Consider the following 72,089-nt stretch of genomic DNA (forward strand, 5'->3'; position numbering starts at 1 on the left):
ATAAGTCAGTGATCATTACAAATAGGTAGGGGAAGAAAGTGGTTTGGGAGAGCTCTGATTCTTCAACCAACACAATTTTTTTTTGTTGCTAATCACTACGGCCGTTACCCTCTCTCCTTAGGTGCATCTTCTGTAAACTCGATTTCTGAAAATATTGAATAATGTTCATGAATTAAAAATTATATAAATTTGTAAATTATTATGTGTTAATGCAAACTTAACTAGATTAATGTTTAAATAAATATATATGTATATATCAATATATTAATATTAAAGCTCCCATAAAGGGTATTTTTTTAGCTCTAGCTCTTAAAATTCCACGTCATCAACTCCTATTAAAACGAGAACTCCTCTCCTATTGAAATGATAAATTCTAGCACTTCTAATTAAAACGGTAATCATTCTCTTATTAAAAACGGGGAATTATACTTCTAAATTAAAATGGGATCCCTCTCTCAATTAAAAAACGGGTCTTTAAAACTTAATTAAAACAATTTTTTGATAAATTAAAATGAGTTTTTAAGACTTGATTAAAATAATTTGTTAAGAAATTAAAACGGGTTAGCAATTAAAACAAAAATCGCGATTTAATTTGTTATAAACTTTTTATATGTATAGTTATGATTGTTGAGCAAGTTTTTAAAAGAGCATGTGTGTATGCACAGGTCTAATTTCTAGTTAATATTAAAGCTCCCACAATGGGTATTTTTCTAGCTCTCTTAAAATTCTACATCATTAACTCCTATTAAAACTGGAATTCCTCTCCTGTTGAGAAGAGAAATTATAGCACTTCTAATTAAAATGGAAATTATTCTCTTATTATAATGGAAATTTCTCCTCTATTGAAAAAGAAAAATCTAACATTTATAATTAAAACTAGAATCATTCTCCTATTAAAAATGGGAATCACACTTCTAAATTAAAATGGGATCCCTCCTTTAATTAAAAAAGAGTTTTTTAAATCTTAATTAAAACAATTTGTTGATAAATTAAAATAGGTTTTTAAGGCTTTATTAAAATAATTTGTTAGGAAATTAAAACGGGTTAGCGACGAAAACAGGAATCACGATTTGTTAGAAAATTTTTATATATATAGTTATAATTGTTGCCAGTGTTCTAAAAAACGTTAGGCGGTAGTCAGGCGGTGGGAGAGTGCCTAGGCCTTCTAGGCAGTGCCTAGATAGGCTAGGCACTAGGCGGTTTTTTTTCCTAATATATATAGTAATACACACCTATACTATAAGAAATGAAGAAAATCATTTACCATAAGTCAAAAAATAAATACAAACAAATATGTTTATTACAAAAATACATAATAGTTGAAGAATATCGACTTCATATAAAAACATACTCTTTGTTATCATATAATTTACATTAGACTTTAGTCTTTTAAACTCATTCAAATCTTAAGCCTACACGGGCCTTTAATTTTCGACATTTAATCATTCAAAAAAAAAAAAAAAAAAAAAAAAAAAAATGCCTGGACCGCCTAGAGTCCGCCTAGACCGCCTAATCGGTCCGCCTAGACCTGTCTAGTTAGTCTACCTATTTTTTAAATGATTTGGGCCTAAGCGAGTCGGTTGAGCACCGCCTAGCACCTAGAGCCGCCGCCTAGACCAATTTTTAGAACAGTGATTGTTGCGCAAGTTTGTAAAAGAGGTAGTGGGCAAATGCACAGGTCTAGTTTATAAAGTACTTTTTAGACGATACATAACGGGCCTAATCTTTAAATCTACAACCAGCCCACTTAAGTTGTGAAGAAAAATGGCACACGTGCGATATATCATCGTATGGAAGTGGCAGATTGGGTTGGTCTTTTGTTTCTGTTGAGGATATGGGGTTGGTCTGACCGTCATCTCTCTGTCTCCTCTCAAAAACCCCATCCCCAAAACTTTGAACTGGAACACCCAAATAACAAAGAAAATATATCATATAACAGAAAAGTGGAATTAAAAAAAATCCCAGAGACCAAAAATATAAAATAATAAAAAGTAGACCATGTCTCATTCCATAACTCAGATTACAGCTCTAAACCCTAATCATCAAATCCCCAACACGAAAACACACAACAAAAACAAACCACTCTCATTCCCTATACCACGACGTCACCGCCCTTTCAAGCTTGTCCTCAAAGCTTCAACGTCAGCATCATCAAATGTAGTTGATGGTGGGGATTCTTTAGCTGTATTAGAAAGATGTTTTCAAGCTTCCCCTTCTTCTTCGGCTTCGGGGTCAACTGTTATGTTTGCTCCTACTATGAAAGGTGGACAGTACGGTGCATTTGGGGCTGTTACACTTGAGAAGTCTAAACTTGATATGACTAAGCCTCAAACTAAGTCTAGCCCTGAGGTATATCATTTCTTCCGAATTTACATTTTTTATTCATCATATAATGATTCTGTTATACATTAGACAATAGCATGGAATATCTGGAGTCAGGAAATATCACAAGGCTCAAGGAAATGCCTTACATATCCACTCACCTTAAGGGATCAAATTTTCAGGAAAGAGTGGACAATTGAAATATATTCCCACTCCTGTTTTTTCTTGGACAATAATTGGAACTCAGAATTCAGTTTGGATTCGCGTACAGATATAATTTGGGAACCTCTAGGCTCAGGTTTTAGGAGATGGGTGTTGCAATAATTCTTTCTGTACTATCATGTGAATTTTGTTACTTATTATCTCCATGAAAGTGACGCTATCTATGCAATTGGCGTGAAAGTGAAAATTTAAGATCTGTACGTCATTTTACTGTTGAAGTGAGGGAAAAGTTTGTTTTGTCTCCAGAAAGCTTAAAGTGAGCATTGGTTGCTTGTCCAGAGTCCCAAGTCCAGAGGCTGTTTATCTATAGACACTGGATGCCTCTCCATTGCCTTGATACTCTGAACTATTTCCACCTTTTGAACGAAATAGATAATGTAATTTTAGTATTGGAAAGTATGCTAGGGGTTAAACAGCTTGAACCCCTAGCATAGTGTATTACTGTGAACAAGTCGATGTCATTTGTTAAATAGTTGAGCTCCAGATATCTTGTTAGCTAATGAAGTTAGACTATGTTGTCTTTGAGTTAGGTTATTGTACTAGTCCACAAATTTTAAGAGTATTTGCTCTAACCGTTGGTGTTTTTGTATTTCTTCAGACTGCAATTGGGGGAGGTGGGGGAGACATTGGGAAGAAAGTTAATTTTGGTGGTGGTGATGGTGGTGATGATGGTGGTGATGACGACGACTACTTTGGTGATTTTGATGACTTTGATGAAGGAGATGAGGGTGGATTGTTTAGAAGGCGGCTTGTTCTTCAAGAGGTTGGCTATTTTATTGTTCAGAAAGCTATCTATCTAGTCGAGCACATTACATCAGTAAATTTAGGATTCTTATGATAATTTCTGTTTTGTTTCCAGCTTTTTGATCGGAAATTTGTTGATGCTGTCTTGAATGAGTGGCACAAAACAATGATGGATTTGCCTTCTGGGCTACGCCAAGCTTATGAGATGGTGAGGGCTACCAATAAAAACTTTTACTTTTAATGAGTCTATGCAAATAACTGACTGTTTTCGGCTTTCAGGGTTTGGTTAGCTCTGCACAAATGGTACGATACCTGGCAATCAATGCCAGGCCAACCACTGCTAGGTTCATTTCTCGAGCTTTTCCTCAAGGAATGTCTAGGGCTTTCATTGGAAGGTGATTGATTGAAAATCTAAATCATGCCCCGTTCATTCAATAGCCATTTAGTAACATCCACATCTTAATAAGTTTGGCATCTTTTTTCGTGATATTAATTGTATGGTACTATGGTCTTTATAAGAAATCATCCGAGGAAGGAAATTTTTATTTATTACATGAGTTCTGCAGTCAAAAGCAATGTTGTAAAAACGCTATGCGGTAGTCGGACGGTGGGTGAGCGTCTAGCACCCAGGCCTTCTAGCCAGCCCTTAGACAGGCTAGGTGCTAGACATTTTTTTCCCTAATATATATATTATGTATAATCACACACACCCACTACTTATCAAGCTTTACATACTTATAATAATTCAAATATTAAACACAAACAAAAGTACTTAAAAATGGTGTAAGAGTTGAAGAAAATAACAACTCAACTGCTTGAGTTGAACAGGGAGAAGAGAGGACTAGCAAAGTTGCTAAAACTTTTAGGTGATGATACTGGAGGTTTGGGGCTCGAACCCCACCAACATCAAAAAGTTACTGATCTCATATAAAACAGGCTTGTCAAAAATTAAAAAAAAAAAAAAGATTGACGAATGTGATCTGTTTTGAGCGGGATAAAGTGAAACATACTCTCTTTTGATCTTTAACAACTTGTAAAGGGCTTTTTTCTTTTAAGTTTAATTGTGTGTTAGTCTTTTAAACCCCTATTCAAATCTTAAGCCTTCTTGGGCCTTTTATTGTGGATAGTTTACCAAAAAGCCCGACCGCCTAGCTTGCCTAATCGGCCCACCATTTTGTGAACCGATTTTTGTCCTAGGCGAGAAGGCTGGGCACCATCTAGCGCCTAGGTGGCCGAACATTGGTCGAAAGTAATATCTTGTTCAGAAATCCATACTTGAAAAGACTTTATTTGTTGGTGTGCCCCACTTCAATTCAAAGATAAGGAAGCACATGCGGGAGAGAACAGTCTGCTGCTGCCAATCAATAGTAGTAAGGAAAAAAAGATATATCGACTTCTAAAGGTTTAGACAAACAAATCATCATAGGAAGTTTGTACCAGTACTTTTAAGACAATGTAAGACTGACTAGGAAATGCTACTAAAGGTATCCTGATCAAGCCATGCGCCTTTCCAAAACCTATTTGATGTGTCCTGCTTCTCCTTCCCCATTCAACTAAGAATTATTAAATAAATAAATAACTATCGTGAAACTATGCAATGCATCAAGTCTCTTAGTTATAAGGACGGTTAGGCAGACTGTATATCACTTGGTGGAGGTATATTATTTTTCATTACATTTATTGGAATGCCAAAACACAATTTAATTTAGTGTAACATAAGTTGTACTAGAAAGTAGATCCGTGCATACGCACCGGCTCTTTTAAAAACTTGCTCAACAATCATAACTATATATATATAAATTTTCTAACAAATCGTGATTTCTGTTTTGTCGCTAACCCATTTTAATTTCCTAATAATCAAGTCTTAAAACACCGTTTTAATTTCTCAACAAATTGTTTTAATTAAGTTTTAAAAACCCATTTTTTAATTGGGGAAAGGATCTCGTTTTAATTTAGAAGTGTGATTCCAGTTTTTAATAGGAGATGGATTCCCGTTTTAATTAGAAGGGCTAGATTTTTCTTTTTCAATAGGAGAGGAATTCCCATTATATTAGGAGAAGGATTCCCATTTTAATTAGAAGTGCTAGAATTTCTTTTTTCAATAAGAGAGGAATTTCCATTTTAATAGGAGTTGATGACGTGGAAATTTTAAAAGAGCTAGAAAAATACCCTTTGTGGGAGCTTTAATATTAATATATTGATTTGGCTTTGTTTTTCCATATTATAGACAATGATAGGTTCCATATCATAATTTCACTTTTAATACTAGTCTTGCTATATTTTTCTGTTATACAGAATGATTGCAGATCCAGCCTTCTTATATAAGCTTCTTTTGGAGCAAGCTGCCACCGTTGGTTCGTCCGTTTGGTGGGAATTCAGGAATAGAAAGGAAAGGTATACTATTCACTTAAACAGGTTCAAGGAGACAAAAATCTTATTGTGACTGTAGTACTTATTGTTGCTACGTGATTTCCATTCGATTTTCTAGGATAAAACAGGAGTGGGATCTGGCACTTATTAATGTGCTGACAGTATCAGCTTGTAATGCTATTGTTGTTTGGTCACTCGCTCCTTGTCGTTCATATGGGAATACTTTCCGATTTGACTTGCAAAATACAATACAGAAGCTTCCAAACAATATTTTTGAGAGGAGCTACCCACAACGTAGTTTTGACATACAGAAAAGAATCCATTCTTTCTTCTATAAGGCGGCAGAGTTGTGTATGGTTGGAGTGACCGCTGGAGCAGCCCAAGGTGCATTGTCAAAGTTTCTTGCCAGTAAGAAAGGGGATAGGTAACTGCTTATTCCACCTTTATTTTCTTATTGTATTTCTAGCAGTTCAGAAAATATATATTCTTATATCTGCATATTTTTATGACAGGGTATCTGTGACAATGCTAACTGTGAGTTCTAATGCATTTGGTTATGGGGCTTTTTTGGGTCTTTATGCAAACCTGCGCTACCAACTTTTATGCGGAATTGATAAGTCGATGATGAATTATTTTGATGTTATTGGAGTAGCGCTATTCTTTAGCACAGCTTTGAGGTACAGTCTTCTCCCATGAAATGATTCATCCATATGCATCCTAGTAGCCTTTTTATGAGTAGTTTCTATTGGAACTTATTTGATCCAAGTAAAAATGGTTTTCATGGTTTCATCATGTAGTATACATATTGTATGACTGGCTGTTTACCCTAGGAATCAGGACCATTTCTTTTAGGGTGTCTTGCTACTCCGCAGCTTTTACTGCTTACCTTTCGAATATCGTATATTTGTTTTGAGAATACTTTATAATAAGATTTAAAAGATTTTTAATATTTCTAGGAAGATGCCCCATCTATTACCAATTTCTTTCAGGGCGTGTGCGCATTTAAGTTTAGAGTGACTTGCAGCTCACTTTTGAGCCAAAAATGATGGCTCCACTTTCATCTTAGGGTGTTATTACTTATTAGGCTCTAATAAGGGAGACAATATGCAATAAGACGAGAATGTCAGCTCACATTTACCATTTCCCTACCATTGTAGACTGTATGGAGTGACTACGGTCTTCTTATTATTTGATGACTGAAAAGATTCCAGTATCTCACTACTCCGTACAGTGTCTACTCATCAATGATGTCTTTTGGTTTTATCTTTGTTTCATAAGTTCTTGCATCTTGGGTAATTGTGACATGTCACATGCAGGGTATTAAATACACAAGTTGGGGAGACATCAAGGCTTGCTTGGCTTGGGGTGGAAGCAGACCCATTAGTTCAATCTGAAAACCTATTAAAGGCGTACAACAGATCATCGGAGGAAGTTGCTAGTCCTTCTTCAAAGTGGTTCATATCAAAAAATGCCGTTGTTTCTGGTCTTGGTCTCCTTGGCATCAAACAGGGTAACAATGATCACGAGGCTGCCCCCCCAAAAACGAGGAGGAAGCGGATTGTAAGGAAAAAGGTGACTACAACTTCGGCATAGCTTGGAGGCAGTCTCTTCACCTAAAGTGAAAAACAATTTTGTAGCGAAGATCCAGTTGAAGGAGGACTCTGTGATCCTTGGAAGCGACCGATGGTGTTATATGGATTGTTGCTCTGAATGCAGACTGCATTGATTTGGCAACGGTTGAAGAGGGAGAGAGGGCGAGGTTGCTCTAATTGTTTTCTGTCATTGCATGTTCACATATATTGACAACTCAAGTCTGATGATTATATAATTTTGAGTGAAGCTGTATTTTCAGTACTCGGGTCTCTTTCGGTGTTACAAAGATTTGGGTATTCGATTCATTTGGATTCATGTTTTTGTCTTCTTAGTAGTATTATTATTTTAAATTTTAGCATGGTATTACTTCGAAGTATTTGTAACTACCGTTAATATAATGTTTTCTTAGTATTAATTCTCATAAGAAGTAATTAAACCAGAGAATTGCACAACGGTGATTTGATATTTTCCCTCTACTAGGTAGCGTAAGGGCAGATACATGATCAAGTGAATCCTGATGTGTTCAGGCATGTATCTCTTCCTGAAAATGTTTTTGTATCAAGTTCACAACTGCCAACACGCGCTTCGGCTGAATGCCTGAATCACTGGCCACTAGGTGTGGTTGGATTTTGGGCTAACAGGGAGATCCACCGAAGTGGGTAGAGCCTCAACCAGGTGTGATAGGGCGAGGTTGCTATTTTCCCTCTACTAGGTAGCGTAAGGGCGCTTCGGCTGAATGCCTGAATCACTGGCCACTAGGTGTGGTTGGATTTTGGGCTAACAGGGAGATCCACCGAAGTGGGTAGAGCCTCAACCAGGTGTGATAGCATGTAAGCCCGAAGGCTGTTCCCGTCCCTATCAGGGGAGATGCCAACCGTCTCTCCTTTCTAGGAACACATACAAATGATGCTTGTAGTGTCATGATATACCTCGATGTGTATGATTCCTTGTTCAATGTGGGACTAATCTACTATCACCTTCACCTCTCTCTATATTAAAGCAGAGTACACCTGAAGTAGACAATCTCTCTCCTAAGAGAGAGTTCTCCCACGTGGACACTTTTAATAATTATATAAGTGTATTTAGTTTCCTAATTGAACTTGAATTTTTAAGTAAACAAATATAATTTACCGCTTAATAATTACATCTATCTTTGTGTATTTAGTTTCATAATTGAGCTTGAACTAACAAATATAATTTACCCAAAAAAAAAAGGTAAACAAATATAAGCCACATTTAGAAATCAATTCCAATCCGATCAGGAAACAAATAGCCCGTGAAATTTGACCATTTGTTGCTTTCAAAACATGAATTCCTATGCAAGGTTTCCATTAGTTACTAAATCTTCACTTCAATGAATTTATCTTTAACTAATTCCTACAATTGCATATCGCGATATTCATTAATATCTACAATATTTATGGTCTTGGTTGGGATACTTGCTGCAAGTATTTACAGCCGTGAGTGCATGAGATACGTTATTGATTAAATTTCCATACCTTACTGTAGTATCTAATGGTGGAGCAAGATAAGAAATATGATGAATGGTTTTCTTGGTAGATGGATTATTAAGACCACTCTTTCTTTCCGCAGGTATGTGTAGTATGCTTTCTTTTGGGTGTATAATACTAAATCTATATTGTCGATCGAGGCTATGGCGTTCAAGGCTTCAACCTATGGTACGGTGTTCAATCTTTTAGTCTTTTACCTTATGTAGAAAAACTCTGATATTCAAAGCTTCAAGCTATTTTGTACGGTGTTATTTATATATTAATTATGGAATATGCATGTATTGAATTGATTATGAATAGGTTATATATATAGGATCCATTGAACTGATTTTTGGTAAATAAAGTGTATATGATAATGGAGTAGTGCTCTGATTTTTGTTCAATTTGTTCATTGTTAGATGTGTGCATGATGTTACTCTAACTATGTCTTCAAGAATGTAGTTATTGAATGTAGTTGATGGAAAATTATAACAAGAAAGAGTGAACAACTTTGGAATTATTGTAGCTCCAACAAAATGGGTAGACATTGAATTGGCTTGGCTTAATTAATAGAAGTGCTTAACTTAGCTTAAGCGATTATATACAACTTTGGCAGATTATCGATATATATCGGTTTCATATAATCAATTTAATTATATTTTTTCTTAAAAAAGAGTTCGTGTTCAAAAGTTGTGTCTCCTCTCCCGCTCAAAAGCTAAGAACCTTAAGGACACGTACACATTCCTAAAAATAATGGCATAGCCTCAAAACTCAACGATTACAATAACAAATCTCAAAGATAGTACTCATTGTCAACATGTGATGTGTAGCAGTGTAGGTGCAGTATTGGCGTCATTTATGAAGCTTTTTCTAATAGATAAGTACTCAAAGACCGGGTTATAGATCGAGAATGCTACAATGGTTACAGTTTTACAAACATCTACTACAATATATTCACAAGCAAGCTAAGAATTGAGGCATCTAGACATGATCATGCCAGTCACATCAAGTTATATGTACTACTAATCACTACGGTATTTATCCCAAATTGAAATTGATTGGTCCAACTTAAACTACATTACCTGAAATATGTTTTTTGTTAGTTATTTATCTTTCTATCATATGCTCTCTGAGCTAAGCAATTGTTTGATATACAAGGTAAAAGAAGTGACTCATTAAATTCAGCAAATTGAGGAAATTACCACCCAAGCAAAATTTCAAAAACAATTTCGACAAAAACTATCTAAAAGATCCCGGCCATATGGCCGGGTCAAAAACCTTGTCTATATACTAAAGCAGAGACCTCTTAGAGAGATTTTTCTCTTTCCTAGGTGGCACTCTAATATGATAAATAACTTTTTCTTTCTCCTACGTGGCTTTCTACCATGCCATATGGACTCTTTAGAGAGTTTGATTCAATTTCCACTTTCCAAAAGTGTCTACTTACGATTAATATAGCTCTACCACATGATTTCCTATTTTAGTACAACTTTCCCAACTTAAGTGCAATTCAAATTAGCCCCTACAAATTCCGCATGTATAAAAAATATATCAATTATTTCCTAAAAAATAGGAAACATGGTCTTATTACCCACCCCCGTCCCCACTCCCCAAATCCCCAAATTATGTACGTATAGATTTTTCTTCAATGTTGGAATTAAATATCAACATCAGCCATTTCACAAAACGTACTATTTTAGTACAACTCTCTCAACTTAAGTGCAATTCAAATTAGTATGTACAATTATTTTCTAAAACATAATTATTTTTAACTAACTATTATTTCCTCAAAAATAGGAAAGAAATTACCCTACAAATTCCGCAAAAATAATTATGTTTAACTAGCAAAGAGAATGTCGTCATAAAATTGTAGGCATTGACACCACCAAAATAAATGTGCATAATGAGACTTGAAATGAAACACACTCATTAAATTCAAAGTTATAAAAGAATGACAATTGCACTGAATTAAGCAAGACTTGGCACCAAGACATCTCCATCCGCTCCTGTGAATAGATTTTGATCTTTCATGTTGGAATTAAAGAAAAGAAGATCATTATTGTTGTGGCCAAGTAACTTCATTTCCAGTTAAATAACCTTTTGATCGGAACCAAAAATTAAGCAAACAAAGTTGTGTTGCCTAGCGTATAGAGTCTCGTTTTGTGTTTTCCTATTATATAATTTCTTTCTAATTGACTCAGAGAAATTGTGTGTTTGTCAAAAAATCATGAAAAAAGTCTAGAAATTATGTTATGTATGTGTGTAGGTTCCATCTTAACGTAGAATCCATTTGACATAACATCACAAAAACCTTGACTGGAAATGGGGCTTTTGCTTGGACGTCAAAGGGGCTTGGGGAATGGGACATATGGGATAGACTGATGATAGGCGCATTAGAGCATAGGACACACTTGGTCCAAATAAATACCTATTTTGAAATATTGACAATGGGCGAATAATACGCTAGGGATGAGATCGACCAACTGTAACTTGGAAAAATACCATAATTTATTTAAAATAATCTATAAGAAGGAAATAAAGAATAAGATAAATTGAGTAGGGCAAATACACAAGGAGACTCTTAATTGTTGAGATGGCCAAAAAAATTCGAATTAAGCTATCAAGTTTAATATTAAGGGGACTGGGGGAGATAAAAAAACTTTAATATTTTGTACTTATAACTTATAACTTATAAGTTCTTACTACTATAAATGCTTGCTACAGTTTGTACCTAAATAGATTAATTGTGATGTATTAGTTGGGGTGTTCACGTGTGGTGTCAGGAGTTGCTACCAAATGCATAGTTAAAACATTCTGTATATTGAAAGGGTTTAACTAAAGCATCACATTTTGTGCTTGAATTAGATCGTAAAAATTTTAAATGTAAAATCTATTAAAATGAAGCATTTCCTATTATGAAACTCTCGATTTATAGGGGAAGTTTAAATCTTATTAGCCTCAGGGATAAGGCGGGAAAATAAAATAATATATAACCACAGCCACATTATAACTCGAGAGTTTCATAATAGGGGAGGGATAGAGCCACATTATAACCACAGCCAATCCCAGCCCTCTACTCACTTAAGATCTGACGGATCCAGTTTTAACTCAGAAATAAGGGATGGCACTGTTGCTACAGTAATTTCGGAAACTTTTTTCACCGCAACCAAAACAGAAATTGAACAAAATTTAGATCGGAAACACCTTCTTCTCCACTGAAACACTCCTCTCTCCTCTCTCAAAATACACCACCACCACTCCAAAATACTAAAGTTAAACACATTCTCCCCAAAATTAGATCGCCCCCATTTCTAAACACCTTCTTCACTAAAAAATGTTGACTTTGCTCTCTCCAAAATTAGACGCCTCGCATAGGTAACTGTCGAGCTCCCACTTCTTTCTCCCTCTCTTAATTTCTCTCTTAAATCGATATGAATCAGCACAAAAAATTCGTTGATTTCAATTTTGTTGGTTTGATTAAATCGATGGGATTTGTTGTAACTTTTTGCAAATGGGGATGAGTTTGGTTGGTTTTTTGTACTTTTGTAATTGTTGCCCCCGGTTAAGTAATGGGCTATGTATGTTTGCAAATGGAGATTAAATCGAAGGAACTGTATATGGAGGTTTGGAGAACCCAAAATTAACATTGAATAGAAATGTTAAGCTGAGAGCTGGAATCAACACGATTTCTCTTTTAAGCATTGTTGTTGGCCTTTCGGTTTGTTCTTTATCCCATTGAATTATTATTTTTTTATTCTATGGAGCATTGTGGTAAGAGATGTATCAAAATCTGACTATACTACATTTTTTGTTGTTTATGATTGAGTTTAGAATGTTGGTCCTCATTTTGAGACATGGAACACTTTGGGGTTCTTGGTCCAGTTATGCTAAATGGTCTCAACGAGGGTAGAAGAGGTTTGACATGCAAATGTGTGTTGTAGGTGTGTGGAGATGGATGGTTGGGCTTCTTGGTGTGTGTAGTGTAGGTAGTGTCTTCTGCTGGTGTGTGTGATGTTGTTGTGTGCACCGTGTGGGGGCTGCTAGTGTGTGGGCTACTGCTGTGTAACTGGGAGAGTTCAGGTGTGCTTATGTGTATGTTGCTGCTGTGTGAAGTGTAGGTTGCACTATGCTGTTGGTGTGTGATGCTGATGTGTGTGAAGTGTGGTGTGTAGTGTTACTAGTGCAGATGTGTGTTGCAGGTGATGGTGCTGGTGGTTGGGCTATTGGTGTGTGGTTGTTGGCTGTAGTGTGCTACTGGTGTGTGATGCTATAAGAAAAAAAAGAAAGATGACTTCAGGGAGACTACTATGCGAGACTGTAGAAGAGTTACTATGCGAGTGATGTGAATTTCTTTGCATTGTATTGTTGCTATGCTTTTAAGTATTTCCATTGTTGAAATTGTTTTGGTTTTATGAATGTAAAACAGTTGTGTATTTATCCTTAGCAAGGAGCTGAAACTAGATTGCCTTTGTACTATTTTCAGATATTTGTTGAACAGACCAAACTTTAGCCGATTAGCTTTGTGAACTAATAGTAATAGCAGTCTTGATTTCATATTGTTCTTCGGTTCTGTGTGACGATTGTTTCTTTACTTCAACATTTCGTCGTCTTCAATCTTGATTTCTTTATATAAAATATATAAGTACATGTAATGAGGTTGGAAGTGTCAAGTGAGTTGATCCTCTTTGATTTTGGAACTTATGCTTGCAATTATTATTTGTATATTGATGCTCCGTCCCAATCACTCTACTCTATTAAGGTGTGGAAGTATGTAAGCCGCATGATGTTGGTTTATCAAACATACATAGTTAGTTGATATTAGCTTTTACGACCACTTAGAGTTTAGAACTCTCTAAATTGAAGCAAAAGAAATCAAGGTTCCTTACTCACGATCTTCGTTGAGTAGAGTTAGAATAAGGATTCGAACTACCTAAAGTATAGAACAACTACAAATTGGATGTTACAATAAGGGAACTAAGGAGTAAGGTTATAATACTAGGTTTCTTCCTAACAAACATTAAAGCAAAACATTTAAGTTTGAAATCATGCACTTAAACAAAATACAAATTACTAAAAAGAAAGGTGGAGAGTTAATCCTCCTCATGTGAAACTATCATTAGTTGTTTATTTGAAAAGGTTTTGATTCTTCCTAGACTCATAGACAAGTCCCTAATGGAAAAATAGAATTGATCCCTAGCATGCATGGCTCACTTAAGAGCTCATACATGCTAGCAAGTGAAACCAAACAATGACTTATCTCTAAGCTCATTGTTTGATTTCTAACTAGACACTACACCAACTATCATTTTGGGATAGGATGTAGTGTTAGTTGTTCATCCTAAAAACCTACCAAACTCACAACCAATGTTTTTTCCCTCACATGAGTTGGATTAACTCCCCAAAAGGGAAGTTAGCTCATGATCCTTGGGACAAGGACTTATGAACTAATAAAAACTCCAAAGAGAAAGAGAGAGAGAGAGAAGAATTAACAACAACCAAACTCACTTCTATTATATCTCTAGAAGAACAAGTGTTCCTCCATTAAAACTATTACAAGCTTTTTGCAAAATAAAAACTAAAACTAACTTCTCATTTTCACTAAGGAACTAAAATAATGTCATGTGAGGAAAATAAGTCAAGGGAGTAAATGGAGTATCCCCCACCTTTGTCTAATTTCTTCTCCATTTGAGAGAAATCTCATTTCCTCCCACGTGAATTAACAAACCACATTGATTCATTTTTATCTACCACATTAAAACAAAGTGACACCTTGCCTTTTTCTCACTATTAACACCTAATCTAATTTATTACATGCAAGGTGTCAACTTTGCACCAATAATTTGTTATCTTTGTCTTAACATGCTCCATGATTGATTACTCATCCAATCTTGTGGCCCCGCATAGTGGGTCCATGTGCAGTCCAGTGGCAGTCCGGTATTTTGGGCAGTTTTACAACTTCCCGCTATCGCGTAGAGTTCATCGCCTACGATTGTCCGAAAGCAGCTCTCTTGTCGCGATTCGAGTCCCGGTTCGGCGGTAGGAGCTTTGGAAGTTTGATGCTTCAACGTGGATTTGGAAGAATTCATATATCACGGTGTTCCTCGTGCTTTATTGCGGGGTTTAACCAATATTTCCATGTTTCTTTGAAATACCGCAAAAGTATGAAAACATATTTATTTCATGATTATTAAACACATAATGAACCAAATTTATATGTCTCAATGGGGTTTCATAATACACTTTTGGGTGCTTATCACACTACCCCCAAAAAGACTTTGCTTGTCCTCAAGCAAAGAAGAGACACTAAAATAGATAAGTGGCCAAAAATGTGTAGTCCTAAACTAATTCTCGTTTCGCAGAGTGCGATTGCATTGACCATATGCAACAAGGCCTTAAACCACTAGGAATTCCCTAGTGGACGAGTTATAGCCTCGTGAGAGTTTTCCAGAAAAGATACTCACAAACTTTATTTATACTACAAACGACTTCGATGATGTAAACTTGTTTCCTAAATTAATCTCAGATATCCATACATCTCCTTAGCAGGGAACGAGGATTTATTTCTTTGAAACTCAAGTTAATATGTATTCAATAATTAAAACATCTACATATGATTATTCATGCAGTGAACTTTTCATTGAAATATACTAGCAGGGTTGTTTCTGGATCCTTGGAGAGCATACCTAAATGGGTTCTCACAGGTATGTGTTGAAACACATATTCACTCAAAATTTTCCCACTCAGGTTTTGTTAACTCCAGTGTGCAGTGGGCACACGTTTCCTTACATCTCAATGACAGTCAGAGGAGCCGATGTCGATCAATCACATCTACTACTTATTATCACACCACCCTACTCCTAATTGAGCTAGAGGTCTTTATTAGGTATTGTGGGGCTTAGGTGATAGTGTACAAGAAAATGGAAATGGATAATCAAAATTTACGAGTATGAGAGAATAGGGTCTTCATATATTTACACTAGAGAAATCCTTGTTTCCCTTCCTTCTTCTAACTGAGTTTTTCCAACCTTGTTCTTAAGCCTCTGGATACTCAAGATTTTTTTTTTTTTTTTTTTTTTTTTTTTTTTTTTTTAAGAACATGATTATATTTTCCTTTTAAAGCAAGTAACCCACTTATATTTGGGACAAGTCTTTCTCTTTATTCTTTCCACATTTCATCCTATTTCTCATACTCATCACTTAGGTAGGTTCTTTTATTTGGTTTAATAAATGGGTAAGGAATTTTTGGTGAAAGTGAAAGGTTTGATGAACGGTTCATTGGAGGTGACTAGCGGTAAAATTTGTAACAGTAAGAATTTTTTAGCTATGTCGATCCAAAGAAGGCCTAAATTCTCGCCTAGGATTCGGTGGTGATCAAGTAAGTAGATCGTAATTTCCTCTAATCGAAAAAAAACTACTCCTCTCGTGTCATCACACACAAATCACTCATATCAAGGCTTTTGGTTAGATTCTCCACGGGGGTTTATAGTTTAAGTAACTAACCGTTGTTTCCGAAACTTACTGCTATGTACAATCAATGATACTCGATTACATGAATATTCATGAAAAGATGTATAAACTATTATGTCACGTATTATCTAAAGTTTCTTAAAACAAATCCTAATTCGGATACTAATGTGAGATTTCTAGACAATTTTCATCATTGAAAAGGAAACAAGACTTTGTCACTAAGTACAATTATTAATATGAAAATAAAACTATATATAGGCTACAAGATGCCTAATTTTTGCTACAGGTTTAAAGCACCCCCAAACAGAATGATGCTTAGTCCTCGAAGGATCAATAATTAAAGAGAGAAAGTACCTGAGAACCGTGAGCAAAATTAGGGCTAGATTCTTTGGAACAACGAGAGGTTGGAGATCATAATATATTATTCAGAAAGAACAAGAAAATGTTCAATAGCACACTAAACATAGCACACGATATAATAAACCACAGCATACGAAACATGAAAAACAATAGCACACCAAACAAAAGGTTTAGCTAGATATATGTACAATGGCAAACTCAAGTTTACCATCCAGCAGGACGTGAAGGTCTGGCGTCCTCTTTAAGGAAATGCATTTCCTTAGCATCGCGCCAATAGATAATAGTCTGCCAAATTTCTGCCCATTCTTTGTCTCCGGATTCTCTCAAATTGGTCTTCATCTTTTCGTCCTTTGGGTAACATCGAACATGCCTCAGGTATCGAGCGGGACGCTTCCATTGACGAAACCTCAATGAGCGAATGATTCTGTTTGCTGGGCACATGGAATCCACCTTGACCCAGTCATGAAAAGTAGCTGCAAACTGTGGGAAATGTGTCTTCATGATTCGGCAAGCGGTGACTGGTAAAAGTATATACTTATCCTGAAAAGTTCGAGCTCGTTTCAGGCTGGAGATAACACAACCCATAATGTTAAATAATGCATGACCCTGAGCTAGTGCACTGAATACAACGCAAGCAGCCTCATTGGCAGTAGAAAAATGCCAATCTCCCATAATGTTTAGGAGTACAAATAACATGGCAGTCCCCATGTTCATGGTCATGCTTGCTAATGGAATGGTGATGTTTCGCCATGGCACATGGCCATCTCCTTCCCGTTTGATCACAAGACCATCACCATAAGAGTCGCGAAACGCTTGCCACTGAAAGGAACGGTAAGAATTATGAAAGATGTACTGCCAAGATGCAGCTGGTTCGTGATATGGGAGGTCCAAAGATAGAGCAAGTTGTTGTTCAGAAAAGATATGAGGTGTGTCATCAACTCGGATTGTGAACCCGTCTAAGTAGAAACCATGCGCATGGTTGAATGCTGGTGTGTCATCCATATTAGCATAAAAGTATGCAGCCAAACTAGGAGAATAAGTTTGGTCAGGTTGAAGAATTAGGGAAGACCACCCAATGTTTGTGATGTAATCATGGAAACCATAGGCATTGGAATCCATCATAGACTGAAAGGATTGCTCAGGAATGAGTTTGGGAGGGACCATGGATGATGAAGATGCTGTGTTTGATGAAGATGCCATGGTGGATGAAGTAATAAACTAGGTACGGCAACTGGATGGAAAAATGAGTATGTAAGAAAATAGACCCTCCTGTAGCACATGTTACAATTATATTAGTCACAATGGAAATGATGACAATCCTATTATGCATTTCATACAAAATAAAACAAAAAGATAAGATAAAATACATAGTACAACGGAAAAAACGTAATAACATATATGATTATATACTTATTGACTTAGTAATATCATGGATTCTGATATTGATCTAGGAGATGCATATTTTGCACTAGACTGTTTAGGTCTTCTATTTGTTGGCCGAGCTGCATCTGAATGTCCCCTTGGCTGGCAGAGAGTACAGTTTGATTTTCCATTAGGAGCGCGTGATTTTGCAAGGATTTAGAATGAGTTTCCAAGATCTCTTCATGTTCAACATCATGAGTTGCTTGACGATCTTGGAAATCCTGAAGAGTTGTGATGATGATATTCTGACGAGCGTGTAGTTCCCTCAAACCCTGATGAAGGAGTTTAATGCCGTCCATAGGATTAATAATATTCAGCATGGCATTTTCATCAAATAAATGGTCAGAATTTGAGCTTGGGGTGTTCTGCTCATCTATCAGAGTATTAGGGGTCCAAAAACCAACAGAGTAGTCTGTTTGAAAGACCTTTATATATGCTCTTTGAAGGGGTGTCTCTGGAGAAATTACTGGATAACCCCAACGCATCATAATCTGCGTAACCAAAGTGGGTAGAGCTGCTGACCTTCTTGTTTTCTTGGTGATTACGTTCCAGAGGTGTTGGATCATACAAAAGTCATCTCTCTGAGTTTGCAAAATCCAAAGTAGGTGAAGTTTGTGCTTTTGTGACTTCAGATTGGTGTGATGTACCTAACACATTATGTCCCAACCAAAGGAGCACAACACGCTGATTACGTTTCAAAGAGCGTTGAAGAACAATGTGATGTGTATTTTCGACGTCGCCATGAGATACGGTAGCTCGCAGTAAAGTTTTTGCCGGAATCAAATGATGACTCTTGAAAAAGGGACTCTGGTTATTTATTGGGATTTGAAGTATGTCGGAGATCATGTCCTTATTCAATTCCAAACGTTGTCCATAGGCATTGAAGTAGAATCTTCCATCTTCATAACCGCTAAATTGGTAGAACATCAAAACCAATTCTCGGAATAACTAGTCGATGAATGATATAGAAGAAGCGCCCGGCCCACGACGACGATTTCAGTGTCAAAATAAGGAGAAAACCGGCCCTCTTCGAAAGATTTCAGGTAGTCTTTCTCTGCCGTTATTTTTCTTGGTTGAGCCATTATTGAGGGAAGGATAGTGAAAATTGTATGAATAAGAATGGCTTAAAAAAAAGAGATTTATAGCCAATCTGGAGTCCAAGTGTAGTTAATGACCCATGTGATTATGAACAGCATCATAGGGGATCCACAGTAAGTCTTTGTCATGTCAGATATCCAAATATAATTAATGAGATTGTTGAATGTTTAGAAAATACGGAGGAAAGTTTCACAGGGTAGTTAAACTTACACGTAATTTCAGAATTGATGATCATAACTCAGTAATAGAATATGGATAGAATAATCGAGCTGCATATGTGACAAGTGTTATGTGTACCTTGTAGCGTGCGTGATTTTCTCTGAACACCATGTGTATCCATTAATGATTTTGGTGAATTTTTGGATGGCCTTTCTTTGTTATGGTTTGCTTATTTATTTACTTATTATTATTATTATTATTATTATTATTATTATTATTATATATATATATATATATATATATATATATATATATATATATATTTATTAGAGACGAAAAAGACAACTAATAGACACAACTAATTAATACGGAACTTCTCCATTTAATAATGTACCCGCATAAAATGTGTGAGAATTATTTAACACACCATACTAATATACAAAATGAAAATCAAAAAAAAAAAAAAAAAAAAAAAAAAAAAAAAAAAAGACAAACGGTTACATAGATCTAGTTATGCTGCATCGTGGTATGCATGAGTGACAAGAGAATGATGATAAACACTGTCATCACAATTAATGTGATAGCCCATTCGCGTTGCTCCTTTTCCCATCGCTCTAGTTTATTCATTATTGTCAAGAAATTGAAAATTTGTGAAGAAGAAGTTGTGAAGATTGAGATAAGGGAATGAGTGAAAGAGGAAAGGAGAGTTGTATTTATAACTTGATTTCTGACCGTTGGGCATCTGACCGTTTGGATCAGTCCGTTGGGTTCTGACCGTTGGGCTTTGAGAGTAGGCCCAATGAATCAAGGAGCAATCTCATATTTTTTGAAAGTACTATATTCGCATAACATAAATAATTTCTCATTTAAACCGTCTGGAGATACAAAATTATGAGAAGTCAACCGATATATAATAATTTAGCACTAAAAATAAAAAATGCAATGCATTAGGGAAATAAATGACATAGTCATTTTAAAACCAAAGAAAATAAACAACTCTTCGAATCCTCCCAAGTTAGCGTAAGATGAACCCGGTTTCTACGCCTTCGCCACGGCGAACTTCAGCCGAAAGTTGATCAAGGTGAATGTGGCCTATAGATCAGCAAACCGATCTTGGAATTGCTGGCGATTAGCCATCATCATTCTCTGGAATTGGCCTTGGCGATTTCTCATTTCTTCTTTGGAATTCATTCTCGAAGTAATCATCTCTTCCTGGCGAAGAAACATCCCTCGCATACTAGAATTCATGTTCCTCAAGGCATCCATAGGAGTATTTATTCGGCGCGATGGTATCTTCGTTAAAACAGCGAGTCTGGTGGTGAAAGAGGAGGAGGAGGTACGCGTTATCATGCTCAATGTCATCTCTAGCTACCGGTCCCAATGGTCCAAAACACAAGTCTCAAAATTCCAAAATTCTCGAAAGCCCTTGTTTCAATGAAAGGCGAGCGACCGAACCCTAAATTAAGCATAAGCCGAAAGTAACAAGTACAATGCAGAGGAGCTGACCTTTGCTTGGCTGACGCTGTCGTAAGAATATGGCCCGGAAATGGACCATACAGAAGTCGCGCTTCCTCTCTGTAGGATCCACGGCAGATGCAAGAAAGTCTTGTTCACGCCGAGGTCTTTGAAGTTCCAATGACATTGTCGCCAACCATTGAGTGACGGCTAATTGGTTACGCCTGGCGAATCTTTGGTACACGCAGATTCGAGCGGTGTTTGTACTCTCCCTCGAGAAGCGTGTCAAACATCAAATCCCTCGTGGTCGGATACTCGACAATAATGTAGTCGGGGGCTATCCGAAAGTTAATCGAATCTGCGTAGTATTCAAATCAACTCAACCAAGTGAGTTCACGTTCCATCCCATCCGCCAGTAATCCAAAATTAGCCACCGCTGAAACCTCCATTGTTATAAAATTTCAACACCAAATCTTCGAATATTGAGCTGGGATTCGATGCAAAGATATTCCCACTCTCTACTTTCAATTTCCTCATCAAAAATGGGTGAAACATCCCTAATTATATAGATTTCTTGAAATTTCTCTCGACCATGAATTCGCCTTCGTGCTGCCATAGCGCGGTTTAAATTGAATTTTGATAGTGCAAATAGTAAGAGGAGGTGGAGGAGGTGCTGCTGGAGGAAGGGGGTTGAGGTTGGTGGAGTTTGTTCAGCATGCGGGTCGAATTCTATTTGGTATGCTATGCTTAAAGTGGATAGTGAGGGGACCAAGATCCGTTTTTTGTGGAAGAAGAAGTGAGGGAGGTGGACGCGATTAGTGCCCCCGCTGTGGGCTTTGGTACCGGATCTTGGGTTTTTGGGTCGGGTCAAAATTTTGGCCCAAGTACAAATGAATTACAGAAATTCCTCTTATGTCCCGAAAAGTTCCGAAATTTCAAACGTGGAAATTTGATTCGTTTCAACTCCGAATTTAACGGATGAGATATCAAAATGATCAGTATTAAAAATGCCATCCACTAGAATATGAAAAATCACATTCAAACATCAAAATTTTATTTTTTTATTTTTTTTATTTTTTATTTTATTTTTTTTTTATTTTTTTTTTAACAATCTTTGGTTTTTATTTATTTATCCTTTATATACAAATGTACAAGTCGAGAAGAACGTGTCAACAACACCGAAATCCAAATAAAACAACACATCACAAACAACCTTTAACTCAGCAACTTTCATGTCGGCTCGGTGGTGAACCCAATCCAACCGGTGTGGCTTATCCTTTATGTTTTTGGGGGCCTAGGGTTTTAGGGGCGGTACCATCCTTGACCAATGTGCAATGGTCTAATAATAATATTACCCTTAGTACATATGGTATAGCCTCAAACCGCCCGAAACAAATACATAGAAAACTGAATAGGGTTGGCACAGGGGAATCCATTGCCCGTCTGAACTATGAAATATCCGATGGTGCATATCACGACTCTCTTTGGGCACCATTCGGGTGCTAATAAAACAAAAACGTGTATATACATGTTGAGTCTTTTAACGTCGATCCTCAAGACGAATGTGAGTCTTTTAACGTCGGATCCTCAAGGCGAATGTGAGTCTTTTAACGCCGATCCTCAAGGCGAATGTGAGTCTTTTAACGCGGATCCTCAAGACGAATCCCAACCTCGTGGGAGCAACGGGGCGACGGCCAAGTTTATCTGTTGGTGGTGTCGACAATAATATACCTTATACCGGCTCTCATCTCGGATAAAAGATCAAGACACGGACGAGAAAGGAGTTTGATGGGTTCATACACCACCCCATCCTTTTTGCTTTCGCCGCTTTTCGAGCAAAAAGTACTACGACCATTACCAATTCGAGATGGGTGAGATTTGGACCAAATGATGAGTTGGAGTTCAGCGAGGAAGAGAATAGAAAAGGGAAGAGAAAGAAGGAGTTGAAATTTTGGTACCCATTGTTTTCACGGAGGCACGCGTTTGCTCGATTATCGAAGACATTTATACTTCGGTTCTGAATTAGAGTTTTGTAGACTAAGGTTCCGCCACAGCAACCACACACTCTAGGGGAATTTTAGAAAAGAAAATAGAAGAGGGCCCGGCTTACCCTAATAATGGCATACTTTTCCCCGTTTAAATACATGGAAAGAAGTACACCAAATAATCTATTAGTCCGTGGTAGACCGATCATTGAGAAGAGTCTCTTCGACATCTGGAGAGCGCAACTCATGATAATGTTTAAGGCGCTGGCCATTTACTTGGAATTCGCTACCATCATTTACGTTTTTCACAGAGATAGCCCCATAAGGGGTGACAGCAGAGACAGTGAAAGGACCAGACCATCGAGTTTTTAATTTTCCTGGAAAAATGTGTAATCTTGAGTTGTACATCAAAACTTTTTGACCGATTTTGAACTCTTTTCGCAATATGTGCTTGTCATGCACTCTTTTCATGTTGGCTTTATAGGATTTCGAGAGATCATAGGCATCACTCCGAATTTCCTCAAGCTCATTTAACTGCAATTTTCTCTTTTAAGCGCCAATGCGTTAGTGTTATAATTGAGGCTTTTGATGGCCCATAGGGCACGGTGCTCAAGTTCAACCGGCGATGACAAGGTTTTCCAAAAACGAGGCGATACGGAGACATCCCTATAGGTGTCTTAAAAGTCGCTTACGATGCCCACAAGGCATCGATAATCGTAGAGACCGATCTTTCCTAGATGGATTGACGCTTTTTCCAAAATGGATTTTATTTCTCGATTAGAGACTTCTACTTGACCAATCGGTTTGAGGATGATACGGAGTTGCCACTTTGTCGTGACTCCATATTTCTTTACTAATGATTCAAAAATTTTATTGCGAAATGTTTTCCCCATCACTAATTATAGCTTTTGGAACACCAAATCGAGAAAATATATTTTCTTTTACAAACAAAACTACCGCTTTATGATCGCTTGCACGACATGCCAATGCCTCAATCCATTTTGACACATAGTCAATCGCTACAAGTATGTATAGGAAGCCATGAGAATTTGGAAATGGACCCATGAAGTCGATGCCCCATACATCAAAGATTTCCACAATTAGAATGGGATTTAAGGGCATCATATTAGCGTTGAGTAATGCGACCTAACTGCTGGCAACGATTGCATGCTTTGCAATGCTCATGTGCATCTCTAAACAATGTTGGCCAATAAAAACCACATTGTAGAACCTTGGCCGCAGTTTTCTTACCACTAAAATGACCACCACAAGATTGTTCATGGCAGAAGGATAACACATCGTTGTGTTCCCGGGAATGCAACGGCGGATTAGTTGGTCCGAACAATACTTGAAGAGGTAGGGATCATCCCGAAATAGAATTTCACAAGGATAAAAACTTTTCCGGTCATTCTGAGACCAAGATAAAGGAACTTCCTCGGTAACTAAGTAATTTACTATGTCCAAGCGTCAAGGGGACGAAAAAATAGAGTACAAGTGTTCATCCGAAAGGAATCACGATAGGATCGGTATCGACATCAACATCACTTACAAGTCTTGATAAATGGTCCGCAACCACATTTTCGCTTACCTTTTTATCTCTAATTTCGAGTAAACTCTTGCAAAAAGGAGAATCCATCGGATCAACCTTTGTTTTGCATCTTTTTCGCTAATAGATAACGAAGTGCCGCATGGTCGATGTAGACAATAGTTGGAGAACCCACTAGGTAAGGATCTAAACTTATCTAACGCCAGATCTGGCAAATGAAACTCTTTTCTCTGGTGGTATAGTTACGTTGAGCTTCATTAAGGGTTTTACTCACATAGTAAATGACAACCGCTTATCTTCTCGGTGTTGCCCTAGTACGACTCAATAGCATAAGTAAACTAAGCGTCACACATTAATTCAAAAGGTTTAGACCAATCAGGTGGTTGAATTATAGGAGCGGTAGTTAATGCGGTTTTTAATACCTCAAAGGCTTGTTTGCAACTGAAATTGAAATCAAAAGCGGCATCTTTAAGCAGGAGATTGGTTAAAGGTCTAGCAACCTTTGAGAAATCTTGAATAAATCTCCTATAGAAACCTGCATGTCCTAAGAATGCGCGAATGTCTCGAACAGTTTTTGGTATAGGAAGTGAAGCAATTTTTTCTATCTTAGCTTTGTCTACTTCGATTCCGTCCTTTGAAACGATATGTCCTAAAACTATTCCTTTAGTAACCATGAAATGGCATTTTTCCCAATTAAGAACAAGGTTTTTCTCTTCACAACGTGTAAAGACCTTTTCAAGATTTGATAGACAGCTATCGAAAGAATCTCCATAAATTGAGAAATCGTCCATGAATACTTCCATAAACCGTTCAACCATATCACTGAAAATATGAAGCATGCAGCGTTGGAAAGTACCAGGTGCATTGCAAAGGCCGAAAGGCATTTGGTCTATATGCAAATGTACCAAATGGACAGGTGAACGTTGTTTTTCTTGATCAGGAGGATCTATGACTATCTGAAAATAACCTTGAATAACCATCAAGAAAACAGAATAGGCATGACCGCTAAACGCTCGAAAGATCCGGATCGATGAATGGAAGTGGAAAGTGATCCTTACGAGTGACGGCATTAAGTTTGCGATAGTCAATGCATATTAAGCCATTTTAATCGATACGGCGAAATGCATTCATCTTTATCATTTCGCACAAACCGTAATGCCGATTTCTTTGAACTACGGTAATACGAGGGACTCACCCAAACACTATCGAGAGATAGGGTAAATAATACCCGCGATCTAGTAATTTTAACACTTCTTCTCGCACCACATCTTTCATGGTAGGGTTTAGGCGACATTTGTGGTTCACGCCGACGCCTTAGCATTTTCTTCTAGGTGTATCGCGATGGGTGCACACATTAGGTTCAATGCCTTTAATGTCATCGAGGGACCATCCAATAGCGAACGATGTTGTTGAATGACATTAATTAAACGAGCTTCCGATCGACGCTTAATTGTGAAGAAATAATAACCGGGGTGACGACCATCAACATCAAGTCAGACGTATTTTAATTCGGCGAAGTGGTTTTAATTCGGGGGTGGCGAGTGGTGGGTATTAAAGATTCTTGAGGAAGGTCATCATCCATGTAGTATCTGAGAGGGATGATCATCCAAGTTACTAGACATCACTGTTGTAGGGTCAATTAATGGTACCGACTCTAATAACTCATTTACTTCGCTTGTATAATCATCGTCCTCAAACTTCGAAATGCTAAAGGAAAGAAATTGGTACACTTCATCCCTCGGGGAAAAGAGTTTGAGAAATACTCTTGCAGAATCTTTGTCAATCTGTTGACTTCACCATCAATGTCGGGCTCACGAATTTGTTTCATTAACTTGAACACATTCACCTCGACGAAAGATTTCCGAAGGACATGGTCATGGAACCATCTCGACCCGTTAATAAGAGCATTAGCGAGGGCAAGGAACGGACGTCCTAAAATGATAGGAATGGAATCACAAGCAACTTCGTATCCAAAATAACAAAGTCTACAGGATAGAAGAAATCTTGGACTTTTACAAGGACGTTTCCACAATTCCTTTTGGATGCTTTATGGAACGATCGCTAACTGTAGAGTCATGGTGGTAGGTTTGAGTTCATGAAGACCTAATTGTTTAAATAAATAATATGGAAGTAAGTTCACGCCAGCTCCTAGGTCTAATAAATAGTGAGATGGCGGTGTATTTGTCACCTAAGGTGCATGGAACCGTTGGTCGACCGGGGTCCTTGTATTTTACAATACCATTGTGTTGGTGATGGAGGAAACCGTTCGAATGAGGAACGCTTTGTTGAGAACATTAGTTCTCCTTTTGTAGTGCACATATCTTTTAGAAATTTTGCATGTTTTGGTAGTAATTTTAAGGCATCGAGAAAGGTAAGTTGATTGTTAAATTTTGAAAAGTCTCTTGAATTTCAAAAAAAATTGTCATCGCTTTTATTCTTTGCCAAAGCGTGCAGAAACGGTGCCTTAGGTCGAAATTTAGCGAAGGGTCTACTTGCTTGTTTCCTACATTGGAGGTGTTGACTTTGTTGTATCAGGGAATCTTTAGTAGGTTCATTATTAGAACTAGAATCCTTGGAACCTTCTTTTTCTTTTGTTGGTCATCCGCATAATTATCGATTGTCTACAGTTTTTCGGATCGTAAAGTAGTGATTGCATGCACCTCACCTTGGTTGGTTGTGCTTTGTACCAGGGGCGTTGGTGAGTTCAAAGGCCGTGTTTGCTGGTTTAGGGTTTGGAATTGCTTGTGCAGAAACACGCCTTCGACTCTTTTCTTTTCCCGATTCTTTGAAGTGATTGTTGGATAGATTTTAAAATTTGAGACTTGTTGGTTCATGTAAGCCAAGAAAGTCTCATTTGTTCTATCCGAATGGTTGGCGCAGGTTGTGCAAATGTAGTAGTTCTCGATTATTGCTTAGAAGTTGTTGATTATAGTTAGGATTTGGATTAAAGCTGGAACAAGGCGCGGTTGGTCCGATAATTAGCATTAGAATTATTTTGAAATTGACCTTGTTGGTATTGTTGATTATTTCCTTGGCGGTATGGAATAAAAATTATTGGTAGGTCGAATAAGGTTGATTAAGCGAAACCGGGAGGAGCCCCATTTGTTGGTTATTTTGGCCTTAAGCGAAATTCCTGGATGTTGTCTCCACGGTGCATTGGGAATGTTGAATGCACATGCCTCCTCCGCTTGTTGAGTAGGGGAAACATATAACAAAGGACAATATCATCGGGATGATCGGGGACTAAGACAAAGGACACAAGGAGTGGTGTCAACGTTCATGGCCGGTTTTGGTAGTTGATCGTTTACTTGAACCGCAAGGGCATCTACTTTTAGTTAGGGATTCTATCAAATTTTTATTTCGGGATCGGGTTTTACCTCAAAATAGATGTGGCTTTTGTAACGGTATCCTTTGATGATCTAGGCGGCTCCAAGTGTTACCCGATGTGTACCTTTTTTCGCTTGTTTTCAAGAAAAAGTATAAGCTTCAAGCTCCTTTGTCCATGAAGCAACCTCCGTTCATTATATCAAGAGTTTCTTTTTGATGATCGACCCGAGACCATTAAAGAATGAGCGAACAAGGACGATTTTTTCTAGTTGGTGGTGAGGACATTCTACAGTAAGATCGGTAAAGCGACTCCATGCTTCCCTGTAAAAAAGGATTCATGAGGATTTTGACGGAAGAATTGAATTTTAAAGCATTTGGTTGTTTTCTTCTCGAGTGTAAACCCCAGAAGCATAAAAGCTTGAACTAGTTTATTCCATGTGTCTATGGATTGTGATTGTTGTCCTGCTTAGCCAGTTGATGCTTTTCCGCTAAAGTTGAATGGAAACAGCGAAAGCAAGAGTTGTTCCTTAGAGACTATTTGGATGATGAAATGTTGTTGCCACTTGTTGAAGTCTGCGAAGATGATTATGGTTTTTCGTGCTCCAAACCATGATATATTGGTAACAAACCGAAGGCGTTTGGTGGGATCGAAAATCACCGACAATGTCCTCAAGTTTAATCTTACGGAAGAAGGTCCTTTCCCCTAATGCAAATATAAAGTCCAGAGGGGGCTTCTCTGCTTGGTGGAGGATCGTCGGCCATAATGTGGAAGTTGATGGCGACGAAGGATTGTGATGAAGGTAATTAGCGTAAGAAGAACAATTTTTATGTGAGAACTTACGCCAATTGCTTATCGATTTTTTTCGGCGATAGGTTTGTTCAATTTCTTTAGTGGAACCGGACCTTAATCTCATGCAAGCATAAAATTAGATCTAACTTACGGAAGGAATTATGAGGGACTCAAATTTTATTATTATCTTAAGCATTAGGGTTGAACAACATATGCCTAAGCTACGCTAACTATTAGCGTTGAAGCTAGGAATACGTGTCATAAACCAACAGCCGTGTCACAAGATAGATATGAGGGGAGGATTTCCGTGCAAGCCGCGGTTCTAATTAAGTAACCTCAATCTTTCAAGTTTCCTAGACACCATTGGAATATGATTAAGATTTATGGAATTAAAATTTATGCAAAGGTGGTATTAAATTAATTTTAATTTTTTTTTTTTTTTTTTTTTTTTTTTTTAAAGATTTATGCAAGGTTTAAAATACAAACATACAAAATCACGATCTACTCATACAATACTAGATGCAGTAGCATGTGAAGGTACTCTACTCATCACATTATAGCTATACTAGAATAGGCAAACTTATTGTCATCGATAAATATTTCCATATGCGATGCAAAGTAAATATACATGATGTCGTATATATATGCAAATAGCTAATTTGTAAATCGATGTGCGTGAAATGTATATCAATGATGGCGAATTTGAATCACTCAATGCGTTATCTAAATACATTAGCATACGAATCACAGTATATGCTGCGAATAGATGACAAAACTAAACATGCAAAGTTTTATGCCTAAACTAAAATCACGACTCTTGTATTGCATAATAAATCGATTTCGACAATACTCGTTTAGTTTAGAATGTCTATAGAGCGACTTTACCCGTAGGGTTAGAAATAACTTACCTGACTCAGATTTTAACCCACGTTGGAATGTTCTCCTCTTTCTTGACAAAATCGACTTATTAGACAAGGCCCAGGTAATGCGTGTATATGTAGATAAACATCAAACATTTACCAAAGCAACATTTATCATTAGAAAGACATGTACCCATCAATCTGATACCATTAATATGTAAATATACATTCATATGCAATTCATGTCCGTGTAATCGTATATAAATATTCTACCGGTATCTGAACTTGATTCATGCATAATTCTAGGCTAAAACTTAAATAATAATCCATAAATATTTCCTAATACTATAGACATGGCATACATGCGAAAAACATAAAAATTCTGATATCTTTGAAAATTGGAACACAGCTTCCCGGCGTTTTGCCACTTGAGCTGGAGCGAGCGTTCGATTTGTCAACATGATAAATCCCAAAGGAATATCGAATTTTCCGGGTCCGCATCGAGATATTTAGGCACGGAAATGGATCAGCTAGATCTGGAGATGATGGTGGTTGAGCGAGGCAGCAAAAGAAAACTCACTCATGGACCTTGTTCACTTTCTTGTAGCGACTACACTCCTTAGCGTGTCAAATAATCCGCGGTAAGTTCAATTTTTATGGAAGTCTTATAATCATCTGTGGGTTTGTTTCCTGTCTAACTTTTTGGTACACGAAAGTGGAGCAAGAAATTTTTTGGATTACAGGTCAATCATGAGGCAAAAATACGAAAAAATATGAACAAAAGCGTGTCACGAACTAGAAGGAAAGAAAAGAAAGAATGGGGTTCCCCTTGATGCAACTTTTAAGCTTTGTAGTTCTATTGCTTTAGAACAGCCCGGCCATTTGATATTAGCTTTTTACGACCACTTGGGGTTTAGAACTCTCTAAATGAAGCAAAAGAAATCAAGGTTCCTTACTCCACGTCTTCGTTGAGTAGAGTTAGAATAAGGATTGAACTACCTAAAGTATAGAACAACTACAAATTGGATGTTACAATAAGGGAACTAAGGGGTAAAGGTTATAATACTAGGTTTCTTCCTAACAAACATTAAAAAGCAAAACATTTAAGTTTGAAATCATGCACCCAAACAAAAATACAAATTACTAAAAGAAAGGTGGAGAGTTAATCCTCATTTATAATTAAAACTAGAATCATTTATTAAAATGGGAATCACACTTAAATTAAAATGGGATCCCTCGCTGGTCAAAAAGAGTTTTAAATCTTAATTAAAACAATTTGTCGATAAATTAAAATAGGTTTTTAAGGCTTTATTAAAATAATTTGTTAGGAAATTAAACGCGAGGGTTAATTTAAAAAGGGAATCTACGATTTGTTAGAAAATTTTTATATATGAAGTTATAATTGTTGCGGTGTTCCCAAAACCGAAGTAGGTCGAGGCCGGTGGGAGAGTGCCTAGGTTTCAGAAAGAGTAGGTGCCTAGACAGGCTAGGCACTGCGTTTTTTTCCCTAATATATATAGTAATACACACCTATACTATAAGAAATGAAAGAAAAATCATTTACCATAAGTCCAAAAATAAATACAAAACAAATATGTTTATTACAAAAATAATAATAGTTGAAGAATATCTAATTTCATAAAAACATACTCTTTGTTATCATATAATTTACATTAGACTTTAGTCTTTTAAACCCCATTCAAAATCTTAAGCCTCACGGGCCTTTAATTTTCGACATTTAATCATTCAAAAATGGACGCCTAGAGTATCCTGAATTTTGTCGGTCGCCTTCGAACTGTCTAGATTAGTCTTACCTATTTTTTAATGATTTGGGCCTTTTAAGCGAAGTCGGTTGAGCACCGCCTAGCACCTAGAACCGCCTAATTAACCAATTTTAGAACAGTGATTGTTGCGCAAGTTTGTAAAAAGAGGTAGTGGGCAAATGCACAGGTCTAGTTTATAAAAGTACTTTTAGACGATACATAACGGGCTAATCTTTTAAATCTACAACCAGCCCACTTAAGTTGTGAAGAAAAATGGTACACGTGCGATATATCATCGTATGGAAGTGGCAGATTGGGTTGGTCTTTTGTTTCTGTTGAGGATATGGGGTTGGTCTGACCGTCATCTCTCTGTCTCCTCTCAAAAACCCCATCCCCAAAACTTTGAACTGGAACACCCAAATAACAAAGAAAAATATATCATATAACAGAAAAGTGGAATTAAAAAATCCCAGAGACCAAAAATATAAAATAATAAAAGTAGACCATGTCTCATTCCATAACTCAGATTACAGCTCTAAACCCTAATCATCAAATCCCCAACACGAAAAACACACAACAAAACAAACCACTCTCATTCCTATACCACGACGTCACCGCCCTTTCAGAAAGCTTGTCCTCAAAGCTTCAACGTCAGCATCATCAAATGTATAGTTGATGGTGGGGATTCTTTAACTGTATTAGAAAGATGTTTTCAAGCTTCCCCTTCTTCTTCGGCTTCGGGGTCAACTGTTATGTTTGCTCCTACTATGAAGGTGGACAGTACGGTGCATTTGGGGCTGTTACACTTGAGAAGTCTAAACTTGATATGACTAAGCCTCAAACTAAAAGTCTAGCCCTGAGGTATATCATTTCTTCCGAATTTACATTTTTATTCATCATATAATGATTCTGTTATACATTAGACAATAGCATGGAATATCTGGAGTCAGGAAATATCACAAGGCTCAAAGGAAATGCCTTACATATCCACTCACCTTAAGGGATCAAATTTTCAGGAAAGAGTGGACAATTGAAATATATTCCCACTCCTGTTTTTCTTGGACAATAATTGGAACTCAAAATTCAGTTTGGATTGGCATTACAGATATAATTTAGGAACCTCTAGGCTCAGGTTTTAGGAGATGGGTGTTGCAATAATTCTTTCTGTACTATCATGTGAATTTTGTTACTTATTATCTCCATGAAAGTGGCTATCTATGCAATTGGATGGAAAGTGAAAATTTAAGATCAATGCGTCATTTTACTGTTGAAGTGAGGGAAAAGTTTGTTTTGTCTCCAGAAAGCTTAAAGTGAGCATTGGTTGCTTGTCCAGAGTCCCAAGTCCAGAGGCTGTTTATCTATAGACACTGGATGCCTCTCCATTGCCTTGATACTCTGAACTATTTCCACCTTTTGAACGAAATAGATAATGTAATTTTTAGTATTGGAAAGTATGCTAGGGGTTAAACAGCTTGAACCCCTAGCATAGTGTATTACTGTGAACAATTCCATGTCATTTGTTAAATAGTTGAGCCCAGATATCTTGTTAGCTAATGAAGTTAGACTATGTTGTCTTTGAGTTAGGTTATTGTACTAGTCCACAAATTTTAAGAGTATTTGCTCCTAACCGTTGGTGTTTTTGTATTTCTTCAGACTGCAATTGGGGAGTGGGGGAGACATTGGGGAAGAAAGTTAATTTTGGTGGTGGTGATGGTGGTGATGATGGTGGTGATGGCCATCACTACTTTGGTGATTTTGATGACTTTGATGAAGGAGATGAGGGTGGATTGTTTAGAAGGCGCTTGTTCTTCAAGAGGTTGGCTATTTTATTGTTCAAGCTATCTATCTAGTCGAAAGCACATTACATCAGTAAATTTAGGATTCTTATGATAATTTCTGTTTTTGTTTCCAGCTTTTGATCGGAAATTTGTTGATGCTGTCTTGAATGAGTGGCACAAAACAATGATGGATTTGCCTTCTGGGCCTAAGCTTATGAGATGGTGAGGGCTACCAATAAAACTTTTACTTTTAATGAGTCTATGCAAATAACTGACTGTTTCCGCTTTCAGGGTTTGGTTAGCTCTGCACAAATGAAAGATACGATACCTGGCAATCAATGCCAGGCCAACCACTGCTAGGTTCATTTTCGAGCTTTTCCTCAAGGAATGTCTAGGGCTTTCATTGGAAGGTGATTGATTGAAAATCTAAATCATGCCCGTTCATTCAATAGCCATTTTAGTAACATCCACATCTTAATAAGTTTGGCATCTTTTTGTGATATTAATTGTATGGTACTATGGTCTTTATAAAAATCATCGAGGAAGAAATTTTTATTTATTACATGAGTTCTGCAGTCAAAAGCAATGTTGTAAAAGCGCTACATTAGTCGGACGGTGGGTGGCGTCTAGCACCCAGGCCTTCTAGCCAGCCCTTAGACGGGGCTAGGTGCTAGACATTTTTTCCCTAATATATATATTATGTATAATCACACACCTACTTATCAAGCTTTACATACTTATAATAATTCAAATATTAAACACAAACAAAAGTACTTAAAATGGTGTAGAGTTGGAAAATAACAACTCAACTGCTTGAGTTGAGCAGGGGAGAAGAGAGGACTAGCAAAGTTGCTAAAACTTTTAGGTGATGATCTTTGGAGGTTTGGGGCTCGAACCCCACCAACATCAAAAATTCTTGATCTCATATAAAAGCAGGCTTGTCAAAAATTAAAAAAAAAAAGATTGCCAGAATGTGATCTGTTTTTGCGGGATAAAAGTGAAACATACTCTCTTTTGATCTTTAACAACTTGTAAAGGGCTTTTTTCTTTTTAAGTTTAATTGTGTGTTAGTCTTTTAAACCCCTATTCAAATCTTAAGCCCTTCTTGGGCCTTTTATTGTGGATAGTTTACCAAAAGCCGACATTTAGCTTGCCCTAAACCCCACCATTTTGTGAACCCGATTTTTGTCCTAGGCGAGAAGGCTGGGCACCATCTAGCGCCCTAGGTGGCGAACATTGGTCGAAAGTAATATCTTGTTCAGAAATCCATACTTGAAAAGACTTTATTTGTTGGTGTGCCCCACTTCAATTCAAAGATAAGGAAGCACATGCGGGGAGAACAGAACAGTCTGCTGCTGCCAATCAATAGTAGTAAGGAAAAAAAAAAGATATATAGAGCTTCTAAAGGTTTAGACAAACAAATCATCATAGGAAGTTTGTACCAGTACTTTTAAGACAATGTAAGACTGACTAGGAAATGCTACTAAAGGTATCCTGATCAAGCCATGCGCCTTTCCAAAACCTATTTGATGTGTCCTGCTTCTCCTTCCCCATTCAACTAAGAATTATTAAATAAATAAATAACTATCATTGAAACTATGCAATGCATCAAGTCTCTTAGTTATAAGGGCGGTTAGGCAGACTGTATATCACTTGGTGGAGGTATATTATTTTTCATTACATTTATTGGAATGCCAAAACACAATTTAATTTAGTGTAACATAAGTTGTACTAGAAAGTAGATCCGTGCATCACATACCGGCTCTTTTAAAACTTGCTCAACAATCATAACTATATATATATAAATTTTTCTAACAAATCGTGATTTCTGTTTTGTAAGCTAACCCATTTTAATTTCCTAATAATCAAGTCTTAAAACACGTTTTAATTTCTCAACAAATTGTTTTAATTAAGTTTTAAAAACCCATTTTTTAATTGGGGAAAGGATCTCGTTTTAATTTAGAAGTGTGATTCCAGTTTTTAATAGGAGATGGATTCCCGTTTTAATTAGAAGGGCTAGATTTTTCTTTTTCAATAGGAGAGGAATTCCCATTATATTAGGAGAAGGATTCCCATTTTAATTAGAAGTGCTAGAATTTCTTTTTTCAATAAGAGAGGAATTTCCATTTTAATAGGAGTTGATGACGTGGAAATTTTAAAAGAGCTAGAAAAATACCCTTTGTGGGAGCTTTAATATTAATATATTGATTTGGCTTTGTTTTTCCATATTATAGACAATGATAGGTTCCATATCATAATTTCACTTTTAATACTAGTCTTGCTATATTTTTCTGTTATACAGAATGATTGCAGATCCAACCTTCTTATATAAGCTTCTTTTGGAGCAAGCTGCCACCGTTGGTTCGATCCGTTTGGTGGGAATTCAGGAATAGAAAGGAAAGGTATACTATTCACTTAAACAGGTTCAAGGAGACAAAAATCTTATTGTGACTGTAGTACTTATTGTTGCTCACGTGATTTCCATTAGATTTTCTAGGATAAAACAGGAGTGGGATCTGGCACTTATTAATGTGCTGACAGTATCAGCTTGTAATGCTATTGTTGTTTGGTCACTCGCTCCTTGTCGTTCATATGGGAATACTTTCCGATTTGACTTGCAAAATACAATACAGAAGCTTCCAAACAATATTTTTGAGAGGAGCTACCCACAAGCGTAGTTTTGACATACAGAAAAGAATCCATTCTTTTCTTCTATAAAGGCGGCAGAGTTGTGTATGGTTGGAGTGACGCTGGAGCAGCCCAAGGTGCATTGTCAAAGTTTCTTGCCAGTAAGAAAGGGGATAGGTAACTGCTTATTCCACCTTTATTTTCTTATTGTATTTCTAGCAGTTCAGAAAATATATATTCTTATATCTGCATATTTTTATGACAGGGTATCTGTGACAATGCTAACTGTGAGTTCTAATGCATTTGGTTATGGGGCTTTTTTGGGTCTTTATGCAAACCTGCGCTACCAACTTTTATGCGGAATTGATAAGTCGATGATGAATTATTTTGATGTTATTGGAGTAGAGCTATTCTTTAGCACAGCTTTGAGGTACAGTCTTCTCCCATGAAATGATTCATCCATATGCATCCTAGTAGCCTTTTTATGAGTAGTTTCTATTGGAACTTATTTGATCCAAGTAAAAATGGTTTTCATGGTTTCATCATGTAGTATACATATTGTATGACTGGCTGTTTACCCTAGGAATCAGGACCATTTCTTTTAGGGTGTCTTGCTACTCCGCAGCTTTTACTGCTTACCTTTCGAATATCGTATATTTGTTTTGAGAATACTTTATAATAAGATTTAAAAGATTTTTAATATTTCTAGGAAGATGCCCCATCTATTACCAATTTCTTTCAGGGCGTGTGCGCATTTAAGTTTAGAGTGACTTGCAGCTCACTTTTGAGCCAAAAATGATGGCTCCACTTTCATCTTAGGGTGTTATTACTTATTAGGCTCTAATAAGGGAGACAATATGCAATAAGACGAGAATGTCAGCTCACATTTACCATTTCCCTACCATTGTAGACTGTATGGAGTGACTACGGTCTTCTTATTATTTGATGACTGAAAAGATTCCAGTATCTCACTACTCCGTACAGTGTCTACTCATCAATGATGTCTTTTTGGTTTTATCTTTGTTTCATAAGTTCTTGCATCTTGGGTAATTGTGACATGTCACATGCAGGGTATTAAATACACAAGTTGGGGAGACATCAAGGCTTGCTTGGCTTGGGGTGGAAGCAGACCCATTAGTTCAATCTGAAAACCTATTAAAGGCGTACAACAGATCATCGGAGGAAGTTGCTAGTCCTTCTTCAAAGTGGTTCATATCAAAAAATGCCGTTGTTTCTGGTCTTGGTCTCCTTGGCATCAAACAGGGTAACAATGATCACGAGGCTGCCCCCCCAAAAACGAGGAGGAAGCGGATTGTAAGGAAAAAGGTGACTACAACTTCGGCATAGCTTGGAGGCAGTCTCTTCACCTAAAGTGAAAAACAATTTTGTAGCGAAGATCCAGTTGAAGGAGGACTCTGTGATCCTTGGAAGCGACCGATGGTGTTATATGGATTGTTGCTCTGAATGCAGACTGCATTGATTTGGCAACGGTTGAAGAGGGAGAGAGGGCGAGGTTGCTCTAATTGTTTTCTGTCATTGCATGTTCACATATATTGACAACTCAAGTCTGATGATTATATAATTTTGAGTGAAGCTGTATTTTCAGTACTCGGGTCTCTTTCGGTGTTACAAAGATTTGGGTATTCGATTCATTTGGATTCATGTTTTTTGTCTTCTTAGTAGTATTATTATTTTAAATTTTAGCATGGTATTACTTCGAAGTATTTGTAACTACCGTTAATATAATGTTTTCTTAGTATTAATTCTCATAAGAAGTAATTAAACCAGAGAATTGCACAACGGTGATTTGATATTTTCCCTCTACTAGGTAGCGTAAGGGCAGATACATGATCAAGTGAATCCTGATGTGTTCAGGCATGTATCTCTTCCTGAAAATGTTTTTGTATCAAGTTCACAACTGCCAACACGCGCTTCGGCTGAATGCCTGAATCACTGGCCACTAGGTGTGGTTGGATTTTGGGCTAACAGGGAGATCCACCGAAGTGGGTAGAGCCTCAACCAGGTGTGATAGGGCGAGGTTGCTATTTTCCCTCTACTAGGTAGCGTAAGGGCGCTTCGGCTGAATGCCTGAATCACTGGCCACTAGGTGTGGTTGGATTTTGGGCTAACAGGGAGATCCACCGAAGTGGGTAGAGCCTCAACCAGGTGTGATAGCATGTAAGCCCGAAGGCTGTTCCCGTCCCTATCAGGGGAGATGCCAACCGTCTCTCCTTTCTAGGAACACATACAAATGATGCTTGTAGTGTCATGATATACCTCGATGTGTATGATTCCTTGTTCAATGTGGGACTAATCTACTATCACCTTCACCTCTCTCTATATTAAAGCAGAGTACACCTGAAGTAGACAATCTCTCTCCTAAGAGAGTTCTCCCACGTGGACACTTTTAATAATTATATAAGTGTATTTAGTTTCCTAATTGAACTTGAATTTTTAAGTAAACAAATATAATTTACCGCTTAATAATTACATCTATCTTTGTGTATTTAGTTTCATAATTGAGCTTGAACTAACAAATATAATTTACCCAAAAAAAAAAGGTAAACAAATATAAGCCACATTTAGAAATCAATTCCAATCCGATCAGGAAACAAATAGCCCGTGAAATTTGACCATTTGTTGCTTTCAAAACATGAATTCCTATGCAAGGTTTCCATTAGTTACTAAATCTTCACTTCAATGAATTTATCTTTAACTAATTCCTACAATTGCATATCGCGATATTCATTAATATCTACAATATTTATGGTCTTGGTTGGGATACTTGCTGCAAGTATTTACAGCCGTGAGTGCATGAGATACGTTATTGATTAAATTTCCATACCTTACTGTAGTATCTAATGGTGGAGCAAGATAAGAAATATGATGAATGGTTTTCTTGGTAGATGGATTATTAAGACCACTCTTTCTTTCCATGGTATGTGTAGTATGCTTTCTTTTGGGTGTATAATACTAAATCTATATTGTCGATCGAGGCTATGGCGTTCAAGGCTTCAACCTATGGTGCGGTGTTCAAATCTTTTAGTCTTTTACCTTATGTAGAAAAACTCGATATTCAAAGCTTCAAGCTATTTTGTGCGGTGTTATTTATATATTAATTATGGAATATGCATGTATTGAATTGATTATGAATAGGTTATATATATATAGGATCCATTGAACTGATTTTTGGTAAATAAAGTGTATATGATAATGGAGTAGTGCTCTGATTTTTGTTCAATTTGTTCATTGTTAGATGTGTGCATGATGTTACTCTAACTATGTCTTCAAGAATGTAGTTATTGAATGTAGTTGATGGAAAATTATAACAAGAAAGAGTGAACAACTTTGGAATTATTGTAGCTCCAACAAAATGGGTAGACATTGAATTGGCTTGGCTTAATTAATAGAAGTGCTTAACTTAGCTTAAGCGATTATATACAACTTTGGCAGATTATCGATATATATCGGTTTCATATAATCAATTTAATTATATTTTTTCTTAAAAAAGAGTTCGTGTTCAAAAGTTGTGTCTCCTCTCCCGCTCAAAAGCTAAGAACCTTAAGGACACGTACACATTCCTAAAAATAATGGCATAGCCTCAAAACTCAACGATTACAATAACAAATCTCAAAGATAGTACTCATTGTCAACATGTGATGTGTAGCAGTGTAGGTGCAGTATTGGCGTCATTTATGAAGCTTTTTCTAATAGATAAGTACTCAAAGACCGGGTTATAGATCGAGAATGCTACAATGGTTACAGTTTTACAAACATCTACTACAATATATTCACAAGCAAGCTAAGAATTGAGGCATCTAGACATGATCATGCCAGTCACATCAAGTTATATGTACTACTAATCACTACGGTATTTATCCCAAATTGAAATTGATTGGTCCAACTTAAACTACATTACCTGAAATATGTTTTTTGTTAGTTATTTATCTTTCTATCATATGCTCTCTGAGCTAAGCAATTGTTTGATATACAAGGTAAAAAGAAGTGACTCATTAAATTCAGCAAATTGAGGAAATTACCACCCAAGCAAAATTTCAAAAACAATTTCGACAAAAACTATCTAAAAGATCCCGCCATATGGGTAGGTCAAAAACCTTGTCTATATACTAAAGCAGAGACCTCTTAGAGAGATTTTTCTCTTCCTAGGTGGCACTCTAATATGATAAATAACTTTTTTTCTTTCTCCCCATTGGCTTTCTACCATGCCATATGGACTCTTTAGAGAGTTTGATTCAATTTCCACTTTCCAAAAGTGTCTACTTACGATTAATATAGCTCTACCACATGATTTCCTATTTTAGTACAACTTTCCCAACTTAAGTGCAATTCAAATTAGCCCCTACAAATTCCGCATGTATAAAAATATATCAATTATTTCCTAAAAAAAATAGGAAACATGGTCTTATTACCCACCCCGTCCCCTCTCCCAAATCCCCAAATTATGTACGTATAGATTTTTCTTCAATGTTGGAATTAAATATCAACATCAGCCATTTCACAAAACGTACTATTTTAGTACAACTCTCTCAACTTAAGTGCAATTCAAATTAGTATGTACAATTATTTTCTAAAACATAATTATTTTTTAACTAACTATTATTTCCTCAAAAATAGGAAAGAAATTACCCTACAAATTCATAAAAATAATTATGTTTAACTAGCAAAGAGAATGATAGTCATAAAATTGTAGGCATTGACACCACCAAAATAAATGTGCATAATGAGACTTGAAATGAAACACACTCATTAAATTCAAAGTTATAAAAGAATGACAATTGCACTGAATTAAGCAAGACTTGGCACCAAGACATCTCCATCCGCTCCTGTGAATAGATTTTGATCTTTCATGTTGGAATTAAAGAAAAGAAGATCATTATTGTTGTGGCCAAGTAACTTCATTTCCAGTTAAATAACCTTTTGATCGGAACCAAAAATTAAGCAAACAAAGTTGTGTTGCCTAGCGTATAGAGTCTCGTTTTGTGTTTTCCTATTATATAATTTCTTTCTAATTGACTCAGAGAAATTGTGTGTTTGTCAAAAAATCATGAAAAAAGTCTAGAAATTATGTTATGTATGTGTGTAGGTTCCATCTTAACGTAGAATCCATTTGACATAACATCACAAAAACCTTGACTGGAAATGGGGCTTTTGCTTGGACGTCAAAGGGGCTTGGGGAATGGGACATATGGGATAGACTGATGATAGGCGCATTAGAGCATAGGACACACTTGGTCCAAATAAATACCTATTTTGAAATATTGACAGGTGGCCAGAATACCGCTAGGGATGAGATCGACCAACTGTAACTTGGAAAAATACCATAATTTATTTAAAATAATCTATAAGAAGGAAATAAAGAATAAGATAAATTGAGTAGGGCAAATACACAAGGAGACTCTTAATTGTTGAGATGGCCAAAAAAATTCGAATTAAGCTATCAAGTTTAATATTAAGGGACTGGGGAGATAAAAAACTTTAATATTTTGTACTTATAACTTATAACTTATAAGTTCTTACTACTATAAATGCTTGCTACAGTTTGTACCTAAATAGATTAATTGTGATGTATTAGTTGGGGTGTTCACGTGTGGTGTCAGGAGTTGCTACCAAATGCATAGTTAAAACATTCTGTATATTGAAAGGGTTTAACTAAAGCATCACATTTTGTGCTTGAATTAGATCGTAAAAATTTTAAATGTAAAATCTATTAAAATGAAGCATTTCCTATTATGAAACTCTCGATTTATAGGGAAGTTTAAATCTTATTAGCCTCGAGGGGATAAGGCGGAAAATAAAATAATATATAACCACAGCCACATTATAACTTCGAGAGTTTCATAATAGGGAGGGATAGAGCCACATTATAACCACAGCCAATCCCAGCCCTCTACTCACTTAAGATCCGACGGATCCAGTTTTAACTTCGAAATAAGGGATGGCACATTTGCTCTGAATTTGAGGAAACTTTTTCACCGCTTAACCAAAACAGAAATTGAACAAAATTTAGATCGGAAACACCTTCTTCTCCACTGAAACACTCCTCTCTCCTCTCTCAAAATACACCACCACCACTCCAAAATACTAAAGTTAAACACATTCTCCCCAAAATTAGATCGCCCCCATTTCTAAACACCTTCTTCACTAAAAATGTTGACTTTGCTCTCTCCAAAATTAGACGCCTGATGGTAAGCTGTCGAGCTCCCACTTCTTTCTCCCTCTCTTAATTTCTCTCTTAAATCGATATGAATCAGCACAAAAAATTCGTTGATTTCAATTTTGTTGGTTTGATTAAATCGATGGGATTTGTTGTAACTTTTTGCAAATGGGGATGAGTTTGGTTGGTTTTTTGTACTTTTTGTAATTGTTGCCCCTGTTAAGTAATGGGCTATGTATGTTTGCAAATGGAGATTAAATCGAAGGAACTGTATATGGAGGTTTGGAGAACCCAAAATTAACATTGAATAGAAATGTTAAGCTGAGAGCTGGAATCAACACGATTTCTCTTTTAAGCATTGTTGTTGGCCTTTCGGTTTGTTCTTTATCCCATTGAATTATTATTTTTTTATTCTATGGAGCATTGTGGTAAGAGATGTATCAAAATCTGACTATACTACATTTTTTGTTGTTTATGATTGAGTTTAGAATGTTGGTCCTCATTTTGAGACATGGAACACTGGGGTTCTTGGTCCAGTTATGCTAAATGGTCTCAACGAGGGTAGAAGAGGTTTGACATGCAAATGTGTGTTGTAGGTGTGTGGAGATGGATGGTTGGGCTGCTGGTGTGTGTAGTGTAGGCTGTAGTGTGCTGCTGGTGTGTGATGTTGTTGTGTGTGCTACTGGTGTGGGCTGCTAGTGTGTGGGCTACTGCTGTGTAACTGGGAGAGTTCAGGTGTGCTTATGTGTATGTTGCTGCTGTGTGAAGTGTAGGTTGCACTATGCTGTTGGTGTGTGATGCTGATGTGTGTGAAGTGTGGTGTGTAGTGTTACTAGTGCAGATGTGTGTTGCAGGTGATGGTGCTGGTGGTTGGGCTATTGGTGTGTGGTTGTTGGCTGTAGTGTGCTACTGGTGTGTGATGCTATAAGAAAAAAAAGAAAAGATGACTTGAGGGAGACTACTATCTTGAGGCTGTAGAAGAGTTACTATCGAAAGTGATGTGAATTTCTTTGCATTGTATTGTTGCTATGCTTGCTTTTAAGTATTTCCATTGTTGAAATTGTTTTGGTTTTATGAATGTAAAACAGTTGTGTATTTATCCTTAGCAAGGAGCTGAAACTAGATTGCCTTTGTACTATTTTCAGATATTTGTTGAACAGACCAAACTTTAGCACAGTGCTTTGTGAACTAATAGTAATAGCAGTCTTGATTTCATATTGTTGCTGGTTACAGGTGACGATTGTTTCTTTACTTCAACATTTCGTCGTCTTCAATCTTGATTTCTTTATATAAAATATATAAGTACATGTAATGAGGTTGGAAGTGTCAAGTGAGTTGATCCTCTTTGATTTTGGAACTTATGCTTGCAATTATTATTTGTATATTGATGCTCACGTCCCACTGTCACTCTACTCTATTAAGGTGTGGAAGTATGTAAGCGTACATGATGTTGGTTTATCAAACATACATAGTTAGTTGATATTAGCTTTTTACGACCACTTAGAGTTTAGAACTCTCTAAATTGAAGCAAAAGAAATCAAGGTTCCTTACTCACGATCTTCGTTGAGTAGAGTTAGAATAAGGATTCGAACTACCTAAAGTATAGAACAACTACAAATTGGATGTTACAATAAGGGAACTAAGGAGTAAGGTTATAATACTAGGTTTCTTCCTAACAAACATTAAAGCAAAACATTTAAGTTTGAAATCATGCACTTAAACAAAATACAAATTACTAAAAAGAAAGGTGGAGAGTTAATCCTCCTCATGTGAAACTATCATTAGTTGTTTATTTGAAAAAGGTTTTGATTCTTCCTAGACTCATAGACAAGTCCCTAATGGAAAAATAGAATTGATCCCTAGCATGCATGGCTCACTTAAGAGCTCATACATGCTAGCAAGTGAAACCAAACAATGACTTATCTCTAAGCTCATTGTTTGATTTCTAACTAGACACTACACCAACTATCATTTTGGGATAGGATGTAGTGTTAGTTGTTCATCCTAAAACCTACCAAACTCACAACCAATGTTTTTCCCTCACATGAGTTGGATTAACTCCCCAAAGGGAAGTTAGCTCATGATCCTTGGGACAAGGACTTATGAACTAATAAAAACTCAAAAGAAAGAGAGAGAGAGAGAAGAATTAACAACAACCAAACTCACTTCTATTATATCTCTAGAAGAACAAGTGTTCCTCCATTAAAACTATTACAAGCTTTTTGCAAAATAAAAACTAAAACTAACTTCTCATTTTCACTAAGGAACTAAAATAATGTCATGTGAGGAAAATAAGTCAAGGGAGTAAATGGAGTATCCCCCACCTTTGTCTAATTTCTTCTCCATTTGAGAGAAATCTCATTTCCTCCCGTGAATTAACAAACCACATTGATTCATTTTTATCTACCACATTAAAACAAAGTGACACCTTGCCTTTTTCTCACTATTAACACCTAATCTAATTTATTACATGCAAGGTGTCAACTTTGCACCAATAATTTGTTATCTTTGTCTTAACATGCTCCATGATTGATTACTCATCAATCTTGTGGCCCCATGAGTGGGTCCATGTGCGATCGATGGAGTCCGGTATTTTGGGCAGTTTTACAACTTCCCCGCCTATCGCGTAGAGTTCATCATACGATTGTGCGAGCAGCTCTCTTGTCGCATTCGAGTCGGGTTTGGCGGTAGGAGCTTTGGAAGTTTGATGCTTCAACGTGGATTTGGAAGAATTCATATATCGTTGTTCCTCGTGCTTTATTGCGAGGTTTAACCAATATTTCCATGTTTCTGCAAATACACGCAAAAGTATGAAAACATATTTATTTCATGATTATTAAACACATAATGAACCAAATTTATATGTCTCAATGGGGTTTCATAATACACTTTTGGGTGCTTATCACACTACCCCCAAACGGCACTTTGCTTGTCCTCGAAGCAAAGAAGAGACACTAAAATAGATAAGTGGCCAAAAATGTGTAGTCCTAAACTAATTCTCGTTTAGCGAGAGTGCGATTGCATTGACCATATGCAACAAGGCCTTAAACCACTAGGAATTCCCTAGTGGGCCGAGTTATAACCCTCGTGAGAGTTTTCGAGAAAAGATACTCACAAACTTTATTTATACTCTGACGACTTCGGTGTGAAACTTGTTTCCTAAATTAATCTCGGATATCCATACATCTCCTTAGCGAGGGAGCGAGGATTTATTTCTTTGAAACTCAAGTTAATATGTATTCAATAATTAAAACATCTACATATGATTATTCATGCAGTGAACTTTTCATTGAAATATACTAGCGGGGTTGTTTACGGATCCTTGGAGAGCATACCTAAATGGGTTCTCCGCGGTATGTGTTGAAACACATATTCACTCAAAATTTTCCCACTTTCGGTTTTGTTAACTCCGGTGTGCGGTGGGCACACGTTTCCTTATCTCAATGACGGTCGAGGAGGAGCCGATGTCGATCAATCACATCTACTACTTATTATCACACCACCTACTCCTAATTGGGCTAGAGGTCTTTATTAGGTATTGTGGGGCTTAGGTGATAGTGTACAAGAAAATGGAAATGGATAATCAAAATTCTGAGTATGAGAGAATAGGGTCTTCATATATTTACACTAGAGAAATCCTTGTTTCCTTTCCTTCTTCTAACTGAGTTTTTCCAACCTTGTTCTTAAGCCTCACGGATACTCATTTTTTTTTTTTTTTTTTTTTTTTTTTTTTTTTTAAAGCTTAAGAACATGATTATATTTTCCTTTTACGGAAGCAAAGTAACCCGACTTATATTTGGGACAAGTCTTTCTCTTTATTCTTTCCACATTTCATCCTATTTCTCATACTCATCACTTAGGTAGGTTCTTTTATTTGGTTTAATAAATGGGTAAGGAATTTTTTGGTGAAAGTGAAAGGTTTGATGAACGGTTGATTGGAGTGACTAGCGGTAAAATTTGTAACAGGTAAGAATTTTTAGCTATGTCGATCCAAAAGAAGGCCTAAATTCGCCTAGGATTGGGGTGGTGATCAAGTAAGTAGATCGTAATTTCCTCTAATCGGAAAAAAAACTACTCCTCCGTGTCATCACACACAAATCACTCATATCAAGGCTTTTGGTTAGATTCTCCACGGGGTTTATAGTTTAAGTAACTAACCGTTGTTTCGAAACTTCTTGCTATGTACAATCAATGATACTCGATTACATGAATATTCATGAAAAGATGTATAAACTATTGCGCATGCGTATTATCTAAAGTTTCTTAAAAACAAATCCTAATTAGGATACTAATGTGAGATTTCTAGACAATTTTCATCATTGAAAAGGAAACAAGACTTTGTCACTAAGTACAATTATTAATATGAAAATAAAAACTATATATAGGCTACAAGATGCCTAATTTTTGCTATGAGGTTTAAAGCACCCCCAAACAAAATGATGCTTAGTCCTCGAAGGATCAATAATTAAAGAGAAAGTACACGAGAACCGTGAGCAAAATTAGGGCTAGATTCTTGGAGCAGAGAGGTTGGAGATCATAATATATTATTGAGAAAGAACAAGAAAATGTTCAATAGCACACTAAACATAGCACCGCGATATAATAAACCACGACATCTGAAACATGAAAAACAATAGCACACCAAACAAAAGGTTTAGCTAGATATATGTACAATGGCAAACTCAAGTTTACCATCCGGCCGGGGGCGTGAAGGTCTGGCGTCCTCTTTAAGGAAATGCATTTCCTTAGCATCGCGCCAATAGATAATAGTACGCCAAATTTCTGCCCATTCTTTGTCTCGGATTCTCTCAAATTGGTCTTCATCTTTTTAGTCCTTTGGGTAACATCGAACATGCCTCGGTATCGGCGGGGCGCTTCCATTAATGAAACCTCAATGAGTGAATGATTACGTTTCTTTGGGCACATGGAATCCACCTTGACCCGATCATGAAAAGTAGCTGCAAAGCTGTGGGAAATGTGTCTTCATGATTAAATGGCGGTGGTGGTAAAAGTATATACTTATCCTGAAAAGTTCGAGCTCGTTTGGTTTGGAGATAACACAACCCATAATGTTAAATAATGCATGACCACGAGCTAGTGCACTGAATCAAGTATGGCGACCTCATTGGCGGTAGAAAAATGCCAATCTCCCATAATGTTTAGGAGTACAAATAACATGGCAGTCCCATGTTCATGGTCATGCTTGCTAATGGAATGGTGATGTTTAGCCATGGCACATGGCCATCTCCTTCCCGTTTGATCACAAGACCATCACCATAAAGTCGTGGCGCTTGCCACCTTTGAAAAGGAGCGGTAAGAATTATGAAAGATGTCTTGCCAAGATGCTGGTTGGTTTAAGTGATATGGGAGGTCAAAGATAGAGCAAGTTGTTGTTGAGAAAAGATATGAGGTGTGTCATCAACTTCGGATTGTGAACCGTCTAAGTAGAAACCATCGCATGGTTGAATCTTTGGTGTGTCATCCATATTAGCAAAAAGTATGCAGCCAAACTAGGAGAATAAGTTTGGTCGGGTTGAAGAATTAGGGAAGACCACCCAATGTTTGTGATGTAATCATGGAAATGGCCATAGGCATTGGAATCCATCATAGGCTGAAAGGATTGCTTTCGGGGAATGAGTTTGGGAGGGACCATGGATGATGAAGATCTTTGTGTTTGATGAAGATGCCATGGTGGATGAAGTAATAAACTAGGTACGGCAACTGGATGGAAAAATGAGTATGTAAGAAAATAGACCCTCCTGTAGCACATGTTAAAATTATATTAGTCACAATGGAAATGATGACAATCCTATTAAGCATTTCATACAAAATAAAACAAAAAGATAAGATAAAATACATAGTACAACGGAAAAAACGTAATAACATATATGATTATATACTTATTGACTTAGTAATATCATGGATTCTGATATTGATCTAGGAGATGCATATTTTGCACCAGACTGTTTAGGTCTTCTATTTGTTGGCCGAGCTGCATCTGAATGTCCCCCCTTGGAGAGAGAGTCTGAGTTTGATTTTCCATTAGAGGCGTGATTTTGCAAGGATTGAGAATGAGTTTCCAAGATCTCTTCATGTTCAACATCATGAGTTGCTTGGCGATCTTGGAAATCTGAAGAGTTGTGATGATGATATTACGGCGGCGTGTAGTTCCCTCAAACCCGATGAAGGAGTTTAATGCGATCCATAGGATTAATAATATTTAGCATGGCATTTTCATCAAATAAATGGTCAGAATTTGAGCTTGGGGTGTTCTGCTCATCTATCAGAGTATTAGGGGTCCAAAAACCAACAGAGTAGTCTGTTTGAAAGACCTTTATATATGCTCTTTGAAGGGGTGTCTCTGGAGAAATTACTGGATAACCCCAACGCATCATAATCTGCGTAACCAAAGTGGGTAGAGCTGCTGACCTTCTTGTTTTCTTGGTGATTACGTTCCAGAGGTGTTGGATCATACAAAAGTCATCTCTCTGAGTTTGCAAAATCCAAAGTAGGTGAAGCTGAGGCTTTGTGACTTCAGATTGGTGTGATGTACCTAACACATTATGTCCCAACCCGGTGGAGCACAACCGTTGATTACGTTTCAAAAAGCGTTGAAGAACAATGTGATGTGTATTTTTCGGCGTCGCCATGAGATCTGGTAGCTCATGATAAAGTTTTTCGCGGAATCAAATGATGACTCTTGAAAAAGGGACTCTGGTTATTTATTGGGATTTGAAGTATGCCGGAGATCATGTCCTTATTCAATTCAAGCGTTGTCCATAGGCATTGAAGTAGAATCTTCCATCTTCATAACCGCTAAATTGGTAGAACATCAAAACCAATTCGGGAATAACTAGGCGATGAATGATATAGAAGATCGTCCATTTTGACGGTGATTTCGATGTCAAAATAAGGAGAAAACCGGCCCTCTTCGAAAGATTTCAGGTAGTCTTTCTCTGCCGTTATTTTTCTTGGTTGAGCCATTATTGAGGGAAGGATAGTGAAAATTGTATGAATAAGAATGGCTTAAAAAAAGAGATTTATAGCCAATCTGGAGTCCAAGTGTAGTTAATGACCCATGTGATTATGAACAGCATCATAGGGGATCCACAGTAAGTCTTTGTCATGTCAGATATCCAAATATAATTAATGAGATTGTTGAATGTTTAGAAAATACGGAGGAAAGTTTCACAGGGTAGTTAAACTTACGCGTAATTTCAGAATTGATGATCATAACTTCGGTAATAGAATATGGATAGAATAATCGAGTGCATATGTGACAAGTGTTATGTGTACCTTGTAAGCGTCGTGATTTTCACGAACACCATGTGTATCCATTAATGATTTTGGTGAATTTTTGGATGGCCTTTCTTTGTTATGGTTTGCTTATTTTATTTACTTATTATTATTATTATTATTATTATTATTATTATTATATATATATATATATATATATATATATATATATATATATTTATTAGATATATATAAATATATACTAATATATACAACTAATTAATACGGAACTTCTCCATTTACAACTAAACACAACTACAAATGTGTGAGAATTATTTAACACACCATACTAATATTTACAAAATGAAAATATACAAAAAAAAAAAAAAAAAAAAAAAAGCGGTTACATAGATCTAGTTATCTTTGCATCGTGTTATGCATGAGTGACAAGAGAATGATGATAAACACTGTCATCACAATTAATGTGATAGCCCATTCGCGTTGCTCCTTTTCCCATCGCTCTAGTTTATTCATTATTGTCAAGAAATTGAAAATTTGTGAAGAAGAAGTTGTGAAGATTGAGATAAGGGAATGAGTGAAAGAGGAAAGGAGAGTTGTATTTATAACTTGATTTCTGACCGTTGGGCATCTGACCGTTTGGATCAGTCCGTTGGGTTCTGACCGTTGGGCTTTGAGAGTAGGCCCAATGAATCAAGGAGCAATCTCATATTTTTGAAAGTACTATATTCGCATAACATAAATAATTTCTCATTTAAACCGTCTGGAGATACAAAATTATGAGAAGTCAACCGATATATAATAATTTAGCACTAAAAAATAAAAATGCAATGCATTAGGGAAATAAATGACATAGTCATTTTTAAACCAAAGAAAATAAACAGCTACTGGGAATCCTCCGGGTTAGCGAGAAGATGAACCGGGTTTTCGTCTTGACCCCACGACGAACTTCAATTTGAGTTGATCAAGGGAATGTGGCCTATAGGCTGTAACAAGCCTGATCTTGGAATTGCTGCTGATTAGCCATCATCATTCTCTGGAATTGGCCTTGGCGATTTCTCATTTCTTCTTTGGAATTCATTGCAGGAAGTAATCATCTCTTCTGGCGAAGAAACATCCTGCGCATACTAGAATTCATGTTCCTCAAGGCATCCATAGGAGTATTTATTGGTAGCATGGTATCTTCGTTAAAACGATCGGTGGTGAAAGAGGAGGAGGAGTGCGTTATCATGCTCAATGTCATCTCTAGCTCTTGGGTCCCAATGGTCCAAAACACAAGTCTCAAAAATTCCAAAATTCTCGAAAGCCCCTTGTTTCAATGAAAAAGTAGCATTTGGAACCCTAAATTAAGCATAAAATTTGAGTAACAAGTCTGACAAAGGGTGACTGTTTTGTTTGGCGGTCGTCGAAGAATATGGCCGGGGAAATGGACCATACAGAAAGTGTGCTTCCTCTCTGTAGGATCCCGCGGCAGATGCAAGAAAGTCTTGTTCACGTCGAGAGGTCTTTGAAGTTCAATGACATTGTCGCCAACCATTGAGTGGCGGCTAATTGGTTACGTCGGCGAATCTTTGGTACCGCGCTTGATTCGAGCGGTGTTGTACTCTCCCTCGAAGCGTGTCAAACATCAAATCCCTCGTGGTCGGATACTCGACAATAACGGGTCGGGCTATCGAGTTAATCGGAATCTGCAGCGGTATTGAAATCAACTCGGCGTGAGTTCGCGTTCCATCCATCCGCCCGTAATCCAAAATTCGTCACCCCGGAAACCTCCATTGTTATAAAATTTCAACACCAAATCTTCGGAATATTGAGCTGGGATTCGATGCAAAAGATATTCCCACTCTCTACTTTCAATTTCCTCATCAAAAAATGGGTGAAACATCGAGGAATTATATAGATTTTCGAAATTTCTCTCGAGTGTAATTCGTCTTCGTGCTGCCATAGCGGTTTAAATTGAATTTTGATAGTGCAAATAGTAAGAGGAGGTGGAGGAGGTGCTGCTGGAGGAAGGGGGTTGAGTTTGGTGGAGTTTGACCAGCGTCTTGTGGTCGATTTCGATGGTATGCGTGTAGCCTTGAGTGGATGTTGAGGGGACCAAGATCCGTTTTTGTGGAAGAAAAGAAAGGGAGGTGGGCGTGGGTGCCTTGTGGCGTGGGCTTTATACCCGGATCTTGGGTTTTTGGGTCGGGTCAAAATTTTGGCCCAAGTACAAATGAATTACAGAAATTCCTCTTATGTCGAAAAGTTCGAAATTTCAAGCGTGGAAATTTGATTCGTTTCAACTCCGAATTTAACGGATGAGATATCAAAACGATCAGTATTAAAAATGCCATCCACTAGAATATGAAAAATCACATTCAAACATCAAATTTTTTTTTTTTTTTTTTTTTTTTTTTTTTTTTTTTTTTTTTTTTTTTTAACAATCTTTGGTTTTTATTTATTTATCCTTTATATACAAATGTACAAGTCGAGAAGAACGTGTCAACAACACCGGAAATCCAAATAAAACAACACATCACAAAGCGGCTTAACTTTCGGGCAACTTTCATGCCGGCTGCGGGTGAACCCAATCCAGCCGGTTTGTGGCTTATCCTTTATGTTTTGGGGGCCTAGGGTTTTAGGGCGGTACCATCCTTGACCAATGTGCAATGGTCTAATAATAATATTACCCTTAGTACATATGGTATAGCCTCAAACCGCCCGAAACAGTGATCATAGAAAAAACTGAATGGGGTTGGCACGGGGAATCCATTGCCCCGTCGAACTATGAAATATCCGATGGTGCATATCCACGACTCTCTTTGGGCACCATCTTTGGGTGCTAATAAAACAAAAGCGTGTATATACATGTTGAGTCTTTTAACGTCGGATCCTCAAAGGCGAATGTGAGTCTTTTAACGTCAGATCCTCAAGAGGCGAATGTGAGTCTTTTACGCGTCAGATCCTCAAGGCGAATGTGAATCTTTTAGCGTCGGATCCTCAAGGCGAATCCCAACCGTGGGAACAGCGGGACGACGGCGAAGTTTATCTGTTGAGCTGGTGTCGGGACAATAATATACCTTATACCGGCTCATCTCGGATAAAAGATCAAGACACAGACGAGAAAGGAGTTTGGCGGTTCATACACCACCCCATCCTTTTTGCAAATCGCTTTTCGAGCAAAAGTACTACGACCATTACCAATTCGAGATGGGTGAGATTTGGACCAAATGATGAGTTGGAGTTAGCGAGGAAGAGAATAGAAAAGGGAAGAAAGAAGGAGTTGAAATTTTTTGGTACCCATTGTTTTCACGGAGGCGCGTTTGCTTTCGATTATCGAAGACATTTATACTTTCGGTTCTGAATTAGAGTTTTTGTGGACTAAGGTTCGTGCTTGCAACCACACACTCTAGGGAATTTTAGAAAGAAAATAGAAGAGGGGCCGGCTACCCTAATGGCATACTTTTCTGTTTAAATACATGGAAAGAAGTACACCAGCGAATCTATTAGTGCGTGTATTTGGATCATTGAGAAGAGTCTCTTCGACATCACGGAGAGCGCAACTCATGATAATGTTTAAAGTGGCCATTTACTTGGAATTCGCTACCATCATTTACGTTTTTCACGAGAGATAGCCCCATAAGGGGTGGTGGCGAGAACGATGAAAGGACCCGGACCATCGAGTTTTTAATTTTCACGGAAAAATGTGTAATCTTGAGTTGTACATCAAAACTTTTTGACCGATTTTGAACTCTTTTCGCAATATGTGCTTGTCATGCACTCTTTTCATGTTGGCTTTATAGGATTTGAGAGAGATCATAGGCATCACTCGAATTTCCTCAAGCTCATTTTAACTGCAATTTTTCTCTTTTAAGCCCGCGTTAGTGTTATAATTGAGGCTTTTGATGGCCCATAGGGCACGCGGTGCTCAAGTTCAACGGCCGGATGACAAGGTTTTCAAAAGCGGCGATCACGGAGACATCCCTATAGGTGTCTTAAAAGCTGTTATGTATGCCCACAAGGCATCAGATAATCGTAGAGACCAGTCTTTCCTAGATGGATTGACAGTTTTTTCCAAAATGGATTTTATTTCTCGATTAGAGACTTCTACTTGACCACTGGTTTGAGGATGATACGGAGTTGCCACTTTGTGCGTGACTCCATATTTCTTTACTAATGATTCAAAAATTTTATTGCAGAAATGTTTTCCCCCATCACTAATTATAGCTTTTGGAACACCAAATCGAGAGAAAATATTTTCTTTTACAAACAAAACTACCGTTTTATGATCGTTAGCACGACATGCCAATGCCTCAATCCATTTTGACACATAGTCAACTGCTACAAGTATGTATAGGAAGCCATGAGAATTTGGAAATGGACCCATGAAGTCGATGCCCCATACATCAAAGATTTCCACAATTAGAATGGGATTTAAGGGCATCATATTGCGTTGAGTAATGCGACCCTAGCTGGCAGCGATTGCATGCTTTGCAATGCTCATGTGCATCTCTAAAAGCGGTGTTGGCCAATAAAACCACATTGTAGAACCTTGGCGCAGTTTTTCTTACCACTAAAATGACCACCACAAGATTGTTCATGGCGGAAGGATAACACATCGTTGTGTTCCCGGTCGGGAATGCTGCGGCCGGATTAGTTGGTGCGAACAATACTTGAAGAGGTAGGGATCATCGAAATAGAATTTCCACGGTGGATAAAACTTTTTCCGGTCATTCTGAGACCAAGATAAAGGAACTTCCTCGGTAACTAAGTAATTTACTATGTCTGCGTACCAAAGGGACGAAAAATAGAGTACAAGTGTTCATCACGGAAAGGAATCACGCGGATAGGATCGGTATCGATATCAACATCACTTACAAGTCTTGATAAATGGTGCGCAACCACATTTTTCGCTACCTTTTTTATCTCTAATTTGAGTAAACTCTTGCAAAAGGAGAATCCATCGGATCAACCTTTGTTTTGCATCTTTTTAAGCTAATAGATAGCGAAGTGCCGCATGGTCGGTGTAGACAATAGTTGGAGAACCCACTAGGTAAGGGCCGAAACTTATCTACTTGGCGTATACTGGCGAGAAACTCTTTCGGTGGTGGTATAGTTACGTTGAGCTTCATTAAAGGGTTTTACTCACATAGTAAATGACAACCGGCTTATCTTCTCGGTGTTGCCCTAATGCGACTCAATAGCATAATTAAACTGCGTCACACATTAATTCAAAAGGTTTAGACCAATCGGTGGTTGAATTATAGGGCGGTAGTTAATCGCGGTTTTAATACCTCAAAGGCTTGTTTGCAACTGAAATTGAAATCAAAAGCGGCATCTTTAAGCGGGGAGATTGGTTAAAGGTCTAGCAACCTTTGAGAAATCTTGAATAAATCTCTATAGAAACCCTGCATGTCCTAAGAATCTTGCGAATGTCTCGAACAGTTTTGGTATAGGAAGTGAAGCAATTTTTTCTATCTTAGCTTTTTGTCGCCGATTCCGTCCTTTGAAGCGATATGTCCTAAAACTATTCCTTTAGTAACCATGAAATGGCATTTTTCCCAATTAAGAACAAGGTTTTCTCTTCTGGCGTGTAAAGACCTTTTCAAGATTTGATAAGCGACTATCGAAAGAATCTCCATAAATTGAGAAATCGTCCATGAATACTTCCATAAACCTTTCAACCATATCACGAAAAATATGAAGCATGCGGCGTTGGAAAGTACCGGTGCATTGCAAAGGCGAAAGAAAGGCATTCGTCTATATGCAAATGTACCAAATGGGCCGGTGAGCGTTGTTTTTCTTGATCGATGAGGATCTATGACTATCTGAAAATAACCTGAATAACCATCAAGAAAACAGTAATAGGCATGACCATTTAAGCGTTCGAGCATCGATCGATGAATGGAAGTGGAAAGTGATCTTTACAGTGGCGGCATTAAGTTTCGCGATAGTCAATGCATATTAAGCCATTTCTTTGGGATCTGGCGGAAATGCATTCATCTTTATCATTTCGCAAGCTGTAATGCCGGATTTCTTTGGAACTTCGTGTAATGCGGGACTCACCCAAACACTATCGAGAGATAGGGTAAATAATACCCGCATCTAGTAATTTTAACACTTCTTCTCGTATTACCACATCTTTCATGGTAGGGTTTAGGCGTATTTGTGGTTCCTTGCGACGTCTTAGCATTTTCTTCTAGGTGTATCGCGATGGGTGCACACATTAGGTTCAATGCCTTTAATGTCATCGAGGGACCATCAATAGCGAGCGATGTTGTTGAATGACATTAATTAAAGCGAGCTTCACGATCGTCGGTTAATTGTGAAGAAATAATAAGCGGGTGGCGACCATCGGCATCAAAGGTATGCGTATTTTAATTCGAAGGAAGTGGTTTTAATTCAGGGGGGGGGCGGAGTGGGTATTAAAGATTCTTGAGGAAGGTCATCATCCATGTAGTATCTGAGGGATGATCATCAAGTTACTAGACATCAACATTTGTAGGGTCAATTAATGGTGCCGACTCTAATAACTCATTTGCCGTTTGTATAATCATCGTCCTCAAACTTCGAAGTCGCTAAAAGGAAAGAAATTGGTACACTTCATCCTCGGGGAAAAGAGTTTGAGAAATACTCTTTGCGGAATCTTTGTCAATCTGTTGACTTCACCATCAATGTCGGGGCTCGGAATTTGTTTCATTAACTTGAACACATTCACCTCGACCGAAAGATTTTCGAAGGACATGGTCATGGAACCATCTCGGCGAGTTAATAAGAGCATTAGCGGTGGCAAAGGAGCGGACGTCCTAAAATGATAGGAATGGAATCACAAGCAACTTCACGTATCCAAAATAACAAAGTCTACGGGATAGAAGAAATCTTGGACTTTTACAAGGGCGTTTTCCACAATTCCTTTTGGATACTTTATGGAGCGATCGCTAACTGTAGAGTCATGGTGGTAGGTTTGAGTTCATGAAGACCTAATTGTTTAAATAAATAATATGGAAGTAAGTTCACGCTAGCTCCTAGGTCTAATAGCGCAGTAGCCGTGTATTTGTCACCTAAGGTGCATGGAACCGTTGGTCGACCAGGGTCCTTGTATTTTACAATACCATTGTGTTCGGTGATGGAGGAATTGTTGATGAGGCGGCTTGTTGAGGAACATTAGTTCTCCTTTTTGTAGTGCACATATCTTTTAGAAATTTTGCATGTTTTGGTAGTAATTTTAAGGCATCGAGAAAAGGTAAGTTGATTGTTAAATTTTGAAAAGTCTCTTGAATTTCAGCAAAATTGTCATCAGGTTTATTCTTTGCCTTGGCGTCGAAAGGAAAGCGGTGCCTTAGGTGAAATTTAGCGAAGGGTCTACTTGCTTGTTTCCTACATTCGGAGGTGTTGACTTTGTTGTATCAGGGGAATCTTTCGTAGGTTCATTATTAGAACTAGAATCCTTGGAACCTTCTTTTTTCTTTTGTTGGTCATCTGGCATACGTATCTGATTGTCTACAGTTTTTCCAGATCGTAAAGTAGTGATTGCATGCACCTCACCTTGGTTGGTTGTGCTTGTACGGGGGCATTGGTGAGTTCAAAGTTTGTTTTTGGTTTAGGGTTTGGAATTGCTTGTGCGAGGAAACCGCCTTCGACTCTTTTCTTGCGCCCGATTCTTTGAAGTGATTGTTGGATAGGCGTTAAAATTTGAAATTTGTTGGTTCATGTAAGCCAAGAAAGTCTCATTTGTTCTATCCGTAATGGTTGGCGCAGGTTACCTTGGTAGTAGTTCTCGATTATTGCTTAGAAGTTGTTGATTATAGTTGGGATTTGGATTATTTGGAACAAGGCTGCGGTTAATGCGATAATTAGCATTAGAATTATTTTGAAATTGACCTTGTTGGTATTGTTGATTATTTCCTTGGCGGTATGGAATAAAATTATTGGTAGGTCGAGCAGGTTGATTAAGCGAAACCCGGGAGGAGCCCCATTTGTTGGTTATTTTGGCCTTGGCGAAATTCGGATGTTGTCTCCACGGTGCATTGGGAATGTTGAATGCACATGCCTCCTCCGCTTGTTGAGTAGGGGAAACATATAACAAAGGACAATATGCATCAGGATGATCAGGACTAAGACAAAGGACACAAGGAGTGGTGTGTCAACGCGTTCATGATTTGGTTTTGGTAGTTGATCGTTTACTTGAACTGCAAGGGCATCTACTTTTTTAGTTAGGGATTCTATCAAATTTTTTATTTCAGGATCGGGTTTTACCTCAAAAATAGATGTGGCTTTTGTAACAGTATCCTTTGATGATCTAGACGGCTCAGTGTTACCCGGTGTGTACCTTTTTCGCTTGTTTTTCAAGAAAAGTATAAGCCGGTAGCTCCTTTGTCCATGAAGCAACCTCCGTTCATTATATCAAGAGTTTCTTTTTGATGATCGAATGAGACCATTAAAGAATGAGCGAACAAGGACGACTTTTCTAGTTGGTGGTGAGGACATTCTAACGAAGATCGATAAAAGCGACTCCATGCTTCCGTAAAAGGATTCATGAGGATTTTGACGGAAGAATTGAATTTTCGAAGCATTTCGGTTGTTTTTTTTTCGAGTGTAAAAGCTGAAGCATAAAAGCTTGAACTAGTTTATTCCATGTGTCTATGGATTGTGATTGTTGTCTGCTAGCAGATTGATGCTTTTCGCTAAAGTGAATGGAAGCGGCCGAAGCAAGAGTTGTTCCTTAGAATTTCTTTGGATGATGAAATGTTGTTGCCACTTGTTGAAGTCACGAAGATGATTATGCGGTTTTCGTGCTCCAAACCATGATATATTGGTAACAAACTGAAGGCGTTTGGTGGGATACGAAAATCACCGACAATGTCCTCAAGTTTAATGCGGGGAAGAAGGTCCTTCTGTAATCGCGATATAGAAGTCCGAGAGGGGCTTCTCTGCGGTGGTGGAGGATCGTCGGCCATAATGATGAAGTTGATGGCGGCGAAGGATTGTGATGAAGGTAATTAGCGAGAAGAAGAACAATTTTTATGTGAGAACTTACGCAATTGCTTATCGTATTTTTTCGACGATAGGTTTGTTCAATTTCTTTAGTGGAACCGGACCTTAATCTCATGCAAGCATAAAATTAGATCTAACTTACGAAGGAATTATGAGGACTCAAATTTTATTATTATCTTAAGCATTAGGGTTGAACAACATATGCCTAAGCTGCCGCTAGCGTAGCTTGATGAAGCTAGGAATACGTGTGCATAAACCAACGGCCAGTCACAAGATAGATATGAGGGGAGGATTTTCCGTGCAAGCCGCGGTTCTAATTAAGTAACCTCAATCTTTCAAGTTTCCTAGACACCATTGGAATATGATTAAGATTTATGGAATTAAAATTTATGCAAAGGTGGTATTAAATTAATTTTAATTTTTTTTAATTTTTTTTTTTTTTTTTTTAAAGATTTATGCAAGGTTTAAAATACAAACATACAAATACGATCTACTCATACAATACTAGATGCAGTAGCATGTGAAGGTACTCTACTCATACGTATAGCTATACGAATAGGCAAACTTGTGTCATCGATAAATATTTCCATAATGCAGGGCAAATATACATCGATAATCGTATATATGCGCTAATTTGTAAATCGATATTACGTAAATGTATATCAACGAATGTGGTTAATTTGAATCACTCATGCATTATCTAAATACATTAGCATACGAATCGGTATACATCATGAGAATAGATGACAAAACTAAACATGCAAAGTTTTATACCTAAACTAAAATCGACTCTTGTATTGCATAATAAATCGATTTCGACAATACTCATTGAGATTGCGAATGTCCTATAGAAGCGGACTTTACCCGTAGGTTTAGAAACAACTTACCCAACTCAGATTTTAACCCTCGTTGGAATGTTCTCCTCTTTCTTGACAAAATCGACTTATTAGACAAGACCGTGTACGTATATGTAGATAAACATCAAACATTTACCAAGCAACATTTATACGTAGAAAGACATGTACCCATGCAATACAGTACCATTAATATGTAAATATACATTCATATGCAATTCATGTCCGTGTAATCGTATATAAATATTTACCGGTATACGAACTTGATTCATGCATAATTCTAGGCTAAAACTTAAATAATAATCCATAAATATTTCCTAATACTATAGACATGGCATACATGCAGAAAAACATAAAAAATTACAATATCTGAAAATTGGAACTGTAGCTTCAGCGTTTTAAGCCACTTTGAAGGCCAAAAACTAAGCGTTTCGATTTGTCAACGCGATAAATCCCAAAGGAATATCGAATTTTCCAGGTCCAGATCCAGATATTTAGGCCTGGAAATGGATCAAGCTAGATCTGGAGATGATGGTGGTTGAGCAGAGGAGCGACAAAAAAAAGAAAACTCACAAGGACGCTGTTCACCTCGCGACGACTACACTCCTCCAGCGCGCGCGTGTCAAGTAATCCACAGTAAGTTCAATTTTTTTATGGAAGTCTTATAATCTCCTGTAGGTTTGTTTCCCTGTCCTAACTTTTGGTACCTGAAAGTGGAACGAAATTTTTTTTGGATTACAGGTCAATCGCGAGGCAAAAATACGAAAAAATATGAACAAAAACGTAATACGAACTAGAAGGAAAGAAAGAAAGAGAATGGGGGTTCCCCCTTGATGCAACTTTCGCTTTGTAGCCCAAGTTCTATTGCTTTAGAACAGCAGCGGCGCCATTTGATATTAGCTTTTACGACCACTTAGAGTTTAGAACTCTCTAAATTGAAGCAAAAGAAATCAAGGTTCCTTACTCACGATCTTCGTTGAGTAGAGTTAGAATAAGGATTCGAACTACCTAAAGTATAGAACAACTACAAATTGGATGTTACAATAAGGGAACTAAGGAGTAAGGTTATAATACTAGGTTTCTTCCTAACAAACATTAAAGCAAAACATTTAAGTTTGAAATCATGCACTTAAACAAAATACAAATTACTAAAAAGAAAGGTGGAGAGTTAATCCTCCTCATGTGAAACTATCATTAGTTGTTTATTTGAAAAAGATTTTGATTCTTCCTAGACTCATAGACAAGTCCCTAATGGAAAAATAGAATTGATCCCTAGCATGCATGGCTCACTTAAGAGCTCATACATGCTAGCAAGTGAAACCAAACAATGACTTATCTCTAAGCTCATTGTTTGATTTCTAACTAGACACTACACCAACTATCATTTTGGGATAGGATGTAGTGTTAGTTGTTCATCCTAAAAACCTACCAAACTCACAACCAATGTTTTTCCCTCACATGAGTTGGATTAACTCCCCAAAAGGGAAGTTAGCTCATGATCCTTGGGACAAGGACTTATGAACTAATAAAAACTCCAAAGAGAAAGAGAGAGAGAGAGAAGAATTAACAACAACCAAACTCACTTCTATTATATCTCTAGAAGAACAAGTGTTCCTCCATTAAAACTATTACAAGTTTTTTGCAAAATAAAAACTAAAACTAACTTCTCATTTTCACTAAGGAACTAAAATAATGCCATGTGAGGAAAATAAGTCAAGGGAGTAAATGGAGTATCCCCCACCTTTGTCTAATTTCTTCTCCATTTGAGAGAAATCTCATTTCCTCCCACGTGAATTAACAAACCACATTGATTCATTTTTATCTACCACATTAAAACAAAGTGACACCTTGCCTTTTTTTCTCACTATTAACACCTAATCTAATTTATTACATGCAAGGTGTCAACTTTGCACCAATAATTTGTTATCTTTGTCTTGACATGCTCCATGATTGATTACTCATCCAATCTTGTGGCCCCCAAGATAGTGGGTCCATGTGCGAGTCGATGGCGATCCGGTATTTTGGGCGGTTTACAACTTCCGCCTATGCGTAGAGTTCATCATACGATTGTGCGAGCAGCTCTCTTGTCGCATTCGGAGTCCTGGTTCGAGCGGTAGGAGCTTTGGAAGTTTGATGCTTCAACGTGGATTTGGAAGAATTCATATATACGCCGTTCCTCGTGCTTTATTGCAGGTTTAACCAATATTTCCATGTTTCTTTGCAAATACACGCAAAAAGTATGAAAACATATTTATTTCATGATTATTAAACACATAATGAACCAAATTTATATGTCTCAATGGGGTTTCATAATACACTTTTGGGTGCTTATCATTAGTTGTAACACTAGCACTTAAAAATCAATTATTTGATGCCAAAATGAGAAAAGGCGTATGTAAGTAACCTATAGATAACAAAAAATAAATAGATAATAGATAAGACGAAATGGATATATTGGCATGTCTAGTTGTCTACCAATTCCACAAACTTGTATATGAAGGATGCATGACAAAATTGTCAGCATTTCTGGCATACTCTTCAGTACACTGCTCTCAAGTCTCAAAAACATGAAAAGATCGAAGATATGTTTTCAAATCAACAAGAAGACACATCCCTTCAAGTGCCATTTACAGGCCTACTACATGTCTACAATCAACAAATAAAAAAGGATTTTTATACAGGATAAACAGTAATGTTTACTGATTTACTACCTTCTGACAGGTAGTAATCAACAAATCAACAAGAAGATGCATCCCTTCAAATGCCATTTTATCACATATATAGAAATGTTTACTGATTTACCTTTTGACAGGTTCCAAATGGACTTAACAGACAGAAGATAAACAACTACCTTCTGACAAGAGAAAAACAACTACTTTTTGACAGGTTCCAAAAGTTAAACAAAGCCAAAAAAACACCACGTAAGATAAACAATATAATCCAATGGACTTAATAGAAATTGCTTCATTAGTTTGGCATTATCTATGAACAACAACACATCAGCTTCTATTGATTCTCACCAAGTGAAGTTCTCACCAAGTCTTCGTTCTCGTCCTCGTCCTCGTCCTCGTCTTCGTCATCTAACTCAACATCTACTACTGTAAAGCAAAAATAATGGAAAATGTCAAGTTGGAAAGGCAATTGCGATAAGATAGGATAAGCTTAAGAAAGCATTATACTTACTTGTGCCCTTCTTTCTATTTGGATTCTCTGGACAATTTTGTCTGTCATGACAACAGAAACACCAGTGTCAATTTCCTTTTTTTTCTTGAGCTCCACTGACAAGTCTTGTAGTCTTTGCATCATTAGTTGGTAAGTCTCATCAGTTTCCGCAGCTTCATAAACCAATTGATTAGCAACCAATTGAAGTTGAGTAGTTCTTAGTACCTCAGAGTTCTTATGGTCATTTATTAGTCCACAGTCATACTCAGCTCTATACTTATTTGCACCTTTCATCCATCTCTTAAGATTAAAGTGCTCAGGAATCTCAATATCACGACTCTAAAATACCTTTATGTCAAATCTTGTACATCTCTTGAAACCATTCATTCTCCTCCAACTTAAAACTAGACATCAATTCTGCCCACCTCTTTTCAAAAGTATCAGGAATAAATATTTGCCAAATACATTTTTTGAATTCTTTTTTGAATTTTGACTTCGTGTAATAATAATGTGGAAGTTTTTCAAGGAACTTCTTCATAATGTGCCATAGGCAGAATCTATGTCGAGTATTATGGAATACCGTACCAATAGCTAGAGTCATAGTGCTACCCCGATAACTCGTCGCGCCTTTGGTTTAAAATATAAAATAAAACAGTCAAAAAAAATAGCGATCTCATAAATCTGATCATATACGAACTCTTATAAGGTTTAGACATATAATTTGATACTGAAACTACCAACCAAAAAGCAGAAATGATGAGAAAATGCACACCATATACACCAAAGGGACAACAGTCTACAGGTCTAATGAGGGGCAAAGACACACCGCAAAACACCTCAGGCTACTCAGGTAGTAATGTGTATCCATCTCTGAAGAGGCTTGAGTCTCATACAAGTCATTTAAAGCTTAATCTTCAAATGCATTTGGTGATACGTTGTTAGTTGATTTAAGGAATTAGGAAATATACACAACAAACTACACATATTATACCACAAAAAGAACAAAAGGAGTTGCAATTGTCTCCTTTTTCCATATAAGTTGACTTTAAATAGAGTATAACAAGGATTAACGCTTCTAAATAGTAACAAGCAACCAACCTTGTTTAGGTAATTCAATTGTATGATGACAAGTACAACTGCAACTGCAACAAAAACCCATGTTTGAGGATAAGCAAGTTGAATTATTCCCTCCAGTGTCAGCTTTATGGCAATCCCAATGGCTTTTATGCTTACAACCTGCATGCAAACACAAGGAAGTTTGACAAATCAAAAATAATAACAGGTGTAACGACCTAACGACAATATGACCCTATAATGTTATTCAAGTTTCATACTAAGCTTGCTAAGGAAAGACAATTTACCGTTAGCGAACCCATTAAAGAACAGATGCCCAAGTAAACCAGTATGTTAGTCTGCCCATAGCGTGGTTCAGAGTGCATCACAAGAGCTAATACTACAGATAAAGTAGCTACTGCATAAAATAGGAATGCTATAGACAATTTAAAAATAATTAGTACTATGCCACAGAATAACAATGTCTTGACAATTATAAGAAGGTAAGCACCATACCAGGCTGAGTTGCCAAAGTCCAAATTTCTTCTACGGAGTTTGGTGTGTGCTCTTGAGGTGCATGAATTATAATCACAATTGAGCCCACAATGCAAGCCACACATCCAAGAATACCTATTTTCTGCAATCGTTCCTTCAGCAAAACGTGTGCTAGAACAACACTACCAAGATTAAAAAAAAAAGTGTTAGTTTTGAAGGTGTTTGGAGTGGTGGTGGTGTATTTTGAGAGAGGAGAGAGGAGTGTTTCAGTGGGGAAGAAGGTGTTTCCGATCTAAATTTTGTTCAATTTCTGTTTTGGTTGCGGTGAAAAAAGTTTCCGAAATTACTGTAGCTACAGTGCCATCCCTTATTTCTGAGTTAAAACTGGATCCGTCAGATCTTAAGTGAGTAGAGGGCTGGGATTGGCTGTGGTTATAATGTGGCTACTGTTTCGACCCCCACCTACGTGGCAAACGTCCATTAGTAGGGGTCTCTATTTTATTCATTTAATCAACAGGGCTAAAGCCCAATTCGCAATATCATGGATCAATGTACAGGCCCATTAACTCATGTGTATAAAAATTTGAACCTTAGCCACATGGCTTGCCACTAATATACGTTGATTTATGTCCAGATTCATTTCTTATCAAAGAGATAGTTATCAGTTGACAGTTATACTCTATCACAATTACTCAAGATACAAGATTACTTGAGCTACAAGGACTCTCTACTCTACCTCTATAAATATCAAACTATTTTTCATAAGGAACTACGTGAAAACTTGATCCCTAGAAAACAGATCTTGGGTACGTAGGCAGCCATTATTTGGTTCAGTTTCATCTCCCCCAACATGAAATTCCTCTGTTTCTTAGTACGTTCTTTACCATTTCTCTCGTTGTGTTGAAGCAGTTTACTGCCGAAACATAATTGGCGCCGTCTGTGGGGACTAGAGAATTCATTATCACGTGAAACAATCAAGATGGTAAGCACAAGAAGCAGACCAAATAGTCAACATATTCCTCCTACTAACAAGAATCGCAACCCTCGAAATTCAAATCGGCCGATGCATGAACCGTTGAACAATCAAGTTGCTCCTAGTAGTAGGATCAATTCTCAACATCCGACTGTAGTAGCGCAACCGCCACCGCCTCCACCTCTGCAAAAGGCAGTACAAGTGCCGCCACCCTTAACAGCCTTGCAACAAGAAAATCGACAAGTCAGTAGTCCTCCATGCGGTCCTCCGTCTGTCCATGTCGATCCTTCAGTTGACATGGATATGGACGTGGACATTACTCTCACGCCAACTAGCGGAAAAGGTGATAGTAACAGCCAATTCACCCCTAATACGGTTGAGCGGGAGTTACGACGAGTCAAAAATTTAAACAGGAATTTGAGAAGGAAGCTAGTAAAGAGGCAAAGGCCGGTGGACGATGTTGCAAATTCAACAACATCAAGGAGACCACGAAGGGATGCAGGCCATTCCAGTGTATGGGACCGTCTTGACGATCCACTTCGATCACCGACAGCGTGCTATTTCTCAAGCACAATCAACCAGTCTGCGCTCACAGGAGTAATGACCCTATTACCCATACTTATGGGGAGAATCAGATTGGCAGGGATAACTACTACCCTAGACATGTCCGATCTCAAAGGGAAGATTTACCTCTGAGAAGCAATTTCAGGGAAGACCGCCATCCGAAATATGTCCGACACGACTGGGAAGGCGGGAATCCCGCAACAAGAGCAATAAAACATGGAGAAGTGGTATAATTATTCCGACCACCCGCCAAAGGGTGACTACCGCGGCCTAAACAGGCTGGGTTCTGAGGATAGACAAAGACAATCACCGGTCGGAGCTGATCGTGCATACCGCCAAAGATCTCTAACTCCAATAAGAGATAATGGAAGGTATCCTTCTCCACATGGGCACGACCGGGGGCGTACAGTTGTTCGAGCCAATACTTTAACTCTAACAGAACAACAGCTGAAAGAGTTGATTGCGAAAGAACTTAATGATAGAGAGTCAAGGGATGTAAGAATGAAAAACTTGACAGTCAATGATGGCGTACTTGATAAGTTTTCGGTCAACATTCAAAAAACTTACCACCATCCCGACTTCAAACAACCCGATTTTGAACTTTATGATGAGTCGGAAGGAGATCCTGGCTTGCATGTTCTATCGTTCAAAAATAAGTTGGTGTTATGGGGTGGAGATGATCCGCTCATATGTAAGCTCTTTCCATCGACTCTAAAGGGAGAAGCATTACGCTGGTTTAGTGAGTTGCCTTCAAGATCAATTCACCAATTCAATGAACTAGAAAATCAGTTTGTTAATCGTTTCCGCCACAATTGCAAGACGTCGAAGGATGTCGACTCACTTCTGAACATCAAGCAACAACGTGGAGAAGTTACGTACTTTTGTTACTAGGTTCAAAGGCGTGATAGATGTTCGAAGTTTCGATGGGATGCTTCTTTTAGCCTTTAAAGAACCATTATATTATGAAAGAGACGAAGTTCGAACTTCATTGTAAGGGATCTTTACCACTCTCTAATTAAAGATGTCCCTAAAACTCGATCACGATCGTATGTTAGGGCTGAACAACACATCCGTGTCGAGGAGAACCTATCGGCGAAAAAAAAGGGACAAAGATATTCGAGTAAAGATTTTTCTGAAAGCAAAAATTTTAAGCCGAAGCAAGGACAGTCAGATCAATAACATAACGATGGGAAGAATGACAATCAGAAGCAAGTCAATTTCAATCGTGATGGAAAAACTCTACCGAGCTAAACCCGACCCGCTTTCAATGCCAAGTACTCGTATATATGAGAAGTTGAAAAGTGGGAATCTTCTTTCCCCCCGTATCCACTTTCGAGAAGATACCAAAGCGACAAGGGACAAAGCCTTGTGGTGTAAATTCCATAATGACTATGGCCATGAGACGTAACTTTGTCGCTCTCTCCGGTCGGATTCAGAAATTAGTGGAGAAAGGACTTTTGAGCGAATATCTTACGAAAAACTCTCAACAGGCGATTCTTCGCAACTTATGAGCATGTCATTAATGTCTCCCATTCTCATGTTGAGTCTCTTTCCAAAAGTCGAGTAAGAATCAAAAGCGTTTGAAAGTTAGTTATGTTGGTGAATTTAACCGTATCAACAAAGTCGATTTTGTCAAAGGAATCGGACCGAGACTTCGAAGAAAGAGCCCTCCGATTCATCGATGATGATCTCCGTGGTGTATATCACCCTCACTATGACGCAGTTATAATTTCTGTGTCTATAGGTGCTTATCGTGTTCAACGGGTAATGATCGACCACGGGGGCCACTTCGGCGTCATTTTCGGTGGATGTTATTCTCGGATGCAACTTCGAGCGAGGGTATTATCATCGCCGAAGACAATCATATCATCGGGTTTTGCGGGACAACATCTTCAGCGGTTGGAAGAATTACCTTTCCAATCAAATTAATGAACAAAGAAGTTGAGCTCGATTTCTTATTGATGGATTTGTCGATCCCACTATAACGCAATTTTGGGGTAGATTGGATACATTCCATGGGGTCATGTAGTCTCCACATTTCATCGGTGTGTCAAGTTCCCATTCTGGGCATATTTGCAAGGTTAAGTAGTGACCGGTATCTGCCCATTCTGTCATGACAAAGCAATGGATGACTATAAAAATCTGAAGTTCGAGGTAATACGATCCTTGCAAGTGCCCCGCCTTGATTCTGATTTACCGGGCGTGCCCTCCATCTATAATATTGAGGCTCATGTGCAAGGGCGCCTCTGATGGATCGACTTTTGGAAGTACAAGTAGGAGATTCAGCAGAAGAAACCACTTTTATTTCGGTGAACTTTTCGAGTGTAGAACAACAAGAGTTGGTTTCCCTTTACAAATTGAGTGAAATAAGCGTATCTTCGCTTTGGAAAATTGAGGAAATGCGGGAATAGACCCTACATTTTGCTGTCATAAACTTGACATTGATCAAGTTTCAGGCGGTTCGCCAAAACCAAGAAGAATGGCACCGATCGGAAGCTCAAAGTTAAAAGGAGATTGATAAGCTACTTGCGGTTAACTTTATCCGACGAGTTACTTACCGAAATGGCTTGCTAATGTCGTCGCGGTGCTAAAAGCGAGCGGACAAATCAGAATTTGTATTGACTTTACAAACCTTAACACAGCTTGTCCGATTCATCCCAGATCCATTGCCACCGAATTTCGAACTAGTGGATGCCGCCGGGATTCCAACGCCTATCTTTCATGGATGCTTCTTGTGGTACTACCGGATCTCTTTGAATGTTGATGACCAAGAGTTCACCGCTTTCATTACCGACCAAGGCATTTTCTCGCTATTAATTGTTATGCCTTTTGGTCTGAAAAATGCCGGTGCAACCTACCAAAAGCTTGTCAATACAATTTTTTCCGATCTGTTGGGGATAATAATGGAGGCTTATATTGATGATATAGTCGTTAAATCGAAGCTTACTGGTGATCATCTTTCCGATCTTCAACTTGTTTTTGATAGGCTTAACAAGTATAACATGAGACTCAATCCCGCCAAATGTTCTTTTGGCCTCTCTTCCGGGAAAATTCTGGGATACCTCATGACTCGTAGAGGTATTGAGGCTAATCCTGATCAGATCCGTGCCGTTATTGATATGCCATCACCAAAAATAAGAAGGAAATTCAACGGCTTTCATGGGTCGAAACTTGCCGCTCTTCATAGATTTATTTCTAAATATTTCGATCGTTGTCATCCCTTCTTCCGGACTTTAAAGGGGCGGCAACTTGGAACATTGATTGTGAGATGGCATTGCAACGGTGAAGAAATACTTGGTCGGGTCCTCCTATTGACAAGTCCTTCAACGGGTCAACCCATTGGCATGTACCTAGCAGCTACAACTCAAGTTGTTAGTCTTTGTTCTTTTCGTCGATGGTGGTAGACCCGCTTTTTTTATCGACGCTAATCGAGCCGGTGAGTCGTTATTCAAAGATGGAAAAATGGCACTTGCATTGGTTCATGCCGCCCGTCGGTTAAAACCATACTTCCAGGGGAGGTTGGTCAGAGTTTATACTGAGTATCCCTTACGCAAGATCTTTCGTAATGCACAGGAATCAAGCAGATTAGCCGAATGGGAAAGTTATATTAGTGCATATAGCATTGTCTTTGAAAGTCGTACTGCTGAAAAAGGACATGCTCTAGCTTCTTTGATAGCTGATTTTCCGATTGATGATTCTCCTATTAACGATTTCTTGCACCAAGAAAAATCTATGGAAGACATGCTGCCACCAATAACTGGGGGTGACGAAGACCAACTTGCAAACGCAATTCCTAATCCAACTGACCTATGGATTGTTTATTCAGATGGCTCCCATAATAAATCTGGGTCTGGAATTGGATGCGTTTTTGTTAAACCCGGCGGAGAGAAGATTGAGAAATCTGTGCGACTTGGCTTCGCCGCTTCAAATAACGAAGCCGAGTATGAGGCTGCTATTTGTGCCTTGAGAACGACTTTTGGAAACGGTTGAAACCTCCGGTTATACACGGATTCGCCTAGCCAATCGGTTTGGCGGGTCTTTTGAAGCAAGAGATGACCGTATGGCGGCTTATCTTGGTTTGATACATAGCCTTGCTCGACAATTTGATAGCATCTCTATCACTCAAAGACCCCGAAATGATATACGTCATGCAGATTCCTTAGCTTATCTCTCCGCCGCCGTTAGAAGCGAAGAGTCAAGACACATCACTGTGGAGTTCCAGAAAGAGCCAAGCATTGACTTTACCGAAAAAGAATTACATGACTTGTATGTACATGAAAGCAATTACTTGTTTTTTGCTTATGCGAATAAATAACGAAATCGACCACGATAATCGCACCAATCATGACTCGAAGCGGAAAAGGGAGATGGAAAATTCACAACATGACCATACTTTGGATCTTCCATTAGAATCTGTAGATCCATTTGTTCCTCTGAATTAAGCTCCCGAAACGAGATAGTGAGTTGGCACATGAAGCAGATGATAGTCCTGAAGTTCCCGATATGATACTATCGAGGCGATTGATGATCTCCGATGCACAAGATTGGCATCTTCCTTATATCCACTACTTGCAAGTTTCTTCACTTCCGCCCGGAACCAAAACTTCATTTGAAAGAATCAAACGCGATGCATGGAAGTTTTGGTGATATAGCATTGACGGAAGTTTGCACTTATATCGCAAAGGCTCGGACTTAAACCCTATGTTGCGATGCCTCTCAAAACAGGAAGGACTTCAAGTTTTGGAAGAGATTCACTCCGGCTTATGCGGAAGCCACTCCAAGGGGTGAAGTTTAGCTCATAAGGCTATGACACAGGGCTATTGGTGGCCAGAGATGCAAAAGGATGCAAAACACCTATCTGAGAGGTGTGAGCCATGCCAAAAGCACGATAATATGAGTAAACTACCTGTTACTGAGTTGCATCCCATGCTAAGCCCGTGGCCATTTGCCAAATGGGGCTTAGACATTATTGGTCCTTTACCTAAAGCTCCAGGTAGTATTCGATTCCTTCTTGTGGCAACCGATTACTTTACCAAATGGGTAGAAGCAAAGCCTTTGGTCCAAATCCATGCTTCCAATGTCAAAATGTTTTTGTGGAGAAATATTGTTTGTCGTTTTGGCATCCCTGCGGCACTTGTATCAGATAATGGTAAACAATTCGATGCTGAAGAAATTGGCCGGGCGTGCTAATTTGAAGATACGGTATAACTTCTCCGCACCTTATCATCCATAGAAGCCAATGGCAGGCCGAAGCCACCAATAAGGTGATTTTGGCCAACCTAAAGAGGCGTTTGATCGGGCTTAAAGGAAATTGGGTCAAGGAGTTACCAATTTGTCTTGTGGGCTTATAGGACAACGCCAAAATATTCAACTGCATTATCACCTTTTAACCTTGCATATGGTCTTTGAAGATCTTACCTCTGTAACTGATTTCGGTACATCTCGGTCGATTCGCGGTTGAAACAGGTTCCAATGACACTACTTTGGCTCAGTCAAAAGCTCTTATTGATGAGGTTCGTTCTGAGGGACTACAACAGCTTATTAAGTATCAAGCTGACATGAAACGGAACTACGACAAGAAGATCCGTCCTAAGTCTTTTGCTCCTGAAGACTGGGTTCTTTGTAGAAACCCAAAGCTTATAGAATCAGGAAAGTTTGGGGAAAATTGGCAAGGACCTTACATCATAGATCGTCCAGCATCTAAGGGGTCATATTTCCTCCGTACTGTTTCTGGAAGAATAATAGAGAAGCCATGGAATGCTTACCACCTTCGCAAGTTTTACCGTTAGGAAATTTTTTGCAAATTTACATTACTCCATCAATAACAAATCTATCCATCTATGTAGTTCGTTCTATGTTATCCATCAATAAAGGCATTCAACTTCCATTCTCTTAGTTTGGTTGTCATTTTACATTTCTCTATTCGTCTGTACTTTTACTTTCAACAATGTCATTCATTAACGTTCATTCTAGGGAGGTCATTCATATTATGCCTTTTTCGGTCCAAGTAAAAGTCGATTCATGCCTACTTGACGGAAATCGAGTCAATAAGATGGTTATTCTTGCTCGGAACAATTATTGCAATACTCCCACAATACAATATCGTGCTAATTCCACTACTAAGGCAATGGCGTTGTGTTTTAGTTTGGTCCCAAAGCACGGCGGGTGGCGACTTTGAACCTGTGACAACTCCAACAGTTGTCAGGCAGTGCTTCACATTCGGTACAAATATTTTAACACCTGAATAGCTAGGTTCATGGAGGACGATCATGTCCCCTTTGCCTTTCAATAACTTTTTCCAATGGTTCTATATTGGAGGTTTTTCTCTCTACATGGGGGCGTCTCGTTCTTTTACATTCATAAATCAACAACACTAAGTTTTATACAGGTATGTTATCTGACATCACAATAATATTCAATAGCCAACACATACTTTAGTTTTATTCTCATAAAAAGAATTTTTTAGCTCTATGATATTACATACTCGCAATCACATGATCATTGGTTTGGGAAAATCCAATGGTTTCTTCCCAACTTTTCGCATGTACAACTCGTACAAATCCTTGTAATTCATCTTCTCACGTTCTAGTTCATCACCCGTTTCTATTAAAGTCTCTGTCAGTTGTCTTACGGACGATTCACAATGTGCCATTTGCACGTGATCTTGGCCGAGCCGCTCGTTTAAATCTGTCATTCGCTTGTTATTTTTCTACCTCTTACAAGACGCTTTTAAGTTTCGATCTTTGGTCGCCACGAGTGACTTCAATTCTATCACATCTGCTTTTAAGTGTTTGTGTTCCTCCATTATCTCACAGGCTTTCCCAAATTCTTTGTACGATCTCTCCTCTGCTTCTTCCGTCCGCTCGGTTAAGTTTTTGTTTTCGTCTTCTAACTCTCTGATGGTTCCGCTCAACGCTTTGTTTGCCTCTTGATGAATGTAAAATGAATAGTTTACCTACGAAATGAACGATGAATTCAATCCGTAAGTAAACTAAAACTTATCTTTTAAATCTCAATTATCAAAGCTTCTACTCTCGATGCGAATTGCACTAAGTGGAGTAGGAAGTTCGTTCCACTCCTAGTTCCCTAGCATGGATTGTTTTCTAAGTCTAAGAAATCAGTCTTAAGTCAATGAGAGCTTTACGAAATGTTATGCTAACAAGACGCGTTAATTTAAATAACAAGATATAATAAATAACAAGAT

At 37.8% G+C, this 72,089-nt stretch overlaps 1 protein-coding gene, 1 long non-coding RNA gene, 2 other non-coding genes and 1 pseudogene across 6 annotated transcripts; 2 read left to right on the top strand and 3 right to left on the bottom strand.

Moving 5' to 3' along the window:
- Positions 1-1,795: 1,795 nt before the first annotated feature.
- Positions 1,796-7,566, top strand: LOC147517373 (protein RETICULATA-RELATED 1, chloroplastic-like). Its single transcript, XM_086589599.1, has 8 exons — positions 1,796-2,349; positions 3,143-3,307; positions 3,404-3,496; positions 3,568-3,683; positions 5,584-5,682; positions 5,777-6,082; positions 6,171-6,335; positions 6,975-7,566. Exons 1-8 carry the CDS (start codon positions 1,999-2,001, stop codon positions 7,249-7,251), a joined length of 1,572 nt encoding a protein of 523 aa, XP_086445725.1. The 5' UTR covers positions 1,796-1,998; the 3' UTR covers positions 7,252-7,566.
- A 462-nt stretch (positions 7,567-8,028) lies between these two features.
- LOC147517374 (U6atac minor spliceosomal RNA) lies at positions 8,029-8,148 on the bottom strand. Its single transcript, XR_015214666.1, has one exon. It is a non-coding gene; the product is annotated as a U6atac minor spliceosomal RNA (small nuclear RNA).
- Positions 8,149-31,272: 23,124 nt separating this feature from the next.
- Positions 31,273-37,041, top strand: LOC147517375 (protein RETICULATA-RELATED 6, chloroplastic-like; annotated as a pseudogene). Its single transcript, XR_015213067.1, has 9 exons — positions 31,273-31,321; positions 31,646-31,821; positions 32,627-32,793; positions 32,888-32,973; positions 33,043-33,161; positions 35,054-35,153; positions 35,249-35,556; positions 35,645-35,809; positions 36,450-37,041. The product of XR_015213067.1 is annotated as a protein RETICULATA-RELATED 6, chloroplastic-like (transcript).
- Positions 37,042-37,504: 463 nt separating this feature from the next.
- Positions 37,505-37,624, bottom strand: LOC147517376 (U6atac minor spliceosomal RNA). The gene has a single exon (XR_015214667.1). It is a non-coding gene; the product is annotated as a U6atac minor spliceosomal RNA (small nuclear RNA).
- Positions 37,625-61,722: 24,098 nt separating this feature from the next.
- Positions 61,723-63,773, bottom strand: LOC147517377 (uncharacterized). 2 transcript variants are annotated; one of them, XR_015213850.1, is made up of 3 exons: positions 63,370-63,773; positions 62,899-63,036; positions 61,723-61,973 (listed from the first exon to the last, which is right to left on the bottom strand). It is a non-coding gene; the product is annotated as an uncharacterized LOC147517377 (long non-coding RNA). The 2 variants fall into 2 exon arrangements; XR_015213849.1 differs by lacking the exon at positions 63,370-63,773 and adding an exon at positions 63,162-63,264.
- Between the last annotated feature and the right edge of the window lie 8,316 nt (positions 63,774-72,089).

The sequence above is a fragment of the Coptis chinensis genome, chromosome 2 (assembly GCF_015680905.1).
Source record: "Coptis chinensis isolate HL-2020 chromosome 2, ASM1568090v1, whole genome shotgun sequence".
Taxonomy (NCBI): domain Eukaryota; kingdom Viridiplantae; phylum Streptophyta; class Magnoliopsida; order Ranunculales; family Ranunculaceae; genus Coptis; species Coptis chinensis.

What these genes read in the sequence shown, in the direction of transcription:
- LOC147517373 (XM_086589599.1), top strand. Translation starts at nt 1,999, where the DNA reads ATGTCTCATTCCATAACTCAGATTACAGCTCTAAACCCTAATCATCAA. An exon ending in AAACTAAGTCTAGCCCTGAG is followed by an intron (nt 2,350 to 3,142) that starts GTATATCATTTC and finishes GTATTTCTTCAG; the next exon opens with ACTGCAATTGGGGGAGGTGG. An exon ending in GGCGGCTTGTTCTTCAAGAG is followed by an intron (nt 3,308 to 3,403) that starts GTTGGCTATTTT and finishes TTTTGTTTCCAG; the next exon opens with CTTTTTGATCGGAAATTTGT.